At 43.5% G+C, this 71,940-nt stretch overlaps 2 protein-coding genes and 19 non-coding genes across 21 annotated transcripts in view; 2 read left to right on the top strand and 19 right to left on the bottom strand.

Annotated features, from left to right (window-relative positions):
- The window catches only part of LOC118936793 (sodium-dependent phosphate transport protein 2B-like), a 39,316-nt gene extending 25,715 nt beyond the window's left edge, over positions 1-13,601 (top strand). The window contains exons 12-15 of the mRNA XM_036934113.1: positions 9,646-9,762; positions 10,256-10,380; positions 10,639-10,839; positions 13,081-13,601. Coding sequence (XP_036790008.1) covers positions 9,646-9,762; positions 10,256-10,380; positions 10,639-10,839; positions 13,081-13,428 — 791 coding nt within the window. The 3' untranslated portion in view covers positions 13,429-13,601. The remainder of the gene's footprint in view (positions 1-9,645; positions 9,763-10,255; positions 10,381-10,638; positions 10,840-13,080) is intronic.
- A 6,537-nt stretch (positions 13,602-20,138) lies between these two features.
- LOC118936989 lies at positions 20,139-20,302 on the bottom strand. Its single transcript, XR_005034413.1, has one exon. It is a non-coding gene; the product is annotated as a U1 spliceosomal RNA (small nuclear RNA).
- A 1,707-nt stretch (positions 20,303-22,009) lies between these two features.
- Positions 22,010-22,173, bottom strand: LOC118937003. Its single transcript, XR_005034426.1, has one exon. It is a non-coding gene; the product is annotated as a U1 spliceosomal RNA (small nuclear RNA).
- A 1,759-nt stretch (positions 22,174-23,932) lies between these two features.
- Positions 23,933-24,096, bottom strand: LOC118937004. The gene has a single exon (XR_005034427.1). It is a non-coding gene; the product is annotated as a U1 spliceosomal RNA (small nuclear RNA).
- Positions 24,097-26,085: 1,989 nt separating this feature from the next.
- On the bottom strand, positions 26,086-26,249 carry LOC118937056. The gene has a single exon (XR_005034454.1). It is a non-coding gene; the product is annotated as a U1 spliceosomal RNA (small nuclear RNA).
- Positions 26,250-28,623: 2,374 nt separating this feature from the next.
- On the bottom strand, positions 28,624-28,787 carry LOC118936978. The gene has a single exon (XR_005034403.1). It is a non-coding gene; the product is annotated as a U1 spliceosomal RNA (small nuclear RNA).
- A 1,686-nt stretch (positions 28,788-30,473) lies between these two features.
- Positions 30,474-30,637, bottom strand: LOC118937105. The gene has a single exon (XR_005034499.1). It is a non-coding gene; the product is annotated as a U1 spliceosomal RNA (small nuclear RNA).
- A 1,922-nt stretch (positions 30,638-32,559) lies between these two features.
- Positions 32,560-32,723, bottom strand: LOC118937104. The gene has a single exon (XR_005034498.1). It is a non-coding gene; the product is annotated as a U1 spliceosomal RNA (small nuclear RNA).
- Positions 32,724-35,214: 2,491 nt separating this feature from the next.
- Positions 35,215-35,378, bottom strand: LOC118937103. Its single transcript, XR_005034497.1, has one exon. It is a non-coding gene; the product is annotated as a U1 spliceosomal RNA (small nuclear RNA).
- A 2,491-nt stretch (positions 35,379-37,869) lies between these two features.
- On the bottom strand, positions 37,870-38,033 carry LOC118937102. Its single transcript, XR_005034496.1, has one exon. It is a non-coding gene; the product is annotated as a U1 spliceosomal RNA (small nuclear RNA).
- Positions 38,034-40,524: 2,491 nt separating this feature from the next.
- LOC118937100 lies at positions 40,525-40,688 on the bottom strand. The gene has a single exon (XR_005034494.1). It is a non-coding gene; the product is annotated as a U1 spliceosomal RNA (small nuclear RNA).
- Positions 40,689-42,610: 1,922 nt separating this feature from the next.
- Positions 42,611-42,774, bottom strand: LOC118937099. Its single transcript, XR_005034493.1, has one exon. It is a non-coding gene; the product is annotated as a U1 spliceosomal RNA (small nuclear RNA).
- A 1,922-nt stretch (positions 42,775-44,696) lies between these two features.
- LOC118937098 lies at positions 44,697-44,860 on the bottom strand. The gene has a single exon (XR_005034492.1). It is a non-coding gene; the product is annotated as a U1 spliceosomal RNA (small nuclear RNA).
- A 1,922-nt stretch (positions 44,861-46,782) lies between these two features.
- LOC118937097 lies at positions 46,783-46,946 on the bottom strand. The gene has a single exon (XR_005034491.1). It is a non-coding gene; the product is annotated as a U1 spliceosomal RNA (small nuclear RNA).
- A 1,922-nt stretch (positions 46,947-48,868) lies between these two features.
- LOC118937096 lies at positions 48,869-49,032 on the bottom strand. Its single transcript, XR_005034490.1, has one exon. It is a non-coding gene; the product is annotated as a U1 spliceosomal RNA (small nuclear RNA).
- Positions 49,033-50,954: 1,922 nt separating this feature from the next.
- LOC118937095 lies at positions 50,955-51,118 on the bottom strand. Its single transcript, XR_005034489.1, has one exon. It is a non-coding gene; the product is annotated as a U1 spliceosomal RNA (small nuclear RNA).
- A 1,922-nt stretch (positions 51,119-53,040) lies between these two features.
- On the bottom strand, positions 53,041-53,204 carry LOC118937094. Its single transcript, XR_005034488.1, has one exon. It is a non-coding gene; the product is annotated as a U1 spliceosomal RNA (small nuclear RNA).
- A 1,922-nt stretch (positions 53,205-55,126) lies between these two features.
- Positions 55,127-55,290, bottom strand: LOC118937085. The gene has a single exon (XR_005034480.1). It is a non-coding gene; the product is annotated as a U1 spliceosomal RNA (small nuclear RNA).
- Positions 55,291-57,212: 1,922 nt separating this feature from the next.
- Positions 57,213-57,376, bottom strand: LOC118937074. The gene has a single exon (XR_005034470.1). It is a non-coding gene; the product is annotated as a U1 spliceosomal RNA (small nuclear RNA).
- Positions 57,377-59,294: 1,918 nt separating this feature from the next.
- LOC118936979 lies at positions 59,295-59,458 on the bottom strand. Its single transcript, XR_005034404.1, has one exon. It is a non-coding gene; the product is annotated as a U1 spliceosomal RNA (small nuclear RNA).
- Positions 59,459-67,622: 8,164 nt separating this feature from the next.
- LOC110511089 (NACHT, LRR and PYD domains-containing protein 3-like) overlaps positions 67,623-71,940 on the top strand; it is a gene marked incomplete at its 3' end in the record, with an annotated part of 14,882 nt that continues 10,564 nt past the window's right edge. Inside the window, exons 1-2 of the mRNA XM_036934112.1 lie at positions 67,623-67,708; positions 71,267-71,409. Of these exons, the coding sequence (XP_036790007.1) occupies positions 71,294-71,409 (116 nt within the window). The remainder of the gene's footprint in view (positions 67,709-71,266; positions 71,410-71,940) is intronic.

Below are 71,940 nucleotides of genomic sequence, written 5' to 3'. Positions count from 1 at the left end.
TAGGCATTCATTCTGAATGGTTATGGTAAGGGTTAAGGTTAGGCATTCATTCTGAATGGTTATGGTAAGGGTTAAGGTTAGACATTCATTCTGAATGGTTATGGTAAGGGTTATGGTAAGGGTTAAGGTTAGGCATTCATTCTGAATGGTTATGGTAAGGGTTAAGGTTTGGCATTCATTCTGAATGGTTATGGTAAGGGTTAAGGTTAAGGTTAGGGTTATGGTTAGGCATTCATTCTGAATGGTTATGGTAAGGGTTAAGGTTAAGGTTAGGGTTATGGTTAGGCATTCATTCTGAATGGTTATGGTAAGGGTTAAGGTTAAGGTTAGGGTTATGGTTAGCCATTCATTCTGAATGGTTATGGTAAGGGTTAAGGTTAGGCATTCATTCTGAATGGTTATGGTAAGGGTTAAGGTTAGGCATTCATTCTGAATGGTTATGGTAAGGGTTAAGGTTAAGGTTAGGGTTATGGTTAGCCATTCATTCTGAATGGTTATGGTAAGGGTTAAGGTTAGGCATTCATTCTGAATGGTTATGGTAAGGGTTAAGGTTAGGCATTAATTCTGAATGGTTATGGTAAGGGTTAAGGTTAAGGTTAGGGTTATGGTTAGGCATTCATTCTGAATGGTTATGGTAAGGGTTAAGGTTAAGGTTAGGGTTATGGTTAGGCATTCATTCTGAATGGTTATGGTAAGGGTTAAGGTTAGGCATTCATTCTGAATGGTTATGGTAAGGGTTAAGGTTAAGGTTAGGGTTATGGTTAGGCATTCATTCTGAATGGTTATGGTAAGGGTTAAGGTTAGGCATTCATTCTGAATGGTTATGGTAAGGGTTAAGGTTAGGGTTAAGGTTAGGCATTAATTCTGAATGGTTATGGTAAGGGTTAAGGTTTGGCATTAATTCTGAATGGTTAGGGTAAGGGTTAAGGTTTGGCATTCATTCTGAATGGTTAAGGTAAGGGTTAAGGTTAAGGTTAGGCATTCATTCTGAATGGTTATGGTAAGGGTTAAGGTTAGGCATTCATTCTGAATGGTTATGGTAAGGGTTAAGGTTAGGCATTCATTCTGAATGGTTATGGTAAGGGTTAGGGTAAGGGTTAAGGTTAGGCATTCATTCTGAATGGTTATGGTAAGGGTTAAGGTTAAGGTTAGGCATTCATTCTGAATGGTTATGGTAAGGGTTAAGGTTAAGGTTAGGGTTATGGTTAGGCATTCATTCTGAATGGTTATGGTAAGGGTTAAGGTTAAGGTTAGGGTTATGGTTAGGCATTCATTCTGAATGGTTATGGTAAGGGTTAAGGTTAAGGTTAGGGTTATGGTTAGCCATTCATTCTGAATGGTTATGGTAAGGGTTAAGGTTAGGCATTCATTCTGAATGGTTATGGTAAGGGTTAAGGTTAGGCATTCATTCTGAATGGTTATGGTAAGGGTTAAGGTTAAGGTTAGGGTTATGGTTAGCCATTCATTCTGAATGGTTATGGTAAGGGTTAAGGTTAGGCATTCATTCTGAATGGTTATGGTAAGGGTTAAGGTTAGGCATTAATTCTGAATGGTTATGGTAAGGGTTAAGGTTAAGGTTAGGGTTATGGTTAGGCATTCATTCTGAATGGTTATGGTAAGGGTTAAGGTTAAGGTTAGGGTTATGGTTAGGCATTCATTCTGAATGGTTATGGTAAGGGTTAAGGTTAGGCATTCATTCTGAATGGTTATGGTAAGGGTTAAGGTTAAGGTTAGGGTTATGGTTAGGCATTCATTCTGAATGGTTATGGTAAGGGTTAAGGTTAGGCATTCATTCTGAATGGTTATGGTAAGGGTTAAGGTTAGACATTCATTCTGAATGGTTATGGTAAGGGTTATGGTAAGGGTTAAGGTTAGGCATTCATTCTGAATGGTTATGGTAAGGGTTAAGGTTTGGCATTCATTCTGAATGGTTATGGTAAGGGTTAAGGTTAAGGTTAGGGTTATGGTTAGGCATTCATTCTGAATGGTTATGGTAAGGGTTAAGGTTTGGCATTCATTCTGAATGGTTAAGGTAAGGGTTAAGGTTAAGGTTAGGCATTCATTCTGAATGGTTATGGTAAGGGTTAAGGTTAAGGTTAGGGTTATGGTTAGGCATTCATTCTGAATGGTTATGGTAAGGGTTAAGGTTAGGCATTCATTCTGAATCGTTATGGTAAGGGTTAAGGTTAGGCATTCATTCTGAATGGTTATGGTAAGGGTTATGGTAAGGGTTAAGGTTAGGCATTCATTCTGAATGGTTATGGTAAGGGTTAAGGTTAGGCATTCATTCTGAATGGTTATGGTAAGGGTTAGGGTAAGGGTTAAGGTTAGGCATTCATTCTGAATGGTTATGGTAAGGATTAAGGTTAGGCATTCATTCTGAATGGTTATGGTAAGGGTTAGGGTAAGGGTTAAGGTTAGGCATTCATTCTGAATGGTTATGGTAAGGGTTAAGGTTAGGGTAAGGGTTAAGGTTAGGCATTCATTCTGAATGGTTATGTTAAGGGTTAGGGTAAGGGTTAAGGTTTGGCATTCATTCTGAATGGTTATGGTAAGGGTTAAGGTTAAGGTTAGGCATTCATTCTGAATGGTTATGGTAAGGGTTAAGGTTAAGGTTAGGGTTATGGTTAGGCATTCATTCTGAATGGTTATGATAAGGGTTAAGGTTAAGGTTAGGGTTATGGTTAGGCATTCATTCTGAATGGTTATGGTAAGGGTTAAGGTTAAGGTTAGGGTTATGGTTAGGCATTCATTCTGAATGGTTATGGTAAGGGTTAAGGTTAGGCATTCATTCTGAATGGTTATGGTAAGGGTTAAGGTTAGGCATTCATTCTGAATGGTTATGGTAAGGGTTAAGGTTAAGGTTAGGGTTATGGTTAGGCATTCATTCTGAATGGTTATGGTAAGGGTTAAGGTTAGGCATTCATTCTGAATGGTTAGGGTAAGGGTTAAGGTTTGGCATTCATTCTGAATGGTTAAGGTAAGGGTTAAGGTTAAGGTTAGGCATTCATTCTGAATGGTTATGGTAAGGGTTAAGGCTTAAGGTTAGGGTTATGGTTAGGCATTCATTCTGAATGGTTATGGTAAGGGTTAAGGTTAGGCATTAATTCTGAATGGTTATGGTAAGGGTTAGGGTTAGGCATTCATTCGGAATGGTTATGGTAAGGGTTATGGTAAGGGTTAAGGTTAGGCATTCATTCTGAATGGTTGTGGTAATGGTTAAGGTTAGGCATTAACTCTGATGGGTTAAGGTTAAGGTTAGGGTTATGGTTAGGCATTCATTCTGAATGGTTATGGTAAGGGTTAAGGTTAAGGTTAGGGTTATGGTTAGGCATTCATTCTGAATGGTTATGGTAAGGGTTAAGGTTAGGCATTCATTCTGAATGGTTATGGTAAGGGTTAAGGTTAGGCATTCATTCTGAATGGTTATGGTAAGGGTTAAGGTTAAGGTTAGGGTTATGGTTAGGCATTAATTCTGAATGGTTATGGTAAGGGTTAAGGTTAGGCATTAATTCTGAATTGTTATGGTAAGGGTTAAGGTTAGGCATTCATTCTGAATGGTTATGGTAAGGGTTAAGGTTAGGCATTCATTCGGAATGGTTATGGTAAGGGTTATGGTAAGGGTTAAGGTTAGGCATTCATTCTGAATGGTTATGGTAAGGGTTAAGGCTTAAGGTTAGGGTTATGGTTAGGCATTCATTCTGAATGGTTATGGTAAGGGTTAAGGTTAAGGTTAGGGTTATGGTTAGGCATTCATTCTGAATGGTTGTGGTAATGGTTAAGGTTAGGCATTCATTCTGAATGGTTATGGTAAGGGTTAAGGTTAGGCATTCATTCTGAATGGTTATGGTAAGGGTTAAGGTTAGGCATTCATTCTGAATGGTTATGGTAAGGGTTAAGGTTAGGCATTCATTCTGAATGGTTATGGTAAGGGTTAAGGTTAAGGTTAAGATTTGGGATAAATAAAAAATCCAGAGTGCTATAACCCTCCACCATCCCTGTCCACAAGACCCAACCTTCTGATCCAGAGTGCTATAACCCTCCACCATCCCTGTCCACAAGACCCAACCTTCTGATCCAGAGTGCTATAACCCTCCACCATCCCTGTCCACAACACCCAACCTTCTGATCCAGAGTGCTGTAACCCTCCACCATCCCTGTCCACAAGACCCAACCTTCTGATCCAGAGTGCTATAACCCTCCACCATCCCTGTCCACAAGACCCAACCTTCTGATCCAGAGTGCTGTAACCCTCCACCATCCCTGTCCACAACACCCAACCTTCTGATCCAGAGTGCTGTAACCCTCCACCATCCCTGTCCACAACACCCAACCTTCTGATCCAGAGTGCTGTAACCCTCCACCATCCCTGTCCACAAGACCCAACCTTCTGATCCAGAGTGCTGTAACCCTCCACCATCCCTGTCCACAAGACCCAACCTTCTGATCCAGAGTGCTGTAACCCTCCACCATCCCTGTCCACAAGACCCAACCTTCTGATCCAGAGTGCTGTAACCCTCCACCATCCCTGTCCACAAGACCCAACCTTCTGATCCAGAGTGCTGTAACCCTCCACCATCCCTGTCCACAAGACCCAACCTTCTGATCCAGAGTGCTGTAACCCTCCACCATCCCTGTCCACAAGACCCAACCTTCTGATCCAGAGTGCTGTAACCCTCCACCATCCCTGTCCACAAGACCCAACCTTCTGATCCAGAGTGCTGTAACCCTCCACCATCCCTGTCCACAAGACCCAACCTTCTGATCCAGAGTGCTGTAACCCTCCACCATCCCTGTCCACAAGACCCAACCTTCTGATCCAGAGTGCTGTAACCCTCCACCATCCCTGTCCACAACACCCAACCTTCTGATCCAGAGTGCTATAACCCTCCACCATCCCTGTCCACAAGACCCTACCTTCTGATCCAGAGTGCTGTAACCCTCCACCATCCCTGTCCACAACACCCAACCTTCTGATCCAGAGTGCTGTAACCCTCCACCATCCCTGTCCACAACACCCAACCTTCTGATCCAGAGTGCTATAACCCTCCACCATCCCTGTCCACAAGACCCTACCTTCTGATCCAGAGTGCTGTAACCCTCCACCATCCCTGTCCACAAGACCCTACCTTCTGATCCAGAGTGCTGTAACCCTCCACCATCCCTGTCCACAACACCCAACCTTCTGATCCAGAGTGCTATAACCCTCCACCATCCCTGTCCACAACACCCAACCTTCTGATCCAGAGTGCTATAACCCTCCACCATCCCTGTCCACAAGACCCAACCTTCTGATCCAGAGTGCTATAACCCTCCACCATCCCTGTCCACAAGACCCAACCTTCTGATCCAGAGTGCTATAACCCTCCACCATCCCTGTCCACAAGACCCAACCTTCTGATCCAGAGTGCTGTAACCCTCCACCATCCCTGTCCACAAGACCCAACCTTCTGATCCAGAGTGCTGTAACCCTCCACCATCCCTGTCCACAAGACCCAACCTTCTGATCCAGAGTGCTGTAACCCTCCACCATCCCTGTCCACAAGACCCAACCTTCTGATCCAGAGTGCTGTAACCCTCCACCATCCCTGTCCACAAGACCCAACCTTCTGATCCAGAGTGCTATAACCCTCCACCATCCCTGTCCACAACACCCAACCTTCTGATCCAGAGTGCTGTAACCCTCCACCATCCCTGTCCACAAGACCCAACCTTCTGATCCAGAGTGCTGTAACCCTCCACCATCCCTGTCCACAAGACCCAACCTTCTGATCCAGAGTGCTGTAACCCTCCACCATCCCTGTCCACAAGACCCAACCTTCTGATCCAGAGTGCTGTAACCCTCCACCATCCCTGTCCACAAGACCCAACCTTCTGATCCAGAGTGCTGTAACCCTCCACCATCCCTGTCCACAACACCCAACCTTCTGATCCAGAGTGCTATAACCCTCCACCATCCCTGTCCACAAGACCCAACCTTCTGATCCAGAGTGCTATAACCCTCCACCATCCCTGTCCACAAGACCCAACCTTCTGATCCAGAGTGCTATAACCCTCCACCATCCCTGTCCACAAGACCCAACCTTCTGATCCAGAGTGCTGTAACCCTCCACCATCCCTGTCCACAAGACCCAACCTTCTGATCCAGAGTGCTGTAACCCTCCACCATCCCTGTCCACAAGACCCAACCTTCTGATCCAGAGTGCTGTAACCCTCCACCATCCCTGTCCACAAGACCCTACCTTCTGATCCAGAGTGCTGTAACCCTCCACCATCCCTGTCCACAAGACCCAACCTTCTGATCCAGAGTGCTATAACCCTCCACCATCCCTGTCCACAAGACCCAACCTTCTGATCCAGAGTGCTATAACCCTCCACCATCCCTGTCCACAAGACCCAACCTTCTGATCCAGAGTGCTGTAACCCTCCACCATCCCTGTCCACAACACCCAACCTTCTGATCCAGAGTGCTGTAACCCTCCACCATCCCTGTCCACAAGACCCAACCTTCTGATCCAGAGTGCTATAACCCTCCACCATCCCTGTCCACAAGACCCAACCTTCTGATCCAGAGTGCTATAACCCTCCACCATCCCTGTCCACAAGACCCAACCTTCTGATCCAGAGTGCTGTAACCCTCCACCATCCCTGTCCACAAGACCCAACCTTCTGATCCAGAGTGCTATAACCCTCCACCATCCCTGTCCACAAGACCCAACCGTCTGATCCAGAGTGCTGTAACCCTCCACCATCCCTGTCCACAACACCCAACCTTCTGATCCAGAGTGCTATAACCCTCCACCATCCCTGTCCACAAGACCCAACCTTCTGATCCAGAGTGCTGTAACCCTCCACCATCCCTGTCCACAAGACCCAACCTTCTGATCCAGAGTGCTGTAACCCTCCACCATCCCTGTCCACAAGACCCAACCTTCTGATCCAGAGTGCTGTAACCCTCCACCATCCCTGTCCACAACACCCAACCTTCTGATCCAGAGTGCTATAACCCTCCACCATCCCTGTCCACAAGACCCAACCTTCTGATCCAGAGTGCTATAACCCTCCACCATCCCTGTCCACAAGACCCAACCTTCTGATCCAGAGTGCTGTAACCCTCCACCATCCCTGTCCACAAGACCCAACCTTCTGATCCAGAGTGCTGTAACCCTCCACCATCCCTGTCCACAAGACCCAACCTTCTGATCCAGAGTGCTGTAACCCTCCACCATCCATGTCCACAACACCCAACCTTCTGATCCAGAGTGCTATAACCCTCCACCATCCCTGTCCACAAGACCCAACCTTCTGATCCAGAGTGCTGTAACCCTCCACCATCCCTGTCCACAAGACCCAACCTTCTGATCCAGAGTGCTGTAACCCTCCACCATCCCTGTCCACAAGACCCAACCTTCTGATCCAGAGTGCTATAACCCTCCACCATCCCTGTCCACAACACCCAACCTTCTGATCCAGAGTGCTGTAACCCTCCACCATCCCTGTCCACAACACCCAACCTTCTGATCCAGAGTGCTATAACCCTCCACCATCCCTGTCCACAAGACCCAACCTTCTGATCCAGAGTGCTATAACCCTCCACCATCCCTGTCCACAAGACCCAACCTTCTGATCCAGAGTGCTATAACCCTCCACCATCCCTGTCCACAACACCCAACCTTCTGATCCAGAGTGCTGTAACCCTCCACCATCCCTGTCCACAAGACCCTAGAAAAAAAACAAAAACAAGTAGCACTCACTGTTGCAACAGTGAAGGCGTCTTCGGGACATGGATAGACGTTCAATTTCGACGTCAATCTTGAACGAACTGTCTGCCGGAAAACATCGATAGTAGCTCATTTTCACTTCTAATGAAACATATTTAATTAAACTGTGGACAGCCCCCACAGTGGACAAAAACAAAAACTTAAGAATGGGAAGCATAGAAATAACGAACATAGACCAGATCTACCGCTCCTTAGACTTGCTTTCAATGAGAATGTGAGATCTATAACACACATTTCTATGTGAATTTGGTCAAGTTGCCCAAAAAGATACATGTTGCAGCTTTAAAAGCATCATACTGTTTCAGTGATAAGGGTTTGATGTGATTTTTTGATTCTATTTGCATTGATGTCAGAGCGGTTAGAGGGACAATAGAGCCCTGAGTACCAGGCCATTAGGACCTGATGGAGGGACAGTAGAGCCCTGAGTACCAGGCCATTAGGACCTGATGGAGGAACAGTAGAGCCCTGAGTACCAGGCCATTAGGACCTGATGGAGGGACAGTAGAGCCCTGAGTACCAGGCCATTAGGACCTGATGGAGGGACAGTAGAGCCCTGAGTACCAGTAGATTAGGACCTGATGGAGGGACAGTAGAGCCCTGAGTACCAGGCCATTAGGACCTGATGGAGGGACAGTAGAGCCCTGAGTACCAGGCCATTAGGACCTGATGGAGGGACAGTAGAGCCCTGAGTACCAGGCCATTAGGACCTGATGGAGGGACAGTAGAGCCCTGAGTACCAGGCCATTAGGACCTGATGGAGGGACAGTAGAGCCCTGAGTACCAGGCCATTAGGACCTGATGGAGGGACAGTAGAGCCCTGAGTACCAGGCCATTAGGACCTGATGGAGGGACAGTAGAGCCCTGAGTACCAGGCCATTAGGACCTGATGGAGGGACAGTAGAGCCCTGAGTACCAGTAGATTAGGACCTGATGGAGGGACAGTAGAGCCCTGAGTACCAGTACATTAGGACCTGATGGAGGGACAGTAGAGCCCTGAGTACCAGGCCATTAGGACCTGATGGAGGGACAGTAGAGCCCTGAGTACCAGGCCATTAGGACCTGATGGAGGGACAGTAGAGCCCTGAGTACCAGGCCATTAGGACCTGATGGAGGGACAGTAGAGCCCTGAGTACCAGGCCATTAGGACCTGATGGAGGGACAGTAGAGCCCTGAGTACCAGGCCATTAGGACCTGATGGAGGGACAGTAGAGCCCTGAGTACCAGGCCATTAGGACCTGATGGAGGGACAGTAGAGCCCTGAGTACCAGGCCATTAGGACCTGATGGAGGGACAGTAGAGCCCTGAGTACCAGGCCATTGGGACCTGTTGGAGGGACAATAGAGCCCTGAGTACCAGGCCATTAGGACCTGATGGAGGGACAGTAGAGCCCTGAGTACCAGGCCATTAGGACCTGATGGAGGGACAGTAGAGCCCTGAGTACCAGGCCATTGGGATCAGATGGAGGGACAGCAGAGCCCTGAGTACCAGGCCATTAGCAAACTGATGGAGGGACAGTAGAGCCCTGAGTACCAGACCATTAGCGAACTGATGATACCTTTCCAATCAATCCTAAAGTAGAGCCACAGAAATAGAATGTACAACACAACGTTGACTTTGACATTGACTGGGAATATCTGTTCTAGTGATTCTATGTCTATGAGTAGATAGCCTAATTGCTCAGAAATTACAGGATAGGTTCCCCCAAATATGTCCGGAAGACATATTTCACTTTGTATTTAACCAGGAAAACCCTCGAGGTTAGAAACCTATTTAGTGAAGGTACCAGGACATACAGTATGCACAGACCGTCATGCTCACAGGGATGTAGAAATGATTATTTGTGTATGTGTGTGTATATGTGTAGATTTCCCGTTCCCCTTCGGCTGGGTGACTGGTTACATCGCCATCCTGGTCGGAGCTGGAATGACCTTCATCGTCCAGAGTAGTTCTGTCTTCACCTCCGCTATCACTCCACTCGTTGGTGAGTCTCCTTTCCCTCCCTCCCTCCCTCCCTCCCTCCCTCCCTCCCTCCCTCCCTCCCTCCCCCTCTCGTCTTCTCTTGTCTTCTCCCCTCCCCTCCCCTCTCTTCCTCCTCTCCTCTCCTCTCTTCCTCCTCTCCTCTCCTCTCCTCTCCTCTCCTCTCCTCTCCTCTCCTCTCCTCCTCTCTTCTTCCTCTCCTCTTCTCTTCTCTTCTTCCTCTCCTCTTCTCTTCTTCCTCTCCTCTTCTCTTCTCTCCTCTTCTCCTCCTCTCTTCCTCCTCTCCTCTCCTCTCCTCTCCTCTCCTCCTCTCTTCTTCCTCTCCTCTTCTCTTCTTCCTCTCCTCTTCTCTTCTCTTCTCTCCTCTTCTCCTCCTCTCCTCCTCCCTTCCTCTCTTCTCTTCTCCCCTCCCCTCCTATTCTCCTCTCTATGGTAAATGTATCTACAGGTTATGTCATGTGTATGTGTATGGTAATAAGTGTTCCCCTCGTGTGTAGGTATTGGTGTGATCAGCATCGAGAGGGCGTACCCTCTGTCGCTAGGGGCCAACATCGGCACGACGACCACGGCTATACTGGCAGCCATGGCAGCACCTGGAGACACACTGGCCAACGCTCTACAGGTCAGACACACACACACACACACACACACACACACACGCACACACGCACACACACACCCTACCCTACCACATAGCAAGGCAGCAACACATAACAACATAGCAAGGCAGCAACACATGACAACATAGCAAGGCAGCAACACATGACAACATAGCAAGGCAGCAACCCATGATCCTAATGGCCTGGTACTCATGGCTCTACAGTCCCTCAATCCATTCCCAGATCAGGGCTCGACACTCATCCCTCCCTCCCTTCCCCAGATCGCTCTGATTCACTTCGTGTTCAACGTGTCTGGTATCATCTTGTGGTATCCAATCCCCTTCACCCGTATCCCCATCCGATTGGCTAAGGCCCTGGGTGACATCACGGCAGAGTATCGCTGGTTCGCCGGCGTCTACATCATTTCCTGCTTCTTTCTCCTGCCCCTCTTCGTCTTCGGCCTATCGATGGCCGGCTGGAAGGTGAGTGATTGGTTGATTGGTGGATGGATGGATGGGTGGAGTGATGGATTGATGGAGGGGTGGTTGGAAGGGTGATTGATTGACTGACTGAGTGATTGATAGTCGATGCGTGAGTGGTTGATTGATTTTTTGTTTAATTTATTTTTACTTAGCCTTTATTTAACAACAGGAAAGTCAGTAGACGGCCAAAAGGCAAAAGGCCCCCTGTGGGGAGGGGGGCTGGGATGAAAAATACAACATAAAACATAAAATATATAGGACAAAACACACATCACGACAAGAGAGACACCACAACACTACACAAAGTGAGACCTAAGACGACGACATAGCAAGGCAGCAACACATGACAACATAGCAAGGCAGCAACACATGACAACACAGCAAGGCAGCAACACATGACAACACAGCAAGGCAGCAACACATGACAACACAGCAAGGCAGCAACACATGACAACATAGCAAGGCAGCAACACGTGACAACATAGCAAGGCAGCAACACATGACAACATAGCAAGGCAGCAACACGTGACAACATAGCAAGGCAGCAACACATGACAACACAGCAAGGCAGCAACACATGACAACATAGCAAGGCAGCAACACATGACAACACAGCAAGGCAGCAACACATGACAACATAGCAAGGCAGCAACACGTGACAACATAGCAAGGCAGCAACACATGACAACATAGCAAGGCAGCAACACGTGACAACATAGCAAGGCAGCAACACATGACAACACAGCAAGGCAGCAACACATGACAACATAGCAAGGCAGCAACACATGACAACATAGCATGGCAGCAACACATGACAACATAGTAAGGCAGCAACACATGACAACATAGCAAGGCAGCAACACATGACAACATAGCAAGGCAGCAACACATGACAACACAGCTAGGTAGCAACACAACATGGAAGCAGCACAAAACATGGTACAAACATTATTGGGCCCAGACAACAGCACAGAGGGAAAGAAGGTAGAGACAACAATACATCACGCAAAGCAGCCACAACTGTCAGTAAGAGTGTCCATGATTGAGTCTTTGAATTAAGAGATTGAGATAAAACCATCCAGTTTGAGTGTTTGTTGCAGCTCGTTCCGGTCGCTAGCTGCAGCGAACTGAAAAGAGGAGCGACCCAGGGACGTGTGTGCTTTGGCAACCTTTAATAGAATGTGACTGGCAGAACGGGTGTTGTATGTGGAGGATGAGGGCTACAGTAGATATTTCAGATAGGGGGAGTGAACGGGTGTTGTATGTGGAGGATGAGGGCCGCAGTAGATATCTCAGATAGGGGGGAGTGAGGCCTAAGAGGGTTTTATAAATAAGCATCAACCAGTGGGTCTTGCGACAGGTATACAGAGATGACCAGTTTACAGAGGAGTATAGAGTGCAGTGATGTGTCCTATAAGGAGCATTGGTGGCAAATCTGATGGCCGAATGGTAAAGAACATCTAGCCGCTCGAGAGCACCCTTACCTGCCGATCTATAAATTACGTCTCCGTAATCTAGCATGGGTAGGATGGTCATCTGAATCAGGGTTAGTTTGGCAGATTAGTTTGGATTGGTCATTTGATTGAAAGGAAGCTTCTCTCCTTGTCAACTCCACTAAGTCCACCTGTAAAACAGTTATTCCTGCCTCTCTGGACCCACTCCTTAGAACCCTGGGACCGCGTGGTCGCCGTGGTAGCAGCCAAATAACCTGTAAAACTGTTCTTCCTGCCTCTCTGGACCCACTCCTTAGAACCCTGGGACCGCGTGGTCGCCGTGGTAGCAGCCAAATAACCTGTAAAACTGTTCTTCCTGCCTCTCTGGGCCCACTCCTTAGAACCCTGGGACCGCGTGGTCGCCGTAGTAGCAGCCAAATAACCTGTAAAACTGTTCTTCCTGCCTCTCTGGGCCCACTCCTTAGAACCCTGGGACCGCGTGGTCGCCGTGGTAGCAGCCAAATAACCTGTAAAACTGTTCTTCCTGCCTCTCTGGACCCACTCCTTAGAACCCTGGGACCGCGTGGTCGCCGTGGTAGCAGCCAAATAACCTGTAAAACTGTTCTTCCTGCCTCTCTGGACCCACTCCTTAGAAACCTGGGACCGCGTGGTCGCCGTGGTAGCAGCCAAATAACCTGTAAAACCGTTCTTCCTGCCTCTCTGGACCCACTCCTTAGAACCCTGGGACCGCGTGGTCGCCGTGGTAGCAGCCAAATAACCTGTAAAACTGTTCTTCTTCTCTCGCCAGGTGCTGGTTGGTGTGGGCGTTCCCATAGTGGCCCTGTTGATCATCATCATTATAGTGAACGTGCTTCAGGCACGGCTACCCAGCTGTCTCCCCGCGGTACTGCACTCCTGGGACTTCCTGCCTCTCTGGACCCACTCCTTAGAACCCTGGGACCGCGTGGTCGCCGTGGTAGCCGCCAAATGCTGCTGCTGCAAGTGTTGCCAGACCGGACCGGAGGAGGAGGAGGAGGAGGAGAAAGGAGGAGGGCATTTCCTGGAGATGTACGACAACCCTGCCATGATGAACAGTGTTGACTGGGGGGAAAAGAGGGAGGACAAAGAGGATGTCTTGAAAGCAACGCAGCTTTGATGCGCCGCGACACTTCGTAACCGCATCGTATAGGCATTATAACCCTGTGATTATGGTCTTATGACTCTTCTATAACATGGTTATAAAGGTGCTATGTAGGGTTACAAAATTCCAATAACTATTCCAAAAATTCCCTGTTGTTTTCCCAGAAATCCTGGTTAGAGGATTCCCAGATTTCCTGGTTATTTCCTCGTAATTCCAGGAATCTTCTAAACAGGATTTCTGGGAGGGGGAAAAAAAACAGGACATTTTGGGGGAAGTTACCGGAATTTTGCAACCCTAGTCCTATGTCATGCTTATGAGATGTTAAACGGTGTTATGTCATATTCCTAGATATCAGTCCGGAGCTACGACCTAGCAGCTCGTAAAAATGGTCGCATATGAACAACATACTAATAATAATAATAATGGATTGGATTTATATTGCGCCTTCTCTATCAACTGAGGGATTCAAAGCGTTTTACATAGTAAAGGGTGAAAACTCACCTCATCCACCACCAATGTGTGGGGGATGCACCGGCAGCCATTTTGTGCCAGAACACATCATCACATCATTTCACCTCTCCACCGTGCTAGCTGATTGTGTGGTGAGCGTTCTGGCACAAAAGGGGGATGATTAGGTGGCCATGATGGAAATGGGTTCCAGGTTGTGAATATAACAGGGACAAACGGAACTTGTATCAGGGACAAACAGGACCTGTAACAGGGACAATAGGACCTGTAACAGGGACAACCGGGACCTGTCCTTAAGACAAACAGGACCTGTAACAGGGACAACAGGACCTGTAACAGGGACAACCGGGACCTGTCCTTAAGACAAACAGGACCTGTAACAGGGACAAACAGGACCTGTAACAGGGACGACAGGACCTGTAACAGGGACGACAGGACCTGTAACAGGGACGACAGGACCTGTAACAGGGACAAACAGGACCTGTAACAGGGACAAACAGGACCTGTAACAGGGACAACAGGATCTGTCCTTAAGACAAACAGGACCTGTAACAGGGACAACAGGACCTGTAAAAGGGACAACAGGATCTGTCCTTAAGACAAACAGGACCTGTAACAGGGACAAACAGGACCTGTAACAGGGACAACCGGGACCTGTAACAGGGACAAACAGGACCTGTAACAGGGACAATAGGACCTGTCCTTAAGACAAACAGGATCTGTCCTTAAGACAAACAGGACCTGTCCTTAAGACAAACAGGACCTGTAACAGAGACAACAGGATCTGTAACAGGGACAACAGGATCTGTCCTTAAGACAAACAGGACCTGTAACAGGGACAACAGGACCTGTCCTTAAGACAAACAGGATCTGTCCTTAAGACAAACAGGATCTGTCCTTAAGACAAACAGGATCTGTCCTTAAGACAAACAGGATCTGTCCTTAAGACAAACAGGATCTGTCCTTAAGACAAACAGGATCTGTCCTTAAGACAAACAGGATCTGTCCTTAAGACAAACAGGATCTGTCCTTAAGACAAACAGGATCTGTCCTTAAGACAAACAGGATCTGTCCTTAAGACAAACAGGATCTGTCCTTAAGACAAACAGGATCTGTCCTTAAGACAAACCACTCATCATTTTGCTACTTTTATCAGCAGATTTATTCCTTGACTTTTATGAAAATACACATCTGTATAATGAATGTATTAATATTGTGTATTCAGACTATTGTGATGATCGCAACACATCGTTTTAAGGTGTTATCATGATGTAAGTTATTTAAATTAAATATGGTAATTATGCACCCAAGGAGTGGTTGACTGACTGTGATGAATGTACACGTCTTTTAGTCATTTATTGTTGAACAGTGCGATTATCTAAGTGTGTTGATGATGTGGGATGATAATATGACACAAAATAAATGGAGATTGATTTGAACAGAATATATATTTATACATGTTTTACAAGATTATTCATTCATACGAATTGACAAAGCTCTCTGTCTCTCTCTCTCTCTCTCTGCTATCACTCACTCACTCACTCACTCACTCACTCACTCACTCACTCACTCACTCACTCACTCACTCACTCACTCACTCATACATGCATCGAATACAACAGGACCTTACAGGTAGAGAGACCTGCACCGAATACAACACCTGTTGTGAGTGAGTGAGTGAGTGAATGACTGAGTGAGTGAGTGAGTAGAATAGAATGCCCACTCAGATCACACCCTGACCAAACAAAACATAGAAACATACAAAGCAAACTATGGTCAGGGTGTGACAGGTAAAATATAGGCTATATTTAGAATGTTGTTTGTGAGTTCCACTGGTTGCCCTTTTGTCATGGCAACGGGCCAAACATCTTGTTGCTGTGACGACACACTTCGCCTAACAGATAAGGGATTTATCAATGTTCTATTTGTTTTCAAATTCTTTGTGAGTCTGTCATATGTGTCTCTAATGTGGACATACATTGGGCAGGAGGTATGGAAGTGAAGCTCAGTTACCACCTCATTTTGTGGGCAGTGAGCACATTGCTTGTCTTCTCTTGAGAGCCATGTCTGCCCCCTCTCTCTCTGTATCCCCCCCCTCCCTCTCTCTCTCTACCTCTCTCTCTCTCTGTATCCCCCCCTCTCTCTCTCTCTCTCTCTCTCTCTCTCTCTCTGTCTCTCTCTGTGTCTCTCTCTGTGTCTCTCTTTCTGTCTCTCTCTCTCTCTACCCACCCCCTCTCTCTCTCTCTGTATCCCCCCCTCTATCTCTCTCCCTCTCTCTCGCTGTACCCCCCTCCTCTCTCTCTCTCTCTCTCTCTCTCTCTCTCTCTCTCTCTGTACCCCCCTCCTCTCTCGCTCTCTCTCTCTCTCTCTCTCTCTCTGTACCCCCCTCCTCTCTCTCTCTCTCTCTCTCTCTCTCTCTCTCTCTGTATCCCCCCTCCCCTCCTCTCTCTGTTATCTGTCCGTTCTATCTGTCTATCAGAGACACGTGGTGTTTAGGAGGTTTATGGCCGACTAAATGTGCCCCTCTTCTGGCTCCGGGTCCCACTATCAGTCCATTTATGACACACAGTGGGAGGGAGAGAGAGAGAGAGAGAGAGAGAGAGAGAGAGAGAGAGAGAGAGAGAGAGAGAGAGAGAGAGGGAGAGAGAGAGAGAGAGAGGGAGAGAGAGAGAGAGAGAGAGAGAGAGAGAGAGAGAGAGAGAGAGAGAGAGAGAGAGAGAGAGAGAGAGAGACAGAGACAGAGAGAGAGAGACAGAGAGAGAGAGAGAGAGAGAGAGACAGAGACAGAGACAGAGAGAGAGAGAGAGAGAGAGAGAGAGAGAGAGAGAGAGAGAGAGAGAGAGACAGAGACAGAGAGAGAGAGACAGAGAGAGACAGAGAGAGAGAGAGAGAGAGACAGAGACAGAGAGAGAGAGAGAGAGAGAGAGAGAGAGAGAGAGAGAGAGAGAGACAGAGACAGAGAGAGAGAGACAGAGAGAGACAGAGAGAGAGAGAGAGAGACAGAGACAGAGAGAGAGAGAGACAGAGAGAGAGAGAGAGACAGAGACAGAGAGAGAGAGAGAGAGAGAGAGAGAGAGAGAGAGAGAGAGACAGAGACAGAGAGAGAGAGACAGAGAGAGACAGAGAGAGAGAGAGAGAGACAGAGACAGAGAGAGAGAGATTTTTCAACATGTTCAACTTTCAAATTTCAAATTGTTCAACATGGTTTTAACTTCTGGCTGCTTCCCTGATGTCTGGAACCAGGGGCTCATCTCCCCTATCCACAAAAGTGGAGACAAATCAGACCCCAATAATTACAGGGGAATTTGCGTCAACAGTAACTTGGGAAAGATTTTCTGTAGCATTTTGAATTCAAGAATTCAAACCTTTCTTCAAGAAAAAAATGTAATAAGTAAATGTCAAATTGGCTTTCTCCCTAACCATCGCACTACTGACCATATATACACCTTACACACACTAATTAATAAACACGTCCACCAAAAAAAAGAGGGCAAAATCTTTGCTTGCTTTATTGACTTTAAAAAAGCATTTGATTCGATTTGGCATGAAGGGCTATTCTACAAAATTCTACAAAGTGGGCTTGGTGGTAAGGTGTATGACTTAATAAAATGTATGTACACAGAAAACAAGTGTGCAATAAAAATCAAAAACCAAAGAACAGAATTTTTTTCACAATGTCGAGGTGTGAGACAAGGCTGCAATTTGAGTCCAAATCTTTTCAACATTTATATCAATGAATTAGCAGACATGTTGGACCAATCTCCAGCCCCAGGACTCACACTATTTGACACAGAGGTGAAATACCTGCTATATGCTGATGACTTGGTACTTCTATCACCAACCAAAGAAGGTCTTCAACAAAACATTAATATTCTGGAGCAATATTGCCATAATTGGGCCCTGGCAGTAAATTTCCAAAAAACTAAAATCATGATTTTCCAAAAAAAACCCAGATGTCAGAAACACAAATGTAAATTCACCCTGAACAACACCTTAATTGAACACACAAAACATTACACCTACCTTGGTCTGACCATATCTGCATCGGGAAACTTTAATATGGCAGTGAAGGCACTCAAAGAAAAAGCCCGCAGAGCAATGTATGCAATAAAAATGAAATTATTCAAAATCAACATCCCAATTAGAATTTGGACTAAAATATTTGACAGTGTAATCCTACCAATAGCACTTTATGGAAGTGAGGTTTGGGGGCCACTCAATAAACTGGATTTTAAAATGTGGGACAAACATCCAATTGAAGCCCTACATGCAGAATTCTGTCGGAAAATTCTACAAGTCCAGAGAAATACACCAACTAATGCATGTAGGGCAGAATTGGGCCGTTTTCCAGTAATAATGAAAATACAGAAAAGATCATTAAAATTTTGGCTACATCTAAATTCAAGTCCAAATTCGAGTCTGCAATTTAAAGCACTTCAAGCCCAAGAGCTGAGCCCAGAAACGAGCCCTCTCAGTCAGATGGTGTTGGACCTCACCAACCAAGCTGACGCCAGCACTGCTTCAAAAGAAAGAATTCCAATAAGCAAAATCATGAACCAATCAAAGGAATCATATTTACAATACTGGAAAAACGAAACAAAATCCCAAAGCCGACTAAATTGCTATCTGACCCTAAACAGAGAATATGAATTGGCTGATTATCTCTACTCTGTCAGAGATACGAAGCAGAGACAGATCCTTACCAAGTACAGGCTAAGTGACCACCGATTGGCAATAGAAACCGGCAGACATAAAAAGACATGGCTACCCAAAGAGGAGCGTGTATGTGGTCACTGCATGACAGGGGAGGTAGAGACAGAGATGCACTTTCTCCTTTACTGTGATAAATATTCCTCACAAAGAGATTCATTATTCACAGAAATGACTACATATATTCCAAATTTTTACAAATTGAACCCAGAGGAAAAACTAAGAATACTCATGGGCGAAGGAGCAATGGCTCCTCTTGCAGCCAAATATGTATTTTCCTGCCATAGCCTGAGGGACACTGAATAATAACATCTGCATAGTAAACAGTAACTTACTTATTATTACTATTATTGTTATTACTATAATTATTAATGTTTACTGTAGACTGTTACCATTTTATTGTTATTATTTTTGTATTTAATTTTGTATTATTATTTACTACCATTTTATATTATTATTTGCTATCATTTATAATTTTGTTACAATGTATATTGTATACATTGTTGCTTTGGCAATATTGACACAATGTTTTTCATGCCAATAAAGCAGCTTGAATTTGAATTTGAATTTGAATTTGAGAGAGAGAGAGAGAGAGAGAGAGAGAGAGAGAGAGAGAGAGAGAAAGAGAGAGAGAGAGAGACAGAGAGAGAGAGAAAGAGACAGAGAAGCAGAGAGAGGCAGATAGAGAGAGAGAGAGAGAAACAGGAGCATGAAAGAGAGAGAGAGAGAGAGAGAGAGAGAGAGAGAGAGCAGATAGATAGCAGAGAGAGAGAGAAAAAAACAGGAGCATGAAAGAAATAGAGAGCGAGCAAGGAGAGAGACAGAGAGGGGGGAAGGAAGGAGGGATAGGGAGCGAGAGAGCAAAGAGAGAGATAGAGAGGGAGGGAGGGAGAGAGATACATTTATCTGGACACACACGCAGAGAAAGACAGACAGGGGAATTCACATAGGCAGCACGGTCCTGAGGTGTGTTGATCACCTGCTATCACCTGAGACCTGCAGGTGGAACTAAGAAATATAATGGGAAACAATGGGGAGACTATATGGCGTAACACACAGTGCCACTGGCCCCAATAACATGTCCTTGACTTGATTATTTTACAGCAGTCCTTAGGTGATCATATTAATAATTATCTGACCAATACAAAAACTGTTATAAACCTTATTTAAACTGTTATAAACCTTATTTAGACTGTTATAAACCTTATTTAGACTGTTATACAGCTTCTGTTTTGTTTATGTGTTTAACTCATTCTTATAATCAGCTGATGTACGAAGGGCTTTATGAATGCATTTGATTTTATACATGTGTTATCCTGTTACACAGCTGGTGACCAACGCAAAATAATAGATTTGTTATATTTTACAGCGTGATAGTTGTAATATAGTGGTATTCATTTATAATACTCGATTTTATTCCATTCTATTATATTCCATACCATTCTAATTGTTGCAGTACAGTTCCATAGTTTGATCCAAGACAGAGGTTATGGCTTCCCTCGGTCACACCTGACATTTCAAAATGAGATTACTTTTTACATCAAGATCAGGGGAGAGCGCGAACGCAGTCCCCCACTACCAGAAATTATGCAATCAAGATTTCCACATTTGAGAAATTCGCAGGAGTCAGCACAGCCGGAGTGCAATGGCTGAGCCTCGCCCTGGGTGAACCGCCTTCGTGATCACGGTGTCTCCCTTGCCAGGTAAGTATGAGTTGTACACGTTGGTAGAGGAGTACTCCTTCCAGGACAAAGGTGTTTGACTCACGGTTACCACTTCTACTACTGATAATACCACATCATATTGAACAGGGTTTAATGACGTTTACGAATACAGTTGCGGACAAGGCGAAGAAAAAAGCAATACATTTTGTTTTACTATATTATATCACGGACCGACTATTTTCCCATCAAGCAACACGGTAGAAATTCTAAATACATTGCATTTTTGGTCTAAATGTTGGTCTGGTAACACACAAGTAGGCGATGTACCAAAATGCTGAAATCACATTCGTGCACACAGCCAACCGAAAGACACCATTTATTTCTGGTGTTTTGTAGCGTTCCAGACGTTGTAGGAATAGTTTCATCACGCTTGTTTTCTGCTCTCAGTAAAATATGATTCCACCATCGACCACAGGGTGGCATACGACCCACAGATGCGGAGGAGAAACAGTAGCCTACTACTTTAACGTCAATAAAGACACAGTAGTAGCTACAAGGGTGTTTATTTTATTTGACCTTTATTTAGCCAGGTCGGCCAGTTGGGAACAAGTTCTCATTTTCAAACTGCGACCTGGCCAAGAATAAAGCAAAGCAATACGACAAAAACAACAACACAGAGTTACACGTAAACAAACGTAGTCAATAACACAGTAGAACATGAAAATAGAAAGATCTATGTAGAGTGACATGGCCATACTCGTATTTGTAATTGTATCTGTAAATTGACAGGATGATACTCGCGATCAGGGTTAAACTGAAGTGTTTTAATATGCCTAAATACATTTTTGGCAGAATACCTCACTACACATTCTCACTGCAAAAAAAAAAACCTGCAGAAATGTCTGTGGAATGGATCTGCATCTTGGAACAACAGAATCCATCTTATTGACTGATTTCATCAGGAAATAAGTGGACCAGGGACATGTCTGTGGCATGGTAATGGTTGACCAGGGAAATGTTTGTGGCATTGTAGACCAGGGACATGTCCGTGGAATGGTAATGGTTGACCAGGGAAATGTCTGTTGTCAAGGTAATGGTTGACCAGGGAAATGTCTGTTGTCATGGTAATGGTTGACCAGGGAAATGTCTGTTTTCATGGTAATGGTTGACCAGGGAAATGTCTGTTGTCATGGTAATAGTTGACGAGGGAAATGTCTGTTGTCATGGTAATGTTTGACCAGGGACATGACTGTGGCATGGTAATGGTTGACCAGGGAAATGTCTGTTGTCATGGTAATGGTTGACCAGGGAAATGTCTGTTTTCATGGTAATAGTTGACCAAGGAAATTTCTGTGGCATTGTAATGGTTGACATGTACTGTGGTCTTAAATTACAAACTCTCCTATAAATTATTTAATATTCTAGCAAATGAAAGACCTCAATCCAGATTACATCATGAGGGCACAAAATGATCCATTCACAAGTAGGCCTTTGCCTTGACATTATCAGGACATGACAGGCATAATCACCAGTGCTACAATAACATATCACACACATCCGGGTTATCAGAAGACAAAATGTATCACTGAGGCCTTAGTTGACTCATAAACAGACCCTACATTCTATAGCCATTCATCTGATAAGAACATGCAAATGTTGACAAATGTCCTTCTCAACACGAAACTCAATAGAAGAGCGAGTTAAAACACATCGAATTAATAAATATGTCCCTAAATTATTTTTAACATCAAGATCAGAGGAGAGCGCGAACGCAGTCCCCCACTACCAGATATTATGCAATCGAGATTTCCACATTTGAGAAATTCGCAGGGGTCAGCACAGCCGGAGTGCAATGGCTGAGCCTCGCCCTGGGTGAACCGCCTTCGTGATCACGGTGTCTTCCTTGCCAGGTAAGTATAAGTTGTACACGTTGGTAGAGGAGTACTCCTTCCAGGACAAAGGTGTTTGACTCACGGTTACCACTTCTACTACTGATAATACCACATCATATTGAACAGGGTTTAATGACGTTTACGAATACAGTTGCGGACAAGGCGAAGAAAAAAGCAATACATTTTGTTTTACTATATTATATCACGGACCGACTATTTTCCCATCAAGCAACACGGTAGAAATTCTAAATACATTGCATTTTTGGTCTAAATGTTGGTCTGGTAACACACAAGTAGGCGATGTACCAAAATGCTGAAATCACATTCGTGCACACAGCCAACCGAAAGACACCATTTATTTCTGGTGTTTTGTAGCGTTCCAGACGTTGTAGGAATAGTTTCATCACGCTTGTTTTCTGCTCTCAGTAAAATATGATTCCACCATCGACCACAGGGTGGCGGCATACGACCCACAGATATGGAGGAGAAACAGTAGCCTACTACTTCATCAACAAGACACGGTAGTAGCTACAATGGGTGGTTTTTAATTAATTGTTTTATTTCACCAGGTAGGCTAGTTGGGAACAAGTTCTCATTTACAAACTGCGACCTGGCCAAGATAAAGCACAGCAGTGCGACAAAAACAACAACACAGAGTTACACGTAAACAAACGTAGTCAATAACACAGTAGAACATGAAAATAGAAAGATCTATGTACAGTGACATGGCCATACTCGTATTTGTAATTGTATCTGTAAATTGACAGGATGATACTCGCGATCAGGGTTAAACTGAAGTGTTTTAATATGCCTAAATACATTTTTGGCAGAATACCTCACTACACATTCTCACCGCAAAAAAAAAAAAACCTGCAGAAATGTCTGTGGAATGGATCTGCATCTTGGAACAACAGAATCCATCTTATTGACTGATTTCATCAGGAAATAAGTGGACCAGGGACATGTCTGTGGCATGGTAATGGTTGACCAGGGAAATGTCTGTGGCATTGTAGACCAGGGACATGTCTGTGGAATGGTAATGGTTGACCAGGGAAATGTCTGTGGCATGGTAATGGTTGACCAGGGAAATGTCTGTGGCATTGTAGACCAGGGACATGTCTGTGGAATGGTAATGGTTGACCAGGGAAATGTCTGTGGAATGGTAATGGTTGACCAGGGAAATGTCTGTGGAATGGTAATGTTTGACCAGGGACATGACTGTGGCGTGGTAATGGTTGACCAGGGAAATGTCTGTGGCATGGTAATGGTTGACCAGGGAAATGTCTGTGGCATGGTAATGATTGACCAGGGAAATGTCTGTGGCATGGTAATGGTTGACCAGGGAAATGTCTGTGGCATGGTAATGGTTGAGCAGGGAAATGACTGTGGAATGGTAATGGTTGACCAGGGCAATGACTGTGGCATGGTAATGGTTGACATTTACTGTGGTCTTAAATGACAAACTGTCCTATAAATGATTTAATAATCTAGCAAATAAAATACCTCAATCCACATTACGTCCTGAGGGCACAAAATGATCCATTCACAAGTAGGCCTTTTCCTTGACATTATCAGGACATGACAGGCATAATCACCAGTGCTACAATAACATATCACACACATCCGGGTTATCAGAAGACAGAAATGTATCTCTGAGGCCTTTAGTTGACTTATAAACAGACCCCAGTCATTCATCTGATAAGTAAAAAATCTCCTTCTCAACACGAAACTCAATAGAACTCCGAATTTATTAACACATTCCTCCATTATTTTTAACATCAAGATCAGGGGAGATCGCGAACGCAGTCCCCCACTACCAGAAATTATGCAATCGAGATTTCCACATTTGAGAAATTCGCAGGGGTCAGCACAGCCGGAGTGCAATGGCTGAGCCTCGCCCTGGGTGAACCGCCTTCGTGATCACGGTGTCTGCCTTGCCAGGTAAGTATGAGTTGTACACGTTGGTAGAGGAGTACTCCTTCCAGGACAAAGGTGTTTGACTCACGGTTACCACTTCTACTACTGATAATACCACATCATATTGAACAGGGTTTAATGACGTTTACGAATACAGTTGCGGACAAGGCGAAGAAAAAAGCAATACATTTTGTTTTACTATATTATATCACGGACCGACTATTTTCCCATCAAGCAACACGGTAGAAATTCTAAATACATTGCATTTTTGGTCTAAATGTTGGTCTGGTAACACACAAGTAGGCGATGTACCAAAATGCTGAAATCACATTCGTGCACACAGCCAACCGAAAGACACCATTTATTTCTGGTGTTTTGTAGCGTTCCAGACGTTGTAGGAATAGTTTCATCACGCTTGTTTTCTGCTCTCAGTAAAATATGATTCCACCATCGACCACAGGGTGGCATACGACCCACAGATATGGAGGAGAAACAGTAGCCTACTACTTCATCAACAAGACACGGTAGTAGCTACAATGGGTGGTTTTTAATTAATTGTTTTATTTCACCAGGTAGGCTAGTTAGGAACAAGTTCTCATTTACAAACTGCGATCTGGCCAAGATAAAGCACAGCAGTGCGACAAAAACAACAACACAGAGTTACACGTAAACAAACGTAGTCAATAACACAGTAGAACATGAAAATAGAAAGATCTATGTACAGTGACATGGCCGTACTCGTATTTGTAATTGTATCTGTAAATTGACAGGATGATACTCGCGATCAGGGTTAAACTGAAGTGTTTTAATATGCCTAAATACATTTTTGGCAGAATACCTCACTACACATTCTCACTGCAAAAAAAAAACCTGCAGAAATGTCTGTGGAATGGATCTGCATCTTGGAACAACAGAATCCATCTTATTGACTGATTTCATCAGGAAATAAGTGTACCAGGGACATGTCTGTGGCATGGTAATGGTTGACCAGGGAAATGTCTGTGGCATTGTAGACCAGGGACATGTTTGTGGAATGGTAATGGTTGACCAGGGAAATGTCTGTTGTCAAGGTAATGGTTGACCAGGGAAATGTCTGTGGAATGGTAATGTTTAACCAGGGACATGACTGTGGCATGGTAATGGTTGACCAGGGAAATGCCTGTGGAATGGCAATGATTGACCAGGGAAATGTCTGTGGCATGGTTGACCAGGGAAATGTCTGTGGAATGGTAATGTTTGACCAGGGACATGACTGTGGCGTGGCAATGGTTGACCAGGGAAATGTCTGTGGCATGGTAATGTTTGACCAGGGAAATGTCTGTGGCATGGTAATGTTTGACCAGGGCAATGACTGTGGCATGGTAATGGTTGACCAGGGAAATGTCTGTTGTCATGGTAATGGTTGACCGTGAAATGACTGTGGAATGGTAATGGTTGACCAGGGAAATGTCTGTTGTCATGGTAATGGTTGACCATGGAAATGTCTGTTTTCATGGTAATGGTTGACCAGGGAAATGTCTGTTGTCATGGTAATAGTTGACCAGGGAAATGTCTGTTGTCATGGTAATGGTTGACCAGGGAAATGTCTGTTTTCATTGTAATAGTTGACCAGGGAAATTTCTGTGGCATTGTAATGGTTGACATGTACTGTGGTTTTAAATTACAAACTCTCCTATAAATTAGTTAATATTCTAGCAAATGAAAGACCTCAATCCAGATTACATCATGAGGGCACAAAATGATCCATTCACAAGTAGGCCTTTTCCTTGACATTATCAGGACATGACAGGCATAATCACCAGTGCTACAATAACATATCACACACATCCGGGTTATCAGAAGACAAAATGTATCTCTGAGGCCTTAGTTGACTCATAAACAGACCCTACATTCTGTAGCCATTCATCTGATAAGAAGATGCAAATGTTGACAAATGTCCTTCTCAACACGAAACTCAATAGAAGAGCGAGTTAAAACACATCGAATGAAATATGTCCCTAAATGATTTTTAACATCAAGATCAGGGGAGAGCGCGAACGCAGTCCCCCACTACCAGAAATTATGCAATCGAGATTTCCACATTTGAGAAAATCGCAGGGGTCAGCACAGCCGGAGTGCAATGGCTGAGCCTCGCCCTGGGTGAACCGCCTTCGTGATCACGGTGTCTCCCTTGCCAGGTAAGTATGAGTTGTACACGTTGGTAGAGGAGCACTACTTCCAGGACAAAGGTGTTTGACTCACGGTTACCACTTCTACTACTGATAATACCACATCATATTGAACAGGGTTTAATGACGTTTACGAATACAGTTGCGGACAAGGCGAAAAAAAAGCAATACATTTTGTTTTACTATATTATATCACGGACCGACTATTTTCCCATCAAGCAACACGGTAGAAATTCTATATACATTGCATTTGTTGTCTAAATGTCCGTCTGGTTACACACAAGTAGGCGATGTACCAAAATGCTGAAATCACATTCGTGCACACAGCCAACCGAAAGACACCACTTATTTCTGGTGTTTTGTAGCGTTCCAGACGTTGTAGGAATAGTTTCATCACGCTTGTTTTCTGCTCTCAGTAAAATATGATTCCACCATCGACCACAGGGTGGCATACGACCCACAGATATGGAGGAGAAACAGTAGCCTACTACTTCATCAACAAGACACGGTAGTAGCTACAATGGGTGGTTTTTAATTAATTGTTTTATTTCACCAGGTAGGCTAGTTGGGAACAAGTTCTCATTTACAAACTGCGACCTGGCCAAGATAAAGCACAGCAGTGCGACAAAAACAACAACACAGAGTTACACGTAAACAAACGTAGTCAAGAACACAGTAGAACATGAAAATAGAAAGATCTATGTACAGTGACATGGCCGTACTCGTATTTGTAATTGTATCTGTAAATTGACAGGATGATACTCACGATCAGGGTTAAACTGAAGTGTTTTAATATGCCTAAATACATTTTTGGCAGAATACCTCACTACACATTCTCACTGCAAAAAAAAAAACCTGCAGAAATGTCTGTGGAATGGATCTGCATCTTGGAACAACAGAATCCATCTTATTGACTGATTTCATCAGGAAATAAGTGTACCAGGGACATGTCTGTGGCATGGTAATGGTTGACCAGGGAAATATCTGTGGCATTGTAGACCAGGGACATGTTTGTGGAATGGTAATGGTTGACCAGGGAAATGTCTGTGGAATGGTAATGTTTAACCAGGGACATGACTGTGGCATGGTAATGGTTGACCAGGGAAATGCCTGTGGAATGGCAATGATTGACCAGGGAAATGTCTGTGGCATGGTTGACCAGGGAAATGTCTGTGGAATGGTAATGTTTGACCAGGGACATGACTGTGGCGTGGCAATGGTTGACCAGGGAAATGTCTGTGGCATGGTAATGTTTGACCAGGGAAATGTCTGTGGCATGGTAATGTTTGACCAGGGCAATGACTGTGGCATGGTAATGGTTGACCAGGGAAATGTCTGTTGTCATGGTAATGGTTGACCTTGAAATGACTGTGGAATGGTAATGGTTGACCAGGGAAATGTCTGTTGTCATGGTAATGGTTGACCATGGAAATGTCTGTTTTCATGGTAATGGTTGACCAGGGAAATGTCTGTTGTCATGGTAATAGTTGACCAGGGAAATGTTTGTGGCATTGTAGACCAGGGACATGTCCGTGGAATGGTAATGGTTGACCAGGGAAATGTCTGTTGTCAAGGTAATGGTTGACCAGGGAAATGTCTGTGGAATGGTAATGTTTAACCAGGGAAATGTCTGTTGTCAAGGTAATGGTTGACCAGGGCAATGACTGTGGCATGGTAATGGTTGACCAGGGAAATGTCTGTTGTCATGGTAATGGTTGACCGTGAAATGACTGTGGAATGGTAATGGTTGACCAGGGAAATGTCTGTTGTCATGGTAATGGTTGACCAGGGAAATGTCTGTTTTCATGGTAATGGTTGACCAGGGAAATGTCTGTTGTCATGGTAATAGTTGACGAGGGAAATGTCTGTTGTCATGGTAATGTTTGACCAGGGACATGACTGTGGCATGGTAATGGTTGACCAGGGAAATGTCTGTTGTCATGGTAATGGTTGACCAGGGAAATGTCTGTTTTCATGGTAATAGTTGACCAGGGAAATTTCTGTGGCATTGTAATGGTTGACATGTACTGTGGTCTTAAATTACAAACTCTCCTATAAATTATTTAATATTCTAGCAAATGAAAGACCTCAATCCAGATTACATCATGAGGGCACAAAATGATCCATTCACAAGTAGGCCTTTGCCTTGACATTATCAGGACATGACAGGCATAATCACCAGTGCTACAATAACATATCACACACATCCGGGTTAACAGAAGACAAAATGTATCTCTGAGGCCTTAGTTGACTCATAAACAGACCCTACATTCTATAGCCATTCATCTGATAAGAACATGCAAATGTTGACAAATGTCCTTCTCAACACGAAGCGAGTTAAAACACATCGAATTAATAAATATGTCCCTAAATTATTTTTAACATCAAGATCAGGGGAGAGCGCGAACGCAGTCCCCCACTACCAGAAATTATGCAATCGAGATTTCCACATTTGAGAAATTCGCAGGGGTCAGCACAGCCGGAGTGCAATGGCTGAGCCTCGCCCTGGGTGAACCGCCTTCGTGATCACGCTGTCTCCCTTGCCAGGTAAGTATGAGTTGTACACGTTGGTAGAGGACTACTCCTTCCAGGACAAAGGTGTTTGACTCACGGTTACCACTTCTACTACTGATAATACCACATCATATTGAACAGGGTTTAATGACGTTTACGAATACAGTTGCGGACAAGGCGAAGAAAAAAGCAATACATTTTGTTTTACTATATTATATCACGGACCGACTATTTTCCCATCAAGCAACACGGTAGAAATTCTAAATACATTGCATTTTTGGTCTAAATGTTGGTCTGGTAACACACAAGTAGGCGATGTACCAAAATGCTGAAATCACATTCGTGCACACAGCCAACCGAAAGACACCATTTATTTCTGGTGTTTTGTAGCGTTCCAGACGTTGTAGGAATAGTTTCATCACGCTTGTTTTCTGCTCTCAGTAAAATATGATTCCACCATCGACCACAGGGTGGCATACGACCCACAGATATGGAGGAGAAACAGTAGCCTACTACTTCATCAACAAGACACGGTAGTAGCTACAATGGGTGGTTTTTAATTAATTGTTTTATTTCACCAGGTAGGCTAGTTAGGAACAAGTTCTCATTTACAAACTGCGACCTGGCCAAGATAAAGCACAGCAGTGCGACAAAAACAACAACACAGAGTTACACGTAAACAAACGTAGTCAATAACACAGTAGAACATGAAAATAGAAAGATCTATGTACAGTGACATGGCCATACTCGTATTTGTAATTGTATCTGTAAATTGACAGGATGATACTCGCGATCAGGGTTAAACTGAAGTGTTTTAATATGCCTAAATACATTTTTGGCAGAATACCTCACTACACATTCTCACTGCAAAAAAAAAACCTGCAGAAATGTCTGTGGAATGGATCTGCATCTTGGAACAACAGAATCCATCTTATTGACTGATTTCATCAGGAAATAAGTGGACCAGGGACATGTCTGTGGCATGGTAATGGTTGACCAGGGAAATGTTTGTGGCATTGTAGACCAGGGACATGTCCGTGGAATGGTAATGGTTGACCAGGGAAATGTCTGTTGTCAAGGTAATGGTTGACCAGGGAAATGTCTGTGGAATGGTAATGTTTAACCAGGGAAATGTCTGTTGTCAAGGTAATGGTTGACCAGGGCAATGACTGTGGCATGGTAATGGTTGACCAGGGAAATGTCTGTTGTCATGGTAATGGTTGACCGTGAAATGACTGTGGAATGGTAATGGTTGACCAGGGAAATGTCTGTTGTCATGGTAATGGTTGACCAGGGAAATGTCTGTTTTCATGGTAATAGTTGACCAGGGAAATTTCTGTGGCATTGTAATGGTTGACATGTACTGTGGTCTTAAATTACAAACTCTCCTATAAATTATTTAATATTCTAGCAAATGAAAGACCTCAATCCAGATTACATCATGAGGGCACAAAATGATCCATTCACAAGTAGGCCTTTGCCTTGACATTATCAGGACATGACAGGCATAATCACCAGTGCTACAATAACATATCACACACATCCGGGTTATCAGAAGACACAATGTATCTCTGAGGCCTTAGTTGACTCATAAACAGACCCTACATTCTATAGCCATTCATCTGATAAGAACATGCAAATGTTGACAAATGTCCTTCTCAACACGAAGCGAGTTAAAACACATCGAATTAATAAATATGTCCCTAAATTATTTTTAACATCAAGATCAGGGGAGAGCGCGAACGCAGTCCCCCACTACCAGAAATTATGCAATCGAGATTTCCACATTTGAGAAATTCGCAGGGGTCAGCACAGCCGGAGTGCAATGGCTGAGCCTCGCCCTGGGTGAACCGCCTTCGTGATCACGGTGTCTCCCTTGCCAGGTAAGTATGAGTTGTACACGTTGGTAGAGGACTACTCCTTCCAGGACAAAGGTGTTTGACTCACGGTTACCACTTCTACTACTGATAATACCACATCATATTGAACAGGGTTTAATGACGTTTACGAATACAATTGCGGACAAGGCGAAGAAAAAAGCAATACATTTTGTTTTACTATATTATATCACGGACCGACTATTTTCCCATCAAGCAACACGGTAGAAATTCTAAATACATTGCATTTTTGGTCTAAATGTTGGTCTGGTAACACACAAGTAGGCGATGTACCAAAATGCTGAAATCACATTCGTGCACACAGCCAACCGAAAGACACCATTTATTTCTGGTGTTTTGTAGCGTTCCAGACGTTGTAGGAATAGTTTCATCACGCTTGTTTTCTGCTCTCAGTAAAATATGATTCCACCATCGACCACAGGGTGGCGGCATACGACCCACAGATATGGAGGAGAAACAGTAGCCTACTACTTCATCAACAAGACACGGTAGTAGCTACAATGGGTGGTTTTTAATTAATTGTTTTATTTCACCAGGTAGGCTAGTTGGGAACAAGTTCTCATTTACAAACTGCGACCTGGCCAAGATAAAGCACAGCAGTGCGACAAAAACAACAACACAGAGTTACACGTAAACAAACGTAGTCAATAACACAGTAGAACATGAAAATAGAAAGATCTATGTACAGTGACATGGCCATACTCGTATTTGTAATTGTATCTGTAAATTGACAGGATGATACTCGCGATCAGGGTTAAACTGAAGTGTTTTAATATGCCTAAATACATTTTTGGCAGAATACCTCACTACACATTCTCACTGCAAAAAAAGAAACCTGCAGAAATGTCTGTGGAATGGATCTGCATCTTGGAACAACAGAATCCATCTTATTGACTGATTTCATCAGGAAATAAGTGGACCAGGGACATGTCTGTTGTCAAGGTAATGGTTGACCAGGGAAACGTCTGTGGAATGGTAATGTTTGACCAGGGACATGACTGTGGCATGGTAATGGTTGACCAGGGAAATGCCTGTGGAATGGTAATGATTGACCAGGGAAATGTCTGTGGCATGGTTGACCAGGGAAATGTTTGTGGAATGGTAATGTTTGACCAGGGACATGACTGTGGCGTGGTAATGGTTGACCAGGGAAATGTCTGTGGAATGGTAATGTTTGACCAGGGACATGACTGTGGCATGGTAATGGTTGACCAGGGAAATGCCTGTGGAATGGTAATGATTGACCAGGGAAATGTCTGTGGCATGGTTGACCAGGGAAATGTTTGTGGAATGGTAATGTTTGACCAGGGACATGACTGTGGCGTGGTAATGGTTGACCAGGGAAATGTCTGTGGCATGGTAATGGTTGACCAGGGAAATGTCTGTGGCATGGTAATGATTGACCAGGGAAATGTCTGTGGCATGGTAATGGTTGACCAGGGAAATGTCTGTGGCATGGTAATGGTTGAGCAGGGAAATGACTGTGGAATGGTAATGGTTGACCAGGGCAATGACTGTGGCATGGTAATGGTTGACATTTACTGTGGTCTTAAATGACAAACTGTCCTATAAATGATTTAATAATCTAGCAAATAAAATACCTCAATCCACATTACGTCCTGAGGGCACAAAATGATCCATTCACAAGTAGGCCTTTTCCTTGACATTATCAGGACATGACAGGCATAATCACCAGTGCTACAATAACATATCACACACATCCGGGTTATCAGAAGACAAAATGTATCTCTGAGGCCTTAGTTGACTCATAAACAGACCCTACATTCTATAGCCATTCATCTGATAAGAACATGCAAATGTTGACAAATGTCCTTCTCAACACGAGACTCAATAGAAGAGCGAGTTAAAACACAGGTAATTAAATATGTCCCTAAATTATTTTTAACATCAAGATCAGGGGAGAGCGCGAACGCAGTCCCCCACTACCAGAAATTATGCAATCGAGATTTCCACATTTGAGAAATTCGCAGGGGTCAGCACAGCCGGAGTGCAATGGCTGAGCCTCGCCCTGGGTGAACCGCCTTCGTGATCACGGTGTCTCCCTTGCCAGGTAAGTATGAGTTGTACACGTTGGTAGAGGAGGACTCCTTCCAGGACAAAGGTGTTTGACTCACGGTTACCACTTCTACTACTGATAATACCACATCATATTGAACAGGGTTTAATGACGTTTACGAATACAATTGCGGACAAGGCGAAGAAAAAAGCAATACATTTTGTTTTACTATATTATATCACGGACCGACTATTTTCCCATCAAGCAACACGGTAGAAATTCTAAATACATTGCATTTTTGGTCTAAATGTTGGTCTGGTAACACACAAGTAGGCGATGTACCAAAATGCTGAAATCACATTCGTGCACACAGCCAACCGAAAGACACCATTTATTTCTGGTGTTTTGTAGCGTTCCAGACGTTGTAGGAATAGTTTCATCACGCTTGTTTTCTGCTCTCAGTAAAATATGATTCCACCATCGACCACAGGGTGGCGGCATAGACCCACAGATATGGAGGAGAAACAGTAGCCTACTACTTCATCAACAAGACACGGTAGTAGCTACAATGGGTGGTTTTTAATTAATTGTTTTATTTCACCAGGTAGGCTAGTTGGGAACAAGTTCTCATTTACAAACTGCGACCTGGCCAAGATAAAGCACAGCAGTGCGACAAAAACAACAACACAGAGTTACACGTAAACAAACGTAGTCAATAACACAGTAGAACATGAAAATAGAAAGATCTATGTACAGTGACATGGCCATACTCGTATTTGTAATTGTATCTGTAAATTGACAGGATGATACTCGCGATCAGGGTTAAACTGAAGTGTTTTAATATGCCTAAATACATTTTTGGCAGAATACCTCACTACACATTCTCACTGCAAAAAAAGAAACCTGCAGAAATGTCTGTGGAATGGATCTGCATCTTGGAACAACAGAATCCATCTTATTGACTGATTTCATCAGGAAATAAGTGGACCAGGGACATGTCTGTTGTCAAGGTAATGATTGACCAGGGAAACGTCTGTGGAATGGTAATGTTTGACCAGGGACATGACTGTGGCATGGTAATGGTTGACCAGGGAAATGCCTGTGGAATGGTAATGATTGACCAGGGAAATGTCTGTGGCATGGTTGACCAGGGAAATGTTTGTGGAATGGTAATGTTTGACCAGGGACATGACTGTGGCGTGGTAATGGTTGACCAGGGAAATGTCTGTGGAATGGTAATGTTTGACCAGGGACATGACTGTGGCATGGTAATGGTTGACCAGGGAAATGCCTGTGGAATGGTAATGATTGACCAGGGAAATGTCTGTGGCATGGTTGACCAGGGAAATGTTTGTGGAATGGTAATGTTTGACCAGGGACATGACTGTGGCGTGGTAATGGTTGACCAGGGAAATGTCTGTGGAATGGTAATGATTGACCAGGGACATGACTGTGGCATGGTTGACCAGGGAAATGTTTGTGGAATGGTAATGTTTGACCAGGGACATGACTGTGGCGTGGTAATGGTTGACCAGGGAAATGTCTGTGGAATGGTAATGTTTGACCAGGGACATGACTGTGGCATGGTAATGGTTGACCAGGGAAATGCCTGTGGAATGGTAATGATTGACCAGGGAAATGTCTGTGGCATGGTTGACCAGGGAAATGTTTGTGGAATGGTAATGTTTGACCAGGGACATGACTGTGGCGTGGTTGACCAGGGAAATGTTTGTGGAATGGTAATGTTTGACCAGGGACATGACTGTGGCGTGGTAATGGTTGACCAGGGAAATGTCTGTGGAATGGTAATGTTTGACCAGGGACATGACTGTGGCATGGTAATGGTTGACCAGGGAAATGCCTGTGGAATGGTAATGATTGACCAGGGAAATGTCTGTGGCATGGTTGACCAGGGAAATGTTTGTGGAATGGTAATGTTTGACCAGGGACATGACTGTGGCGTGGTAATGGTTGACCAGGGAAATGTCTGTGGCATGGTAATGGTTGACCAGGGAAATGTCTGTGGCATGGTAATGATTGACCAGGGAAATGTCTGTGGCATGGTAATGGTTGACCAGGGAAATGTCTGTGGCATGGTAATGGTTGAGCAGGGAAATGACTGTGGAATGGTAATGGTTGACCAGGGCAATGACTGTGGCATGGTAATGGTTGACATTTACTGTGGTCTTAAATGACAAACTGTCCTATAAATGATTTAATAATCTAGCAAATAAAATACCTCAATCCACATTACGTCCTGAGGGCACAAAATGATCCATTCACAAGTAGGCCTTTTCCTTGACATTATCAGGACATGACAGGCATAATCACCAGTGCTACAATAACATATCACACACATCCGGGTTATCGGAAGACAAAATGTATCTCTGAGGCCTTAGTTGACTCATAAACAGACCCTACATTCTATAGCCATTCATCTGATAAGAACATGCAAATGTTGACAAATGTCCTTCTCAACACGAGACTCAATAGAAGAGCGAGTTAAAACACAGGTAATTAAATATGTCCCTAAATTATTTTTAACATCAAGATCAGGGGAGAGCGCGAACGCAGTCCCCCACTACCAGAAATTATGCAATCGAGATTTCCACATTTGAGAAATTCGCAGGGGTCAGCACAGCCGGAGTGCAATGGCTGAGCCTCGCCCTGGGTGAACCGCCTTCGTGATCACGGTGTCTCCCTTGCCAGGTAAGTATGAGTTGTACACGTTGGTAGAGGAGGACTCCTTCCAGGACAAAGGTGTTTGACTCACGGTTACCACTTCTACTACTGATAATACCACATCATATTGAACAGGGTTTAATGACGTTTACGAATACAATTGCGGACAAGGCGAAGAAAAAAGCAATACATTTTGTTTTACTATATTATATCACGGACCGACTATTTTCCCATCAAGCAACACGGTAGAAATTCTAAATACATTGCATTTTTGGTCTAAATGTTGGTCTGGTAACACACAAGTAGGCGATGTACCAAAATGCTGAAATCACATTCGTGCACACAGCCAACCGAAAGACACCATTTATTTCTGGTGTTTTGTAGCGTTCCAGACGTTGTAGGAATAGTTTCATCACGCTTGTTTTCTGCTCTCAGTAAAATATGATTCCACCATCGACCACAGGGTGGCGGCATAGACCCACAGATATGGAGGAGAAACAGTAGCCTACTACTTCATCAACAAGACACGGTAGTAGCTACAATGGGTGGTTTTTAATTAATTGTTTTATTTCACCAGGTAGGCTAGTTGGGAACAAGTTCTCATTTACAAACTGCGACCTGGCCAAGATAAAGCACAGCAGTGCGACAAAAACAACAACACAGAGTTACACGTAAACAAACGTAGTCAATAACACAGTAGAACATGAAAATAGAAAGATCTATGTACAGTGACATGGCCATACTCGTATTTGTAATTGTATCTGTAAATTGACAGGATGATACTCGCGATCAGGGTTAAACTGAAGTGTTTTAATATGCCTAAATACATTTTTGGCAGAATACCTCACTACACATTCTCACTGCAAAAAAAGAAACCTGCAGAAATGTCTGTGGAATGGATCTGCATCTTGGAACAACAGAATCCATCTTATTGACTGATTTCATCAGGAAATAAGTGGACCAGGGACATGTCTGTTGTCAAGGTAATGATTGACCAGGGAAACGTCTGTGGAATGGTAATGTTTGACCAGGGACATGACTGTGGCATGGTAATGGTTGACCAGGGAAATGCCTGTGGAATGGTAATGATTGACCAGGGAAATGTCTGTGGCATGGTTGACCAGGGAAATGTTTGTGGAATGGTAATGTTTGACCAGGGACATGACTGTGGCGTGGTAATGGTTGACCAGGGAAATGTCTGTGGAATGGTAATGTTTGACCAGGGACATGACTGTGGCATGGTAATGGTTGACCAGGGAAATGCCTGTGGAATGGTAATGATTGACCAGGGAAATGTCTGTGGCATGGTTGACCAGGGAAATGTTTGTGGAATGGTAATGTTTGACCAGGGACATGACTGTGGCGTGGTAATGGTTGACCAGGGAAATGTCTGTGGAATGGTAATGATTGACCAGGGACATGACTGTGGCATGGTTGACCAGGGAAATGTTTGTGGAATGGTAATGTTTGACCAGGGACATGACTGTGGCGTGGTAATGGTTGACCAGGGAAATGTCTGTGGAATGGTAATGTTTGACCAGGGACATGACTGTGGCATGGTAATGGTTGACCAGGGAAATGCCTGTGGAATGGTAATGATTGACCAGGGAAATGTCTGTGGCATGGTTGACCAGGGAAATGTTTGTGGAATGGTAATGTTTGACCAGGGACATGACTGTGGCGTGGTTGACCAGGGAAATGTTTGTGGAATGGTAATGTTTGACCAGGGACATGACTGTGGCGTGGTAATGGTTGACCAGGGAAATGTCTGTGGAATGGTAATGTTTGACCAGGGACATGACTGTGGCATGGTAATGGTTGACCAGGGAAATGCCTGTGGAATGGTAATGATTGACCAGGGAAATGTCTGTGGCATGGTTGACCAGGGAAATGTTTGTGGAATGGTAATGTTTGACCAGGGACATGACTGTGGCGTGGTAATGGTTGACCAGGGAAATGTCTGTGGCATGGTAATGGTTGACCAGGGAAATGTCTGTGGCATGGTAATGATTGACCAGGGAAATGTCTGTGGCATGGTAATGGTTGACCAGGGAAATGTCTGTGGCATGGTAATGGTTGAGCAGGGAAATGACTGTGGAATGGTAATGGTTGACCAGGGCAATGACTGTGGCATGGTAATGGTTGACATTTACTGTGGTCTTAAATGACAAACTGTCCTATAAATGATTTAATAATCTAGCAAATAAAATACCTCAATCCACATTACGTCCTGAGGGCACAAAATGATCCATTCACAAGTAGGCCTTTTCCTTGACATTATCAGGACATGACAGGCATAATCACCAGTGCTACAATAACATATCACACACATCCGGGTTATCAGAAGACAAAATGTATCTCTGAGGCCTTAGTTGACTCATAAACAGACCCTACATTCTATAGCCATTCATCTGATAAGAACATGCAAATGTTGACAAATGTCCTTCTCAACACGAGACTCAATAGAAGAGCGAGTTAAAACACAGGTAATTAAATATGTCCCTAAATTATTTTTAACATCAAGATCAGGGGAGAGCGCGAACGCAGTCCCCCACTACCAGAAATTATGCAATCGAGATTTCCACATTTGAGAAATTCGCAGGGGTCAGCACAGCCGGAGTGCAATGGCTGAGCCTCGCCCTGGGTGAACCGCCTTCGTGATCACGGTGTCTCCCTTGCCAGGTAAGTATGAGTTGTACACGTTGGTAGAGGAGGACTCCTTCCAGGACAAAGGTGTTTGACTCACGGTTACCACTTCTACTACTGATAATACCACATCATATTGAACAGGGTTTAATGACGTTTACGAATACAATTGCGGACAAGGCGAAGAAAAAAGCAATACATTTTGTTTTACTATATTATATCACGGACCGACTATTTTCCCATCAAGCAACACGGTAGAAATTCTAAATACATTGCATTTTTGGTCTAAATGTTGGTCTGGTAACACACAAGTAGGCGATGTACCAAAATGCTGAAATCACATTCGTGCACACAGCCAACCGAAAGACACCATTTATTTCTGGTGTTTTGTAGCGTTCCAGACGTTGTAGGAATAGTTTCATCACGCTTGTTTTCTGCTCTCAGTAAAATATGATTCCACCATCGACCACAGGGTGGCGGCATAGACCCACAGATATGGAGGAGAAACAGTAGCCTACTACTTCATCAACAAGACACGGTAGTAGCTACAATGGGTGGTTTTTAATTAATTGTTTTATTTCACCAGGTAGGCTAGTTGGGAACAAGTTCTCATTTACAAACTGCGACCTGGCCAAGATAAAGCACAGCAGTGCGACAAAAACAACAACACAGAGTTACACGTAAACAAACGTAGTCAATAACACAGTAGAACATGAAAATAGAAAGATCTATGTACAGTGACATGGCCATACTCGTATTTGTAATTGTATCTGTAAATTGACAGGATGATACTCGCGATCAGGGTTAAACTGAAGTGTTTTAATATGCCTAAATACATTTTTGGCAGAATACCTCACTACACATTCTCACTGCAAAAAAAGAAACCTGCAGAAATGTCTGTGGAATGGATCTGCATCTTGGAACAACAGAATCCATCTTATTGACTGATTTCATCAGGAAATAAGTGGACCAGGGACATGTCTGTTGTCAAGGTAATGATTGACCAGGGAAACGTCTGTGGAATGGTAATGTTTGACCAGGGACATGACTGTGGCATGGTAATGGTTGACCAGGGAAATGCCTGTGGAATGGTAATGATTGACCAGGGAAATGTCTGTGGCATGGTTGACCAGGGAAATGTTTGTGGAATGGTAATGTTTGACCAGGGACATGACTGTGGCGTGGTAATGGTTGACCAGGGAAATGTCTGTGGAATGGTAATGTTTGACCAGGGACATGACTGTGGCATGGTAATGGTTGACCAGGGAAATGCCTGTGGAATGGTAATGATTGACCAGGGAAATGTCTGTGGCATGGTTGACCAGGGAAATGTTTGTGGAATGGTAATGTTTGACCAGGGACATGACTGTGGCGTGGTAATGGTTGACCAGGGAAATGTCTGTGGAATGGTAATGATTGACCAGGGACATGACTGTGGCATGGTTGACCAGGGAAATGTTTGTGGAATGGTAATGTTTGACCAGGGACATGACTGTGGCGTGGTAATGGTTGACCAGGGAAATGTCTGTGGAATGGTAATGTTTGACCAGGGACATGACTGTGGCATGGTAATGGTTGACCAGGGAAATGCCTGTGGAATGGTAATGATTGACCAGGGAAATGTCTGTGGCATGGTTGACCAGGGAAATGTTTGTGGAATGGTAATGTTTGACCAGGGACATGACTGTGGCGTGGTTGACCAGGGAAATGTTTGTGGAATGGTAATGTTTGACCAGGGACATGACTGTGGCGTGGTAATGGTTGACCAGGGAAATGTCTGTGGAATGGTAATGTTTGACCAGGGACATGACTGTGGCATGGTAATGGTTGACCAGGGAAATGCCTGTGGAATGGTAATGATTGACCAGGGAAATGTCTGTGGCATGGTTGACCAGGGAAATGTTTGTGGAATGGTAATGTTTGACCAGGGACATGACTGTGGCGTGGTAATGGTTGACCAGGGAAATGTCTGTGGCATGGTAATGGTTGACCAGGGAAATGTCTGTGGCATGGTAATGATTGACCAGGGAAATGTCTGTGGCATGGTAATGGTTGACCAGGGAAATGTCTGTGGCATGGTAATGGTTGAGCAGGGAAATGACTGTGGAATGGTAATGGTTGACCAGGGCAATGACTGTGGCATGGTAATGGTTGACATTTACTGTGGTCTTAAATGACAAACTGTCCTATAAATGATTTAATAATCTAGCAAATAAAATACCTCAATCCACATTACGTCCTGAGGGCACAAAATGATCCATTCACAAGTAGGCCTTTTCCTTGACATTATCAGGACATGACAGGCATAATCACCAGTGCTACAATAACATATCACACACATCCGGGTTATCAGAAGACAAAATGTATCTCTGAGGCCTTAGTTGACTCATAAACAGACCCTACATTCTATAGCCATTCATCTGATAAGAACATGCAAATGTTGACAAATGTCCTTCTCAACACGAGACTCAATAGAAGAGCGAGTTAAAACACAGGTAATTAAATATGTCCCTAAATTATTTTTAACATCAAGATCAGGGGAGAGCGCGAACGCAGTCCCCCACTACCAGAAATTATGCAATCGAGATTTCCACATTTGAGAAATTCGCAGGGGTCAGCACAGCCGGAGTGCAATGGCTGAGCCTCGCCCTGGGTGAACCGCCTTCGTGATCACGGTGTCTCCCTTGCCAGGTAAGTATGAGTTGTACACGTTGGTAGAGGAGGACTCCTTCCAGGACAAAGGTGTTTGACTCACGGTTACCACTTCTACTACTGATAATACCACATCATATTGAACAGGGTTTAATGACGTTTACGAATACAATTGCGGACAAGGCGAAGAAAAAAGCAATACATTTTGTTTTACTATATTATATCACGGACCGACTATTTTCCCATCAAGCAACACGGTAGAAATTCTAAATACATTGCATTTTTGGTCTAAATGTTGGTCTGGTAACACACAAGTAGGCGATGTACCAAAATGCTGAAATCACATTCGTGCACACAGCCAACCGAAAGACACCATTTATTTCTGGTGTTTTGTAGCGTTCCAGACGTTGTAGGAATAGTTTCATCACGCTTGTTTTCTGCTCTCAGTAAAATATGATTCCACCATCGACCACAGGGTGGCGGCATACGACCCACAGATATGGAGGAGAAACAGTAGCCTACTACTTCATCAACAAGACACGGTAGTAGCTACAATGGGTGGTTTTTAATTAATTGTTTTATTTCACCAGGTAGGCTAGTTGGGAACAAGTTCTCATTTACAAACTGCGACCTGGCCAAGATAAAGCACAGCAGTGCGACAAAAACAACAACACAGAGTTACACGTAAACAAACGTAGTCAATAACACAGTAGAACATGAAAATAGAAAGATCTATGTACAGTGACATGGCCATACTCGTATTTGTAATTGTATCTGTAAATTGACAGGATGATACTCGCGATCAGGGTTAAACTGAAGTGTTTTAATATGCCTAAATACATTTTTGGCAGAATACCTCACTACACATTCTCACTGCAAAAAAAGAAACCTGCAGAAATGTCTGTGGAATGGATCTGCATCTTGGAACAACAGAATCCATCTTATTGACTGATTTCATCAGGAAATAAGTGGACCAGGGACATGTCTGTTGTCAAGGTAATGGTTGACCAGGGAAACGTCTGTGGAATGGTAATGTTTGACCAGGGACATGACTGTGGCATGGTAATGGTTGACCAGGGAAATGCCTGTGGAATGGTAATGATTGACCAGGGAAATGTCTGTGGCATGGTTGACCAGGGAAATGTTTGTGGAATGGTAATGTTTGACCAGGGACATGACTGTGGCGTGGTAATGGTTGACCAGGGAAATGTCTGTGGAATGGTAATGTTTGACCAGGGACATGACTGTGGCATGGTAATGGTTGACCAGGGAAATGCCTGTGGAATGGTAATGATTGACCAGGGAAATGTCTGTGGCATGGTTGACCAGGGAAATGTTTGTGGAATGGTAATGTTTGACCAGGGACATGACTGTGGCGTGGTAATGGTTGACCAGGGAAATGTCTGTGGCATGGTAATGGTTGACCAGGGAAATGTCTGTGGCATGGTAATGATTGACCAGGGAAATGTCTGTGGCATGGTAATGGTTGACCAGGGAAATGTCTGTGGCATGGTAATGGTTGAGCAGGGAAATGACTGTGGAATGGTAATGGTTGACCAGGGCAATGACTGTGGCATGGTAATGGTTGACATTTACTGTGGTCTTAAATGACAAACTGTCCTATAAATGATTTAATAATCTAGCAAATAAAATACCTCAATCCACATTACGTCCTGAGGGCACAAAATGATCCATTCACAAGTAGGCCTTTTCCTTGACATTATCAGGACATGACAGGCATAATCACCAGTGCTACAATAACATATCACACACATCCGGGTTATCAGAAGACAAAATGTATCTCTGAGGCCTTAGTTGACTCATAAACAGACCCTACATTCTATAGCCATTCATCTGATAAGAACATGCAAATGTTGACAAATGTCCTTCTCAACACGAGACTCAATAGAAGAGCGAGTTAAAACACAGGTAATTAAATATGTCCCTAAATTATTTTTAACATCAAGATCAGGGGAGAGCGCGAACGCAGTCCCCCACTACCAGAAATTATGCAATCGAGATTTCCACATTTGAGAAATTCGCAGGGGTCAGCACAGCCGGAGTGCAATGGCTGAGCCTCGCCCTGGGTGAACCGCCTTCGTGATCACGGTGTCTCCCTTGCCAGGTAAGTATGAGTTGTACACGTTGGTAGAGGAGGACTCCTTCCAGGACAAAGGTGTTTGACTCACGGTTACCACTTCTACTACTGATAATACCACATCATATTGAACAGGGTTTAATGACGTTTACGAATACAATTGCGGACAAGGCGAAGAAAAAAGCAATACATTTTGTTTTACTATATTATATCACGGACCGACTATTTTCCCATCAAGCAACACGGTAGAAATTCTAAATACATTGCATTTTTGGTCTAAATGTCGGTCTGGTAACACACAAGTAGGCGATGTACCAAAATGCTGAAATCACATTCGTGCACACAGCCAACCGAAAGACACCATTTATTTCTGGTGTTTTGTAGCGTTCCAGACGTTGTAGGAATAGTTTCATCACGCTTGTTTTCTGCTCTCAGTAAAATATGATTCCACCATCGACCACAGGGTGGCGGCATACGACCCACAGATATGGAGGAGAAACAGTAGCCTACTACTTCATCAACAAGACACGGTAGTAGCTACAATGGGTGGTTTTTAATTAATTGTTTTATTTCACCAGGTAGGCTAGTTGGGAACAAGTTCTCATTTACAAACTGCGACCTGGCCAAGATAAAGCACAGCAGTGCGACAAAAACAACAACACAGAGTTACACGTAAACAAACGTAGTCAATAACACAGTAGAACATGAAAATAGAAAGATCTATGTACAGTGACATGGCCATACTCGTATTTGTAATTGTATCTGTAAATTGACAGGATGATACTCGCGATCAGGGTTAAACTGAAGTGTTTTAATATGCCTAAATACATTTTTGGCAGAATACCTCACTACACATTCTCACTGCAAAAAAAGAAACCTGCAGAAATGTCTGTGGAATGGATCTGCATCTTGGAACAACAGAATCCATCTTATTGACTGATTTCATCAGGAAATAAGTGGACCAGGGACATGTCTGTTGTCAAGGTAATGGTTGACCAGGGAAACGTCTGTGGAATGGTAATGTTTGACCAGGGACATGACTGTGGCATGGTAATGGTTGACCAGGGAAATGCCTGTGGAATGGTAATGATTGACCAGGGAAATGTCTGTGGCATGGTTGACCAGGGAAATGTTTGTGGAATGGTAATGTTTGACCAGGGACATGACTGTGGCGTGGTAATGGTTGACCAGGGAAATGTCTGTGGAATGGTAATGTTTGACCAGGGACATGACTGTGGCATGGTAATGGTTGACCAGGGAAATGCCTGTGGAATGGTAATGATTGACCAGGGAAATGTCTGTGGCATGGTTGACCAGGGAAATGTTTGTGGAATGGTAATGTTTGACCAGGGACATGACTGTGGCGTGGTAATGGTTGACCAGGGAAATGTCTGTGGCATGGTAATGGTTGACCAGGGAAATGTCTGTGGCATGGTAATGATTGACCAGGGAAATGTCTGTGGCATGGTAATGGTTGACCAGGGAAATGTCTGTGGCATGGTAATGGTTGAGCAGGGAAATGACTGTGGAATGGTAATGGTTGACCAGGGCAATGACTGTGGCATGGTAATGGTTGACATTTACTGTGGTCTTAAATGACAAACTGTCCTATAAATGATTTAATAATCTAGCAAATAAAATACCTCAATCCACATTACGTCCTGAGGGCACAAAATGATCCATTCACAAGTAGGCCTTTTCCTTGACATTATCAGGACATGACAGGCATAATCACCAGTGCTACAATAACATATCACACACATCCGGGTTATCAGAAGACAAAATGTATCTCTGAGGCCTTAGTTGACTCATAAACAGACCCTACATTCTATAGCCATTCATCTGATAAGAACATGCAAATGTTGACAAATGTCCTTCTCAACACGAGACTCAATAGAAGAGCGAGTTAAAACACAGGTAATTAAATATGTCCCTAAATTATTTTTAACATCAAGATCAGGGGAGAGCGCGAACGCAGTCCCCCACTACCAGAAATTATGCAATCGAGATTTCCACATTTGAGAAATTCGCAGGGGTCAGCACAGCCGGAGTGCAATGGCTGAGCCTCGCCCTGGGTGAACCGCCTTCGTGATCACGGTGTCTCCCTTGCCAGGTAAGTATGAGTTGTACACGTTGGTAGAGGAGGACTCCTTCCAGGACAAAGGTGTTTGACTCACGGTTACCACTTCTACTACTGATAATACCACATCATATTGAACAGGGTTTAATGACGTTTACGAATACAATTGCGGACAAGGCGAAGAAAAAAGCAATACATTTTGTTTTACTATATTATATCACGGACCGACTATTTTCCCATCAAGCAACACGGTAGAAATTCTAAATACATTGCATTTTTGGTCTAAATGTCGGTCTGGTAACACACAAGTAGGCGATGTACCAAAATGCTGAAATCACATTCGTGCACACAGCCAACCGAAAGACACCATTTATTTCTGGTGTTTTGTAGCGTTCCAGACGTTGTAGGAATAGTTTCATCACGCTTGTTTTCTGCTCTCAGTAAAATATGATTCCACCATCGACCACAGGGTGGCGGCATACGACCCACAGATATGGAGGAGAAACAGTAGCCTACTACTTCATCAACAAGACACGGTAGTAGCTACAATGGGTGGTTTTTAATTAATTGTTTTATTTCACCAGGTAGGCTAGTTGGGAACAAGTTCTCATTTACAAACTGCGACCTGGCCAAGATAAAGCACAGCAGTGCGACAAAAACAACAACACAGAGTTACACGTAAACAAACGTAGTCAATAACACAGTAGAACATGAAAATAGAAAGATCTATGTACAGTGACATGGCCATACTCGTATTTGTAATTGTATCTGTAAATTGACAGGATGATACTCGCGATCAGGGTTAAACTGAAGTGTTTTAATATGCCTAAATACATTTTTGGCAGAATACCTCACTACACATTCTCACTGCAAAAAAAGAAACCTGCAGAAATGTCTGTGGAATGGATCTGCATCTTGGAACAACAGAATCCATCTTATTGACTGATTTCATCAGGAAATAAGTGGACCAGGGACATGTCTGTTGTCAAGGTAATGGTTGACCAGGGAAACGTCTGTGGAATGGTAATGTTTGACCAGGGACATGACTGTGGCATGGTAATGGTTGACCAGGGAAATGCCTGTGGAATGGTAATGATTGACCAGGGAAATGTCTGTGGCATGGTTGACCAGGGAAATGTTTGTGGAATGGTAATGTTTGACCAGGGACATGACTGTGGCGTGGTAATGGTTGACCAGGGAAATGTCTGTGGAATGGTAATGTTTGACCAGGGACATGACTGTGGCATGGTAATGGTTGACCAGGGAAATGCCTGTGGAATGGTAATGATTGACCAGGGAAATGTCTGTGGCATGGTTGACCAGGGAAATGTTTGTGGAATGGTAATGTTTGACCAGGGACATGACTGTGGCGTGGTAATGGTTGACCAGGGAAATGTCTGTGGCATGGTAATGGTTGACCAGGGAAATGTCTGTGGCATGGTAATGATTGACCAGGGAAATGTCTGTGGCATGGTAATGGTTGACCAGGGAAATGTCTGTGGCATGGTAATGGTTGAGCAGGGAAATGACTGTGGAATGGTAATGGTTGACCAGGGCAATGACTGTGGCATGGTAATGGTTGACATTTACTGTGGTCTTAAATGACAAACTGTCCTATAAATGATTTAATAATCTAGCAAATAAAATACCTCAATCCACATTACGTCCTGAGGGCACAAAATGATCCATTCACAAGTAGGCCTTTTCCTTGACATTATCAGGACATGACAGGCATAATCACCAGTGCTACAATAACATATCACACACATCCGGGTTATCAGAAGACAAAATGTATCTCTGAGGCCTTAGTTGACTCATAAACAGACCCTACATTCTATAGCCATTCATCTGATAAGAACATGCAAATGTTGACAAATGTCCTTCTCAACACGAGACTCAATAGAAGAGCGAGTTAAAACACAGGTAATTAAATATGTCCCTAAATTATTTTTAACATCAAGATCAGGGGAGAGCGCGAACGCAGTCCCCCACTACCAGAAATTATGCAATCGAGATTTCCACATTTGAGAAATTCGCAGGGGTCAGCACAGCCGGAGTGCAATGGCTGAGCCTCGCCCTGGGTGAACCGCCTTCGTGATCACGGTGTCTCCCTTGCCAGGTAAGTATGAGTTGTACACGTTGGTAGAGGAGGACTCCTTCCAGGACAAAGGTGTTTGACTCACGGTTACCACTTCTACTACTGATAATACCACATCATATTGAACAGGGTTTAATGACGTTTACGAATACAATTGCGGACAAGGCGAAGAAAAAAGCAATACATTTTGTTTTACTATATTATATCACGGACCGACTATTTTCCCATCAAGCAACACGGTAGAAATTCTAAATACATTGCATTTTTGGTCTAAATGTCGGTCTGGTAACACACAAGTAGGCGATGTACCAAAATGCTGAAATCACATTCGTGCACACAGCCAACCGAAAGACACCATTTATTTCTGGTGTTTTGTAGCGTTCCAGACGTTGTAGGAATAGTTTCATCACGCTTGTTTTCTGCTCTCAGTAAAATATGATTCCACCATCGACCACAGGGTGGCGGCATACGACCCACAGATATGGAGGAGAAACAGTAGCCTACTACTTCATCAACAAGACACGGTAGTAGCTACAATGGGTGGTTTTTAATTAATTGTTTTATTTCACCAGGTAGGCTAGTTGGGAACAAGTTCTCATTTACAAACTGCGACCTGGCCAAGATAAAGCACAGCAGTGCGACAAAAACAACAACACAGAGTTACACGTAAACAAACGTAGTCAATAACACAGTAGAACATGAAAATAGAAAGATCTATGTACAGTGACATGGCCATACTCGTATTTGTAATTGTATCTGTAAATTGACAGGATGATACTCGCGATCAGGGTTAAACTGAAGTGTTTTAATATGCCTAAATACATTTTTGGCAGAATACCTCACTACACATTCTCACTGCAAAAAAAGAAACCTGCAGAAATGTCTGTGGAATGGATCTGCATCTTGGAACAACAGAATCCATCTTATTGACTGATTTCATCAGGAAATAAGTGGACCAGGGACATGTCTGTTGTCAAGGTAATGGTTGACCAGGGAAACGTCTGTGGAATGGTAATGTTTGACCAGGGACATGACTGTGGCATGGTAATGGTTGACCAGGGAAATGCCTGTGGAATGGTAATGATTGACCAGGGAAATGTCTGTGGCATGGTTGACCAGGGAAATGTTTGTGGAATGGTAATGTTTGACCAGGGACATGACTGTGGCGTGGTAATGGTTGACCAGGGAAATGTCTGTGGAATGGTAATGTTTGACCAGGGACATGACTGTGGCATGGTAATGGTTGACCAGGGAAATGCCTGTGGAATGGTAATGATTGACCAGGGAAATGTCTGTGGCATGGTTGACCAGGGAAATGTTTGTGGAATGGTAATGTTTGACCAGGGACATGACTGTGGCGTGGTAATGGTTGACCAGGGAAATGTCTGTGGCATGGTAATGGTTGACCAGGGAAATGTCTGTGGCATGGTAATGATTGACCAGGGAAATGTCTGTGGCATGGTAATGGTTGACCAGGGAAATGTCTGTGGCATGGTAATGGTTGAGCAGGGAAATGACTGTGGAATGGTAATGGTTGACCAGGGCAATGACTGTGGCATGGTAATGGTTGACATTTACTGTGGTCTTAAATGACAAACTGTCCTATAAATGATTTAATAATCTAGCAAATAAAATACCTCAATCCACATTACGTCCTGAGGGCACAAAATGATCCATTCACAAGTAGGCCTTTTCCTTGACATTATCAGGACATGACAGGCATAATCACCAGTGCTACAATAACATATCACACACATCCGGGTTATCAGAAGACAAAATGTATCTCTGAGGCCTTAGTTGACTCATAAACAGACCCTACATTCTATAGCCATTCATCTGATAAGAACATGCAAATGTTGACAAATGTCCTTCTCAACACGAGACTCAATAGAAGAGCGAGTTAAAACACAGGTAATTAAATATGTCCCTAAATTATTTTTAACATCAAGATCAGGGGAGAGCGCGAACGCAGTCCCCCACTACCAGAAATTATGCAATCGAGATTTCCACATTTGAGAAATTCGCAGGGGTCAGCACAGCCGGAGTGCAATGGCTGAGCCTCGCCCTGGGTGAACCGCCTTCGTGATCACGGTGTCTCCCTTGCCAGGTAAGTATGAGTTGTACACGTTGGTAGAGGAGGACTCCTTCCAGGACAAAGGTGTTTGACTCACGGTTACCACTTCTACTACTGATAATACCACATCATATTGAACAGGGTTTAATGACGTTTACGAATACAATTGCGGACAAGGCGAAGAAAAAAGCAATACATTTTGTTTTACTATATTATATCACGGACCGACTATTTTCCCATCAAGCAACACGGTAGAAATTCTAAATACATTGCATTTTTGGTCTAAATGTCGGTCTGGTAACACACAAGTAGGCGATGTACCAAAATGCTGAAATCACATTCGTGCACACAGCCAACCGAAAGACACCATTTATTTCTGGTGTTTTGTAGCGTTCCAGACGTTGTAGGAATAGTTTCATCACGCTTGTTTTCTGCTCTCAGTAAAATATGATTCCACCATCGACCACAGGGTGGCGGCATACGACCCACAGATATGGAGGAGAAACAGTAGCCTACTACTTCATCAACAAGACACGGTAGTAGCTACAATGGGTGGTTTTTAATTAATTGTTTTATTTCACCAGGTAGGCTAGTTGGGAACAAGTTCTCATTTACAAACTGCGACCTGGCCAAGATAAAGCACAGCAGTGCGACAAAAACAACAACACAGAGTTACACGTAAACAAACGTAGTCAATAACACAGTAGAACATGAAAATAGAAAGATCTATGTACAGTGACATGGCCATACTCGTATTTGTAATTGTATCTGTAAATTGACAGGATGATACTCGCGATCAGGGTTAAACTGAAGTGTTTTAATATGCCTAAATACATTTTTGGCAGAATACCTCACTACACATTCTCACTGCAAAAAAAGAAACCTGCAGAAATGTCTGTGGAATGGATCTGCATCTTGGAACAACAGAATCCATCTTATTGACTGATTTCATCAGGAAATAAGTGGACCAGGGACATGTCTGTTGTCAAGGTAATGGTTGACCAGGGAAACGTCTGTGGAATGGTAATGTTTGACCAGGGACATGACTGTGGCATGGTAATGGTTGACCAGGGAAATGCCTGTGGAATGGTAATGATTGACCAGGGAAATGTCTGTGGCATGGTTGACCAGGGAAATGTTTGTGGAATGGTAATGTTTGACCAGGGACATGACTGTGGCGTGGTAATGGTTGACCAGGGAAATGTCTGTGGAATGGTAATGTTTGACCAGGGACATGACTGTGGCATGGTAATGGTTGACCAGGGAAATGCCTGTGGAATGGTAATGATTGACCAGGGAAATGTCTGTGGCATGGTTGACCAGGGAAATGTTTGTGGAATGGTAATGTTTGACCAGGGACATGACTGTGGCGTGGTAATGGTTGACCAGGGAAATGTCTGTGGCATGGTAATGGTTGACCAGGGAAATGTCTGTGGCATGGTAATGATTGACCAGGGAAATGTCTGTGGCATGGTAATGGTTGACCAGGGAAATGTCTGTGGCATGGTAATGGTTGAGCAGGGAAATGACTGTGGAATGGTAATGGTTGACCAGGGCAATGACTGTGGCATGGTAATGGTTGACATTTACTGTGGTCTTAAATGACAAACTGTCCTATAAATGATTTAATAATCTAGCAAATAAAATACCTCAATCCACATTACGTCCTGAGGGCACAAAATGATCCATTCACAAGTAGGCCTTTTCCTTGACATTATCAGGACATGACAGGCATAATCACCAGTGCTACAATAACATATCACACACATCCGGGTTATCAGAAGACAAAATGTATCTCTGAGGCCTTAGTTGACTCATAAACAGACCCTACATTCTATAGCCATTCATCTGATAAGAACATGCAAATGTTGACAAATGTCCTTCTCAACACGAGACTCAATAGAAGAGCGAGTTAAAACACAGGTAATTAAATATGTCCCTAAATTATTTTTAACATCAAGATCAGGGGAGAGCGCGAACGCAGTCCCCCACTACCAGAAATTATGCAATCGAGATTTCCACATTTGAGAAATTCGCAGGGGTCAGCACAGCCGGAGTGCAATGGCTGAGCCTCGCCCTGGGTGAACCGCCTTCGTGATCACGGTGTCTCCCTTGCCAGGTAAGTATGAGTTGTACACGTTGGTAGAGGAGGACTCCTTCCAGGACAAAGGTGTTTGACTCACGGTTACCACTTCTACTACTGATAATACCACATCATATTGAACAGGGTTTAATGACGTTTACGAATACAATTGCGGACAAGGCGAAGAAAAAAGCAATACATTTTGTTTTACTATATTATATCACGGACCGACTATTTTCCCATCAAGCAACACGGTAGAAATTCTAAATACATTGCATTTTTGGTCTAAATGTCGGTCTGGTAACACACAAGTAGGCGATGTACCAAAATGCTGAAATCACATTCGTGCACACAGCCAACCGAAAGACACCATTTATTTCTGGTGTTTTGTAGCGTTCCAGACGTTGTAGGAATAGTTTCATCACGCTTGTTTTCTGCTCTCAGTAAAATATGATTCCACCATCGACCACAGGGTGGCGGCATACGACCCACAGATATGGAGGAGAAACAGTAGCCTACTACTTCATCAACAAGACACGGTAGTAGCTACAATGGGTGGTTTTTAATTAATTGTTTTATTTCACCAGGTAGGCTAGTTGGGAACAAGTTCTCATTTACAAACTGCGACCTGGCCAAGATAAAGCACAGCAGTGCGACAAAAACAACAACACAGAGTTACACGTAAACAAACGTAGTCAATAACACAGTAGAACATGAAAATAGAAAGATCTATGTACAGTGACATGGCCATACTCGTATTTGTAATTGTATCTGTAAATTGACAGGATGATACTCGCGATCAGGGTTAAACTGAAGTGTTTTAATATGCCTAAATACATTTTTGGCAGAATACCTCACTACACATTCTCACTGCAAAAAAAGAAACCTGCAGAAATGTCTGTGGAATGGATCTGCATCTTGGAACAACAGAATCCATCTTATTGACTGATTTCATCAGGAAATAAGTGGACCAGGGACATGTCTGTTGTCAAGGTAATGGTTGACCAGGGAAACGTCTGTGGAATGGTAATGTTTGACCAGGGACATGACTGTGGCATGGTAATGGTTGACCAGGGAAATGCCTGTGGAATGGTAATGATTGACCAGGGAAATGTCTGTGGCATGGTTGACCAGGGAAATGTTTGTGGAATGGTAATGTTTGACCAGGGACATGACTGTGGCGTGGTAATGGTTGACCAGGGAAATGTCTGTGGAATGGTAATGTTTGACCAGGGACATGACTGTGGCATGGTAATGGTTGACCAGGGAAATGCCTGTGGAATGGTAATGATTGACCAGGGAAATGTCTGTGGCATGGTTGACCAGGGAAATGTTTGTGGAATGGTAATGTTTGACCAGGGACATGACTGTGGCGTGGTAATGGTTGACCAGGGAAATGTCTGTGGCATGGTAATGGTTGACCAGGGAAATGTCTGTGGCATGGTAATGATTGACCAGGGAAATGTCTGTGGCATGGTAATGGTTGACCAGGGAAATGTCTGTGGCATGGTAATGGTTGAGCAGGGAAATGACTGTGGAATGGTAATGGTTGACCAGGGCAATGACTGTGGCATGGTAATGGTTGACATTTACTGTGGTCTTAAATGACAAACTGTCCTATAAATGATTTAATAATCTAGCAAATAAAATACCTCAATCCACATTACGTCCTGAGGGCACAAAATGATCCATTCACAAGTAGGCCTTTTCCTTGACATTATCAGGACATGACAGGCATAATCACCAGTGCTACAATAACATATCACACACATCCGGGTTATCAGAAGACAAAATGTATCTCTGAGGCCTTAGTTGACTCATAAACAGACCCTACATTCTATAGCCATTCATCTGATAAGAACATGCAAATGTTGACAAATGTCCTTCTCAACACGAGACTCAATAGAAGAGCGAGTTAAAACACAGGTAATTAAATATGTCCCTAAATTATTTTTAACATCAAGATCAGGGGAGAGCGCGAACGCAGTCCCCCACTACCAGAAATTATGCAATCGAGATTTCCACATTTGAGAAATTCGCAGGGGTCAGCACAGCCGGAGTGCAATGGCTGAGCCTCGCCCTGGGTGAACCGCCTTCGTGATCACGGTGTCTCCCTTGCCAGGTAAGTATGAGTTGTACACGTTGGTAGAGGAGGACTGCTTCCAGGACAAAGGTGTTTGACTCACGGTTACCACTTCTACTACTGATAATACCACATCATATTGAACAGGGTTTAATGACGTTTACGAATACAATTGCGGACAAGGCGAAGAAAAAAGCAATACATTTTGTTTTACTATATTATATCACGGACCGACTATTTTCCCATCAAGCAACACGGTAGAAATTCTAAATACATTGCATTTTTGGTCTAAATGTCGGTCTGGTAACACACAAGTAGGCGATGTACCAAAATGCTGAAATCACATTCGTGCACACAGCCAACCGAAAGACACCATTTATTTCTGGTGTTTTGTAGCGTTCCAGACGTTGTAGGAATAGTTTCATCACGCTTGTTTTCTGCTCTCAGTAAAATATGATTCCACCATCGACCACAGGGTGGCGGCATACGACCCACAGATATGGAGGAGAAACAGTAGCCTACTACTTCATCAACAAGACACGGTAGTAGCTACAATGGGTGGTTTTTAATTAATTGTTTTATTTCACCAGGTAGGCTAGTTGGGAACAAGTTCTCATTTACAAACTGCGACCTGGCCAAGATAAAGCACAGCAGTGCGACAAAAACAACAACACAGAGTTACACGTAAACAAACGTAGTCAATAACACAGTAGAACATGAAAATAGAAAGATCTATGTACAGTGACATGGCCATACTCGTATTTGTAATTGTATCTGTAAATTGACAGGATGATACTCGCGATCAGGGTTAAACTGAAGTGTTTTAATATGCCTAAATACATTTTTGGCAGAATACCTCACTACACATTCTCACTGCAAAAAAAGAAACCTGCAGAAATGTCTGTGGAATGGATCTGCATCTTGGAACAACAGAATCCATCTTATTGACTGATTTCATCAGGAAATAAGTGGACCAGGGACATGTCTGTTGTCAAGGTAATGGTTGACCAGGGAAACGTCTGTGGAATGGTAATGTTTGACCAGGGACATGACTGTGGCATGGTAATGGTTGACCAGGGAAATGCCTGTGGAATGGTAATGATTGACCAGGGAAATGTCTGTGGCATGGTTGACCAGGGAAATGTTTGTGGAATGGTAATGTTTGACCAGGGACATGACTGTGGCGTGGTAATGGTTGACCAGGGAAATGTCTGTGGAATGGTAATGTTTGACCAGGGACATGACTGTGGCATGGTAATGGTTGACCAGGGAAATGCCTGTGGAATGGTAATGATTGACCAGGGAAATGTCTGTGGCATGGTTGACCAGGGAAATGTTTGTGGAATGGTAATGTTTGACCAGGGACATGACTGTGGCGTGGTAATGGTTGACCAGGGAAATGTCTGTGGCATGGTAATGGTTGACCAGGGAAATGTCTGTGGCATGGTAATGATTGACCAGGGAAATGTCTGTGGCATGGTAATGGTTGACCAGGGAAATGTCTGTGGCATGGTAATGGTTGAGCAGGGAAATGACTGTGGAATGGTAATGGTTGACCAGGGCAATGACTGTGGCATGGTAATGGTTGACATTTACTGTGGTCTTAAATGACAAACTGTCCTATAAATGATTTAATAATCTAGCAAATAAAATACCTCAATCCACATTACGTCCTGAGGGCACAAAATGATCCATTCACAAGTAGGCCTTTTCCTTGACATTATCAGGACATGACAGGCATAATCACCAGTGCTACAATAACATATCACACACATCCGGGTTATCAGAAGACAAAATGTATCTCTGAGGCCTTAGTTGACTCATAAACAGACCCTACATTCTATAGCCATTCATCTGATAAGAACATGCAAATGTTGACAAATGTCCTTCTCAACACGAGACTCAATAGAAGAGCGAGTTAAAACACAGGTAATTAAATATGTCCCTAAATTATTTTTAACATCAAGATCAGGGGAGAGCGCGAACGCAGTCCCCCACTACCAGAAATTATGCAATCGAGATTTCCACATTTGAGAAATTCGCAGGGGTCAGCACAGCCGGAGTGCAATGGCTGAGCCTCGCCCTGGGTGAACCGCCTTCGTGATCACGGTGTCTCCCTTGCCAGGTAAGTATGAGTTGTACACGTTGGTAGAGGAGGACTCCTTCCAGGACAAAGGTGTTTGACTCACGGTTACCACTTCTACTACTGATAATACCACATCATATTGAACAGGGTTTAATGACGTTTACGAATACAATTGCGGACAAGGCGAAGAAAAAAGCAATACATTTTGTTTTACTATATTATATCACGGACCGACTATTTTCCCATCAAGCAACACGGTAGAAATTCTAAATACATTGCATTTTTGGTCTAAATGTCGGTCTGGTAACACACAAGTAGGCGATGTACCAAAATGCTGAAATCACATTCGTGCACACAGCCAACCGAAAGACACCATTTATTTCTGGTGTTTTGTAGCGTTCCAGACGTTGTAGGAATAGTTTCATCACGCTTGTTTTCTGCTCTCAGTAAAATATGATTCCACCATCGACCACAGGGTGGCGGCATACGACCCACAGATATGGAGGAGAAACAGTAGCCTACTACTTCATCAACAAGACACGGTAGTAGCTACAATGGGTGGTTTTTAATTAATTGTTTTATTTCACCAGGTAGGCTAGTTGGGAACAAGTTCTCATTTACAAACTGCGACCTGGCCAAGATAAAGCACAGCAGTGCGACAAAAACAACAACACAGAGTTACACGTAAACAAACGTAGTCAATAACACAGTAGAACATGAAAATAGAAAGATCTATGTACAGTGACATGGCCATACTCGTATTTGTAATTGTATCTGTAAATTGACAGGATGATACTCGCGATCAGGGTTAAACTGAAGTGTTTTAATATGCCTAAATACATTTTTGGCAGAATACCTCACTACACATTCTCACTGCAAAAAAAGAAACCTGCAGAAATGTCTGTGGAATGGATCTGCATCTTGGAACAACAGAATCCATCTTATTGACTGATTTCATCAGGAAATAAGTGGACCAGGGACATGTCTGTTGTCAAGGTAATGGTTGACCAGGGAAACGTCTGTGGAATGGTAATGTTTGACCAGGGACATGACTGTGGCATGGTAATGGTTGACCAGGGAAATGCCTGTGGAATGGTAATGATTGACCAGGGAAATGTCTGTGGCATGGTTGACCAGGGAAATGTTTGTGGAATGGTAATGTTTGACCAGGGACATGACTGTGGCGTGGTAATGGTTGACCAGGGAAATGTCTGTGGAATGGTAATGTTTGACCAGGGACATGACTGTGGCATGGTAATGGTTGACCAGGGAAATGCCTGTGGAATGGTAATGATTGACCAGGGAAATGTCTGTGGCATGGTTGACCAGGGAAATGTTTGTGGAATGGTAATGTTTGACCAGGGACATGACTGTGGCGTGGTAATGGTTGACCAGGGAAATGTCTGTGGCATGGTAATGGTTGACCAGGGAAATGTCTGTGGCATGGTAATGATTGACCAGGGAAATGTCTGTGGCATGGTAATGGTTGACCAGGGAAATGTCTGTGGCATGGTAATGGTTGAGCAGGGAAATGACTGTGGAATGGTAATGGTTGACCAGGGCAATGACTGTGGCATGGTAATGGTTGACATTTACTGTGGTCTTAAATGACAAACTGTCCTATAAATGATTTAATAATCTAGCAAATAAAATACCTCAATCCACATTACGTCCTGAGGGCACAAAATGATCCATTCACAAGTAGGCCTTTTCCTTGACATTATCAGGACATGACAGGCATAATCACCAGTGCTACAATAACATATCACACACATCCGGGTTATCAGAAGACAAAATGTATCTCTGAGGCCTTAGTTGACTCATAAACAGACCCTACATTCTATAGCCATTCATCTGATAAGAACATGCAAATGTTGACAAATGTCCTTCTCAACACGAGACTCAATAGAAGAGCGAGTTAAAACACAGGTAATTAAATATGTCCCTAAATTATTTTTAACATCAAGATCAGGGGAGAGCGCGAACGCAGTCCCCCACTACCAGAAATTATGCAATCGAGATTTCCACATTTGAGAAATTCGCAGGGGTCAGCACAGCCGGAGTGCAATGGCTGAGCCTCGCCCTGGGTGAACCGCCTTCGTGATCACGGTGTCTCCCTTGCCAGGTAAGTATGAGTTGTACACGTTGGTAGAGGAGGACTCCTTCCAGGACAAAGGTGTTTGACTCACGGTTACCACTTCTACTACTGATAATACCACATCATATTGAACAGGGTTTAATGACGTTTACGAATACAATTGCGGACAAGGCGAAGAAAAAAGCAATACATTTTGTTTTACTATATTATATCACGGACCGACTATTTTCCCATCAAGCAACACGGTAGAAATTCTAAATACATTGCATTTTTGGTCTAAATGTCGGTCTGGTAACACACAAGTAGGCGATGTACCAAAATGCTGAAATCACATTCGTGCACACAGCCAACCGAAAGACACCATTTATTTCTGGTGTTTTGTAGCGTTCCAGACGTTGTAGGAATAGTTTCATCACGCTTGTTTTCTGCTCTCAGTAAAATATGATTCCACCATCGACCACAGGGTGGCGGCATACGACCCACAGATATGGAGGAGAAACAGTAGCCTACTACTTCATCAACAAGACACGGTAGTAGCTACAATGGGTGGTTTTTAATTAATTGTTTTATTTCACCAGGTAGGCTAGTTGGGAACAAGTTCTCATTTACAAACTGCGACCTGGCCAAGATAAAGCACAGCAGTGCGACAAAAACAACAACACAGAGTTACACGTAAACAAACGTAGTCAATAACACAGTAGAACATGAAAATAGAAAGATCTATGTACAGTGACATGGCCATACTCGTATTTGTAATTGTATCTGTAAATTGACAGGATGATACTCGCGATCAGGGTTAAACTGAAGTGTTTTAATATGCCTAAATACATTTTTGGCAGAATACCTCACTACACATTCTCACTGCAAAAAAAGAAACCTGCAGAAATGTCTGTGGAATGGATCTGCATCTTGGAACAACAGAATCCATCTTATTGACTGATTTCATCAGGAAATAAGTGGACCAGGGACATGTCTGTTGTCAAGGTAATGGTTGACCAGGGAAACGTCTGTGGAATGGTAATGTTTGACCAGGGACATGACTGTGGCATGGTAATGGTTGACCAGGGAAATGCCTGTGGAATGGTAATGATTGACCAGGGAAATGTCTGTGGCATGGTTGACCAGGGAAATGTTTGTGGAATGGTAATGTTTGACCAGGGACATGACTGTGGCGTGGTAATGGTTGACCAGGGAAATGTCTGTGGAATGGTAATGTTTGACCAGGGACATGACTGTGGCATGGTAATGGTTGACCAGGGAAATGCCTGTGGAATGGTAATGATTGACCAGGGAAATGTCTGTGGCATGGTTGACCAGGGAAATGTTTGTGGAATGGTAATGTTTGACCAGGGACATGACTGTGGCGTGGTAATGGTTGACCAGGGAAATGTCTGTGGCATGGTAATGGTTGACCAGGGAAATGTCTGTGGCATGGTAATGATTGACCAGGGAAATGTCTGTGGCATGGTAATGGTTGACCAGGGAAATGTCTGTGGCATGGTAATGGTTGAGCAGGGAAATGACTGTGGAATGGTAATGGTTGACCAGGGCAATGACTGTGGCATGGTAATGGTTGACATTTACTGTGGTCTTAAATGACAAACTGTCCTATAAATGATTTAATAATCTAGCAAATAAAATACCTCAATCCACATTACGTCCTGAGGGCACAAAATGATCCATTCACAAGTAGGCCTTTTCCTTGACATTATCAGGACATGACAGGCATAATCACCAGTGCTACAATAACATATCACACACGGGTTATCAGAAGACAAAATGTATCTCTGAGGCCTTAGTTGACTCATAAACAGACCCTACATTCTATAGCCATTCATCTGATAAGAACATGCAAATGTTGACAAATGTCCTTCTCAACACGAGACTCAATAGAAGAGCGAGTTAAAACACATGTAATTAAATATGTCCCTAAATTATTTTTAACATCAAGATCAGGGGAGAGCGCGAACGCAGTCCCCCACTACCAGATATTATGCAATCGAGATTTCCACATTTGAGAAATTCGCAGGGGTCAGCACAGCCGGAGTGCAATGGCTGAGCCTCGCCCTGGGTGAACCGCCTTCGTGATCACGGTGTCTCCCTTGCCAGGTAAGTATGAGTTGTACACGTTGGTAGAGGAGTACTCCTTCCAGGACAAAGGTGTTTGACTCACGGTTACCACTTCTACTACTGATAATACCACATCATATTGAACAGGGTTTAATGACGTTTACGAATACAGTTGCGGACAAGGCGAAGAAAAAAGCAATACATTTTGTTTTACTATATTATATCACGGACCGACTATTTTCCCATCATGCCATATGGTAGAAATTATATATGCATTGAATTTGTTTTCTAAATGTCCGTCTACATAATCACATTCATTGGTGAACAACTGTAGCCTAATATATTAGTCAGTATTCAGAGATCGCAAGTAAACAATTCAACTTGAAAAAAATGGGGGAATGTTTATCCGACTGGTCGCTCAGGAGCCAAAAGCAGATGACGTCATACGTATGGAAGACATTTGACTTGAGCTCGTAGGAAGAGGAAGTAGACAGCGCTGCGTCGATGTGACGAATAATATAGTCTACTATATACTGTATATACTGTATATACTGATATATATATATATATGATAATATATATATTGTTCCTGATTGCTTGGTAGAGTGTAAACAACACAAAATAAATTATAGGTGCACCAGAGAGTTGAGTGTACAAATTATTTTTAAAAATATATATTATTTAGGCCATTGTTTACTGTAGGCTAATTATTCAAGAGAATGCTTGAATGTATTTAAATGCAGGACTAGTAGGCTGTGTGATGAAATGAAGTAAATAGTAAGGACTAATTGATAACAGGCCAGAAAGCTGAACAACACCAGCATAATGACATACGAGAGAGTCTGCTCTAATGAAGAACAACAAATGGTACAGGTATTTTATAAAGGGCTACAGCAAAGCAAAATAAAAAATAAGTGTCAATAAGTTAAAAGGACATTAGGGTCACATGATCAAGGTGGGGTAGCGGGAGCCTAGTGGTTAGAGTTGCTGGATCGATCCCAGAGCTGACAAGGTAAAAATCTGTCGTTCTGCCTATGAACAAGGCAGTTAACCCACTGTTCCTCGGTAAATAAGAATTTGTTCTTAACTGACTTGCCTAGTTAAATAAAGGTGAAATTAAAATACATCTAAATCGCCAAGCTCCTAAAACCATTCTTCTCAAAAAGGGACGATGCAAATTACCACCATTCAAATGAATAATTGGTTTAGGAGACAAGATAAGAATCTAGTCTATTAAAACAGACAGAGCAGGTCATTTTGATTGTGCGACCTTTGTGACCCTTTAAGCAATAGGAGGGTGTAGATAAGGCTGTTCTTATGCACAACGCAACTCAGCGTTGCCTGGATACAGACTGTAACCATGTATTGTGTGGTTACGGTACCCCAAAAACCCGGAGGACTTTGTTTTTAGGGCTATGACACTCACAGCCATGATAAAAATGTCATCGTAACACATGGGCTGTCATGTATTATTGCTCAAATATACCACGGCTGTTAGCCAATCAACTTTCAGGGCTCAAAAGCACCCAGTTATTAATACAAAATATACTACAGAATAATGACATGTTTGTAGGTACCGTTGACAACAGAGTACACCGTTGTGTTTCCTAGTCCCCGCTTCGTGTGATGGCCGTTGAAGTGGAACAAGGACATCAGGCCGTAGGTAAAGAGCCTGAAAGTTTAGACCAGAGCCACATAGGGAGCCACATAGGGAGCCACATAGGGCACTATACATAGGAAGTACTTTGTGAATTGAACACTTTCAAACTGCCGAGGAGACAAGGCTCTTGGATGTACCGTCTTTGTTGCAGACAGTTTGTATCACTAACGATACCTTTAAAATTACGTTCTTATTGGATCTATTCTAGAGATATGACATACCTGTCCATGACCTTGTTATTGGATCCATTCTAGAGATATGACACACCTGTCCATGACCTTGTTATTGGATCCATTCTAGAGATATGACATACCTGTCCATGACCTTGTTATTGGATCCATTCTAGAGATATGACATACCTGTCCATCACCTTGTTATTGGATCCATTTTAGAGATATGACACACCTGTCAATGACCTTGATATTGGATCCATTCTAGAGATATGACATACCTGTCCATGACCTTGTTATTGGATCCATTCTAGAGATATGACACACCTGTCAATGACCTTGTTATTGGATCCATTCTAGAGATATGACATACCTGTCCATGACCTTGTTATTGGATCCATTCTAGAGATATGACATACCTGTCCATGACCTTGTTATTGAATCCATTCTAGAGATATGACACACCTGTCCATCACCTTGTCGGCACAGTCCTTTGTGTCCTTACCACTAATTTGTCTTAACCTTACAATCTGTGTCAAGAGACATTGTTTGAAACACCGGAAGTGATGCAATAACCTCTGTCTCAGGATAACTACTTAAACTAAATATCTACAGGCATTGCTTATAAGACTGAAATTAACTAATTGTATAGCGTTCGGTAGTGTGAAAAATGCTGACTATTTCTACAGTGTAAATGAAATGTCAAAATAAATGTCAATTTCACCATGAGATTCTGTGCATCTACACTTTGGAGCTGCTTGTCTAGTTGCTCAAAGTCTTCCTCCGTCTCCATCCTCTTGACATGGAACTCAAAGAGTCTCGGGGCTCTGCTCTCCCAACACGTTCCACCTTCTCTGATATCTACACCAATATAGTTAATTAAGGACACACTTCTGAAATTCTGAAAGGAGAACGTTTTGTTGACACTGTGGAAATATGGGGTTGTCACACGCAAGAGGATCCTGACGGACAAGATTGTGATTGCAATTTTTTTTCTTTACATTTTACTTGCAATAAAAGATTGCGATAATAATAATTTACATAATAATAATAATAATACATATAGTTCAACGTTTTAATAATATTCTATATTCTAATGGATTCAGTGTTTAACTTTAAACACAAGTTTCAAGTTGATAGTAAATGTTCGGTCATTCCACAAAATAGGTGCCTTTTGAATTAGTGCGTCATTTATGCATTAAATATCAGAGAGAATCAAAAGACACACATTTCGTGGAACAATCCTCTTACTGTCATTATTCAGGAGAAACAGCTCTGGTCTTGTGGAGGGAATGGGAGGGTGAGAGCTGCGTTGCTATTGGCTCCGTTGGGAGGGAATGGGAGGGGTGAGAGCTGCGATGCTATTGGCTCCGTTGGGAGGGAATTGGAGGGTGAGAGCTGCGATGCTATTGGCTCGGTTGGGAGGGAATGGGAGGGTGAGAGCTGCGATGCTATTGGCTCCGTTGGGAGGGAATGGGAGGGTGAGAGCTGCGATGCTATTGGCTCCATTGGGAGGGAATGGGAGGGGTGAGAGCTGCGATGCTATTGGCTCCGTTGGGAGGGAATTGGAGGGTGAGAGCTGCGATGCTATTGGCTCGGTTGGGAGGGAATGGGAGGGTGAGAGCTGCGATGCTATTGGCTCCGTTGGGAGGGAATGGGAGGGTGAGAGCTGCGATGCTATTGGCTCCGTTGGGAGGGAATGGGAGGGGTGAGAGCTGCGATGCTATTGGCTCCGTTGGGAGGGAATTGGAGGGTGAGAGCTGCGATGCTATTGGCTCGGTTGGGAGGGAATGGGAGGGTGAGAGCTGCGATGCTATTGGCTCCGTTGGGAGGGAATGGGAGGGTGAGAGCTGCGATGCTATTGGCTCCGTTGGGAGGGAATGGGAGGGTGACAGCTGCGATGCTATTGGCTCCGTTGGGAGGGAATGGGAGGGTGAGAGCTGCGATGCTATTGGCTCCGTTGGGAGGGAATGGGAGGGTGAGAGCTGCGATGCTATTGGCTCCGTTGGGAGGGAATGGGAGGGTGAGAGCTGCGATGCTATTGGCTCCGTTGGGAGGGAATGGGAGGGTGAGAGCTGCGATGTTATTGGCTCCGTTGGGAGGGAATGGGAGGGTGACAGCTGCGATGCTATTGGCTCCGTTGGGAGGGAATGGGAGGGTGAGAGCTGCGATGCTATTGGCTCCGTTGGGAGGGAATGGGAGGGTGACAGCTGCGATGCTATTGGCTCCGTTGGGAGGGAATGGGAGGGTGAGAGCTGCGATGCTATTGGCTCCGTTGGGAGGGAATGGGAGGGTGAGAGCTGCGATGCTATTGGCTCCGTTGGGAGGGAATGGGAGGGTGAGAGCTGCGATGCTATTGGCTCCGTTGGGAGGGAATGGGAGGGTGAGAGCTGCGATGCTATTGGCTCGGTTGGGAGGGTGAGAGCTGCGATGCTATTGGCTCCGTTGGGAGGGAATGGGAGGGTGAGAGCTGCGATGCTATTGGCTCCGTTGGGAGGGAATGGGAGGGTGAGAGCTGCGATGCTATTGGCTCCGTTGGGAGGGAATGGGAGGGTGAGAGCTGCGATGCTATTGGCTCCGTTGGGAGGGAATGGGAGGGTGACAGCTGCAATGCTATTGGCTCCGTTGGGAGGGAATGGGAGGGTGAGAGCTGCGATGCTATTGGCTCCGATGGGACTGGCATGTAGAAACATGGAATAAATCTTAAAAATTCAAAGCCAACTCAGTGTCAACCCAGAGATAAACAGCTAAAAAAAAAATTTTTTTAAATAAATCTACAAACTACCAAACATATTTTAAGGATAGTTTTAATCTTCAGTTATCAAGTATAATTTCTGCTCATCGTAAGGGACCTAGCGCTGATGAACGAAAGCAACTCTGTCGTGTGCATGTTGTCTGTATGTGCTCTTTAGTTACTACAGTTGAAGTCAGAAGTTTACGTAAACCTTAGCCAAGTACATTTAAACTCAGTTTTTCAATATTCCTGACATTTAATCCTAGTAAAAATTCCCTGTCTTACAGTGCCTTGAGAAAGTATTCGGCCCCCTTGAACTTTGCAACCTTTTGCCACATTTCAGGCTTCAAACATAAAGATATAAAACTGTATTTTTTTGTGAAGAATCAACAACAATTGGGACACAATCATGAAGTGGAACAACATTTATTGGATATTTCAAACTTTTTTAACAAATCAAAAACTGAAAAATTAAAAAAAAAAAAATAAATTAGGCGTTGACTTTCTGACCTGACTGGAATTAAAATGGAAGTGACCCCCAACCATGTACATAGTCACTATGAAAATATAGACCTTCGTGAAAAGTTTTTAGTAAAAGTAAAAGATTGTATTTATTATCCTGTAGTGTTTTAATCTATGAGTGTCTGTGTGTCTCTCTCTCTTTCGCTCTCTGTGTTTCTGTACATGTGATTGCTCCTGTGTGTGTGTGTGTGTATATGTGTACCTCTCTCTCTCTCTCTCTCTCTCTCTCTCTCTCTCTCTCTCTCTCCCTCCCTCCCTCCCTCCCTCCCTCCCTCCCTCCCTGTATGTGTACCTCTCTCTCTCTCTCTCTCTCTCTCTCTCTCTCTCTCTCTCTCTCTCCCTCCCTCCCTCCCTCCCTCCCTCCCTCCCTCCCTCCCTGTATGTGTACCTCTCTCTCTCTCTCTCTCTCTCTCTCTCTCTCTCTCTCTCTCTCTCTCTCCCTCCCTCCCTCCCTCCCTCCCTGTGTGTGTAGATCTCTGTCCAGACACCACTGGATGACTGCCAAGCTAGGAATAATTCTACAGGGACCTGTTGGTCTTCATGTAGATACAGCACCTTGACTTTTTCCACATTTTGTAACGTTTAATTTTAATTTATTTAAAAAGAACTACCCGGAAATATCACATTTGCATAAGTATTGATTACAGCCTCGAGTCTTCTTGGGTACGACGCTACAAGCTTGGCACACCTGTATTTGTGTAGTTTCTCTCATTCTTCTCTGCAGATCCTCTCAAGTTCTGTCAGGTTGGACGGGGAGTGTTGCTACACAGCTATTTTCAGATCTCAACAGAGATGTTCGATCGAGTTCAAGTCCGGACTAGTCGGGCACTGCGAATGTCTTTGGGGAAACTGGCTCTGAGAATGGTTGTGTTGATATTCAGCCCGTCTCATGAACCTCTAACAGATCAACACTGTACAGTGACTTCTGTACAAACTGTAACGTAACAAGATGTGAAAAAAGTCAAGGTGTCTGAACACTTTTCAAAATGCCCTGTATATATACCACAGAATATCTTTACTGTAATATATTCTACATATATACCACAGAATATCATTACTGTAATATGTTCTAAATATATACCACATTACTGTAATATAATCTACATATATACCACAGCATATCATTACTGTAATATATTCTACATATATACCACAGCATATCATTACTGTAATATATTCTACATATATACCACAGCATATCATTACTGTAATATATTCTACATATATACCACAGAATATCTTTACTGTAATATATTATAAATATATACCACAGCATATCATTACTGTAATATATTCTACATATATACCACAGAATATCTTTACTGTAATATATTATAAATATATACCACAGCATATCATTACTGTAATATAATCTACATATATCCCACAGCATATCATTACTGTAATATATTCTACATATATACCACAGCATATCATTACTGTAATATATTCTACATATATACCACAGCATATCATTACTGTAATATATTCTACATATATACCACAGCATATCATTACTGTAATATATTCTACATATATACCACAGCATATCATTACTGTAATATAATCTACATATATCCCACAGCATATCATTACTGTAATATATTATACATATATACCACAGCATATCATTACTGCAATACATCTAGTGTAGTCAGTCTGTTAAGGTGAGGTGTTGTAAATGTAGTGTAGTCAGTCTGTTAAGGTGAGGTGTTGTAAATGTAGTGTAGTCAGTCTGTTAAGGTGAGGTGTTGTAAATGTAGTGTAGTCAGTCTGTTAAGGTGAGGTGTTGTAAATGTAGTGTAGTCAGTCTGTTAAGGTGAGGTGTTGTAAATGTAGTGTAGTCAGTCTGTTACAGTGTGGTGTTGTAAATGTACTGTAGTCAGTCTGTTAAGGTGAGGTGTTGTACATGTAGTGTAGTCAGTCTGTTAAGGTGAGGTGCTGTACATGTAGTGTAGTCAGTCTGTTAAGGTGAGGTGCTGTAAATGTAGTGTAGTCAGTCTGTTAAGGTGAGGTGTTGTACATGTAGTGCAGTCAGTCTGTTAAGGTGAGGTGTTGTAAATGTAGTGTAGTCAGTCTGTTAAGGTGAGGTGTTGTACATGTAGTGTAGTCAGTCTGTTAAGGTGAGGTGTTGTACATGTAGTGCAGTCAGTCTGTTAAGGTGAGGTGTTGTAAATGTAGTGTAGTCAGTCTGTTAAGGTGAGGTGTTGTACATGTAGTGTAGTCAGTCTTTTAAGGTGAGGTGTTGTAAATGTAGTGTAGTCAGTCTGTTACAGTGTGGTGTTGTAAATGTAGTGTAGTCAGTCTGTTAAGGTGAGGTGTTGTACATGTAGTGTAGTCAGTCTGTTAAGGTGAGGTGCTGTAAATGTAGTGTAGTCAGTCTGTTAAGGTGAGGTGTTGTACATGTAGTGTAGTCAGTCTGTTACAGTGTGGTGTTGTAAATGTAGTGTAGTCAGTCTGTTAAGGTGAGGTGTTGTACATGTAGTGTAGTCAGTCTGTTAAGGTGAGGTGCTGTAAATGTAGTGTAGTCAGTCTGTTAAGGTGAGGTGTTGTACATGTAGTGTAGTCAGTCTGTTACAGTGTGGTGTTGTAAATGTAGTGTAGTCAGTCTGTTAAGGTGAGGTGTTGTACATGTAGTGTAGTCAGTCTGTTAAGGTGAGGTGCTGTAAATGTAGTGTAGTCAGTCTGTTAAGGTGAGGTGTTGTAAATGTAGTGTAGTCAGTCTGTTACAGTGTGGTGTTGTAAATGTACTGTAGTCAGTCTGTTAAGGTGAGGTATTGTACATGTAGTGTAGTCAGTCTGTTAAGGTGAGGTGTTGTACATGTAGTGTAGTCAGTCTTTTAAGGTGAGGTGCTGTAAATGTAGTGCAGTCGGTCTGTTAAGGTGGGGTGTGTATGTGTGTATGTGTGTGTGTGTGTGTGTGTGTGTTAGTGAGAGAGACAGATCCTATGTCAATAAGCTATAAGGTCCTATGTTACTACTGTATATGGAGTAGTTACCCTCAAATAACACCATATTCCCTATATAGTGCACTACTTTAGACCAGAGCCACATAGGGAGCCACATAGGGCACTATACAGTATATCCCTGATACTTCTCGTCACCCTCTCTCCCTCCACCTCCCCCCTCTCTCCCTCATCCCCTCTCCCTCCACCTCGTGTCTCAACACAGGAAGACATGGACCTTACGGGTAGAAGACAAAACATCTGAGGTTTGTTACGTTCTTTTATAATTTAATGTAGAAAAGTGTTGTGGAGAAGTTAGGCTTTCATAGAGAGACAGATAATTTAAGGGAAAGACACCTGAAGAACTGTAAAGTTAATGCAATACTGATTTCAACTTTCAAGAATGATAAGTTTAGTTTTATTTACATTGGTGTTGATTCATATTTATTAGCCTAATCAATATGATCCTAAGTGATGTTATTGGCTACAGGGATATGAGGTAGAGTATTATTGGTAAAGGCGTCTGACAGCGCATTATCGTGATTATTATCCGCATGACGAAACTGCGTTAGAAGACGTGCATCGGAATTACGTAAATCTGTCACTAAAGAAAACACTGTTTCGTCAAGTCAGTCAAGTAAAAGTGACGTGCAACAATGGGCATAGAAACTATTTGAATGTTGGGCTAAATCAACGTTGAAAATGCTTTCTGGCGACACCGATCAGGAAAGTGGTGGTCCGTTTTGCTCACTGCTGTGCGCTCGATATAACTTGGCCGGTGCACCGTTGCAGAATGTTAACCACTGGTTTAGTCGTTGTCGCCACACCTTTCTTCTGAATACACACCCCGGTGCAACGGGCGAGATAAACTGATCGCACCACATGTGAACTCAAGCAGCGCGTGGATGTATTCACTAAGAGCACTATTCTAATGTATGAAATGACGCCTTTCTTATGCACGCCTTTCCTGCGCACTTCTCATTAGTTTGTATTCAGACTTACCTTGTTAAGTTGCATAATGGGCTTTGCAGGCGTGGTTCCCTTGCACTGAAAATAATTTCTTATACTTTTTTAATCAAGGGCCAGATGCTCGCTGGCATCCCTTTGCCTTCAATGCTACGGACAACAATGTAATACTCTTTTTGACCACACAGCATCAGAAACATGGTCTACATGTAGAGCGACAGAGAGGGCGCTGTTTCACTGTCCAGACAGCATCAGATACATGGTCTACACATACTGAGACATAGGGGGCGCTGTTTCACTGTCCAGACAGCATCAGATACATGGTCTACACATACTGAGACAGAGAGGTGCTGTTTCACTGTCCAGACAGCATCAGATACATGGTCTACACATACTGAGACAGAGGGGACGCTGTTTCACTGTCCAGACAGCATCAGATACATGGTCTACACATACTGAGACAGAGGGGGTGCTGTTTCACTGTCCAGATAGTATCAGATACATGGTCTACACATACTGAGACAGAGGGGGTGCTGTTTCACTGTCCAGACAGCATCAGAAACATGGTCTACACATACTGAGACAGAGAGGTGTTGTTTCACTGTCCAGACAGCATCAGATACATGGTCTACACATACTGAGACAGAGGGGGTGCTGTTTCACTGTCCAGACAGCATCAGATACATGGTCTACACATACTGAGACAGAGGGGGTGCTGTTTCGCTCGCTCGAATGCTTTCTCCTGTGCGATACATTACGCCTCTTGTGAATTGAAGGACAATTATGAAGCACAGAGAGATGAAAGATACAATATTTTCACCACATGTGAACTCAAGCAGCGCGTGGATGTATTCACTAAGAGCACTATTCTAATGTATGAAATGACGCCTTTCTTATGCACGCCTTTCCTGCGCACTTCTCATTAGTTTGTATTCAGACTTACCTTGTTAAGTTGCATAATGGGCTTTGCAGGCGTGGTTCCCTTGCACTGAAAATAATTTCTTATACTTTTTTAATCAAGGGCCAGATGCTCGCTGGCATCCCTTTGCCTTCAATGCTACGGACAACAATGTAATACTCTTTTTGACCACACAGCATCAGAAACATGGTCTACATGTAGAGCGACAGAGAGGGCGCTGTTTCACTGTCCAGACAGCATCAGATACATGGTCTACACATACTGAGACATAGGGGGCGCTGTTTCACTGTCCAGACAGCATCAGATACATGGTCTACACATACTGAGACAGAGAGGTGCTGTTTCACTGTCCAGACAGCATCAGATACATGGTCTACACATACTGAGACAGAGGGGACGCTGTTTCACTGTCCAGACAGCATCAGATACATGGTCTACACATACTGAGACAGAGGGGGTGCTGTTTCACTGTCCAGATAGTATCAGATACATGGTCTACACATACTGAGACAGAGGGGGTGCTGTTTCACTGTCCAGACAGCATCAGAAACATGGTCTACACATACTGAGACAGAGAGGTGTTGTTTCACTGTCCAGACAGCATCAGATACATGGTCTACACATACTGAGACAGAGGGGGTGCTGTTTCACTGTCCAGACAGCATCAGATACATGGTCTACACATACTGAGACAGAGGGGGTGCTGTTTCGCTCGCTCGAATGCTTTCTCCTGTGCGATACATTACGCCTCTTGTGAATTGAAGGACAATTATGAAGCACAGAGAGATGAAAGATACAATATTTTATGTATTTAAAAACAAACGTATTGGTCTTTGGGGGGGGGGGGGGGGGGGGCTGGCTTTGGTTGGTATAGAATAAATACCTGTTATGTTACCGGTCTGTAACGTCTACTACCGTCTGTCAATCTAAACTGTAACGTCTACTTGGTGAATGTTATAACGTCTACTACCGTCTGTCAATCTAAACTGTAACGTCTACTTGGTGAATGTTATAATGTCGACTACCGTCTGTCAATCTAAACTGTAACGTTGACTTGGTGAATGTTATAATGTCTACTACCGTCTGTCAATCTAAACTGTAACGTCTACTTGGTGAATGTTGTAACGTCTACTACCGTCTGTCAATCTAAACTGTAACGTTTTTTAAGTTGTGTGTACCCCAGGGTAGACTAGCTGTTGTTATGGAGTCAGGGGATCCATCCAGGTAGACTAGCTGTTGTTATGGAGTCAAGGGATCCAACCAGGTAGACTAGCTGTTGTTATGGAATCAGGGGAGTAGACTAGCTGTTATGGAGTAGACTAGCTGTTGTTATGGAGTCAGGGGATCCAACCAGGTAGACTAGCCGTTGTTATGGGGTCAGGGGATCCAACCAGGTAGACTAGCTGTTGTTATGGAGTCATGGGATCCAACCAGGTAGACTAGCTGTTGTTATGGAGTTAGGGGATCCAACCAGGTAGACTAGCTGTTGTTATGGAGTCAGGGGATCCAACCAGGTAGACTAGCTGTTGTTATGGAGTCAGGGGATCCAACCAGGTAGACTAGCCGTTGTTATGGGGTCAGGGGATCCAACCAGGTAGACTAGCTGTTGTTATGGAGTCATGGGATCCAACCAGGTAGACTAGCTGTTGTTATGGAGTTAGGGGATCCAACCAGGTAGACTAGCTGTTGTTATGGAGTCAGGGGATCCAACCAGGTGGACTAGCTGTTGTTATGGGGTCAGGGGATCCAACCAGGTGGACTTGCTGTTGTTATGGAGTCAGCTAGTGGGGATCCAAATCAAATTAATAATTTTGGGCTGTGTATGTTTAAATGCAACAAGAAGTGTCTGAACTCTGACCACAGACAGTAAAAGTGTGGTAATTGTTAATTGTTTTTCAATGTTCAGAAATATTGACTGTTCTGTTATTGCTTATTGTAGCTGAGTGAGCTGTGACTTACATCTAAAATGAGTCTCTCTGGGGGGAGAGAGGAGGGGACAACTGCCTCTGAAATGAGCCTCTCTGGGGAGAGAGAGGAGGGGACCACTGCCTCTAAAATGACTCAAGACACAAGTTCTAAGAGGTAAGAAATGAATTTTCAAAATATACAGTTCTCTTAGATCAAACTAATGAATAGTGTTCCCAAATTACTTACAGTGGAGCATAAAAGTATTTAGTCAGCCACCAATTGTGCAAGTTCTCCCACTTAAAAAGATGAGAGAGGCCTGTCATTTTCATCATAGGTACACTTCAACTATGAAAGACAAAATGAGAAAAAAAATCCAGAAAATCACATTGTAGGATTTTTAATGAATTTATTTGCAAATTATAGTGGAAAATAAGTATTTGGTCACCTACAAACAAGCAAGATTTCTGGCTCTCACAGACCTGAGAGGCTCCTCTGTCCTCCACTCGTTACCTGTATTAACGGCACCTGTTGGAACTTGTTATCAGTATAAAAGACACCTGTCCACAACCTCAAACAGTCACACTCCAAACTCCACTATGGCCAAGACCAAAGAGCTGTCAAAGGACACAAGAAACAAAATTGTAGACCTGCACCAGGCTGGGAAGACTGAATCTGCAATAGGTAAGCAGCTTGGTTTGAAGAAAT

The sequence above is a fragment of the Oncorhynchus mykiss genome, chromosome 10, assembly GCF_013265735.2.
Source record: "Oncorhynchus mykiss isolate Arlee chromosome 10, USDA_OmykA_1.1, whole genome shotgun sequence".
NCBI classification, from domain to species: domain Eukaryota; kingdom Metazoa; phylum Chordata; class Actinopteri; order Salmoniformes; family Salmonidae; genus Oncorhynchus; species Oncorhynchus mykiss.
This window is presented reverse-complemented; position numbering and strand designations above follow the sequence as displayed.